Source organism: Mya arenaria, chromosome 4 (genome assembly GCF_026914265.1).
Source record: "Mya arenaria isolate MELC-2E11 chromosome 4, ASM2691426v1".
Taxonomy (NCBI): domain Eukaryota; kingdom Metazoa; phylum Mollusca; class Bivalvia; order Myida; family Myidae; genus Mya; species Mya arenaria.
The window spans coordinates 63593782-63649864 of record NC_069125.1 but is presented as its reverse complement, the minus strand read 5'-3'; the positions used below and the strand labels follow the sequence as shown (position 1 = coordinate 63649864).

At 35.9% G+C, this 56083-nt stretch overlaps 6 protein-coding genes across 9 annotated transcripts; all 6 read right to left on the bottom strand.

Moving 5' to 3' along the window:
- Window positions 1-6204: 6204 nt before the first annotated feature.
- Window positions 6205-16854, bottom strand: LOC128232070 (myosin-9-like). Of its 3 annotated transcripts, none has more exons than XM_052945410.1 (7): window positions 16744-16854; window positions 10270-10497; window positions 8360-9186; window positions 7980-8178; window positions 7742-7822; window positions 7558-7644; window positions 6205-7280 (listed from the first exon to the last, which is right to left on the bottom strand). In XM_052945410.1, the coding sequence occupies exons 2-7, from the start codon at window positions 10462-10464 to the stop codon at window positions 7023-7025; spliced, it is 1647 nt and encodes a 548-aa protein (XP_052801370.1). In that variant the 5' UTR covers window positions 10465-10497; window positions 16744-16854; the 3' UTR covers window positions 6205-7022. The 3 variants fall into 3 exon arrangements, with proteins under 3 accessions (XP_052801370.1, XP_052801372.1, XP_052801371.1); XM_052945412.1 differs by having other exon boundaries at window positions 16748-16795; XM_052945411.1 differs by lacking the exon at window positions 16744-16854 and adding an exon at window positions 16524-16614.
- On the bottom strand, window positions 13983-14219 carry LOC128230981 (putative uncharacterized protein DDB_G0287183). The gene has a single exon (XM_052943406.1). The coding sequence runs from the start codon at window positions 14217-14219 to the stop codon at window positions 13983-13985; it is 237 nt and encodes a 78-aa protein (XP_052799366.1).
- On the bottom strand, window positions 14266-15922 carry LOC128230980 (loricrin-like). Its single transcript, XM_052943405.1, has 2 exons — window positions 15776-15922; window positions 14266-14487 (listed from the first exon to the last, which is right to left on the bottom strand). Exons 1-2 carry the CDS (start codon window positions 15920-15922, stop codon window positions 14266-14268), a joined length of 369 nt encoding a protein of 122 aa, XP_052799365.1.
- A 4136-nt stretch (window positions 16855-20990) lies between the features above and the next one.
- Window positions 20991-26284, bottom strand: LOC128230134 (uncharacterized). 2 transcript variants are annotated; one of them, XM_052942169.1, is made up of 7 exons: window positions 26092-26284; window positions 24759-24985; window positions 23327-23819; window positions 22942-23128; window positions 22704-22784; window positions 22534-22620; window positions 20991-22271 (listed from the first exon to the last, which is right to left on the bottom strand). In XM_052942169.1, the coding sequence occupies exons 3-7, from the start codon at window positions 23764-23766 to the stop codon at window positions 21840-21842; spliced, it is 1227 nt and encodes a 408-aa protein (XP_052798129.1). In that variant the 5' UTR covers window positions 23767-23819; window positions 24759-24985; window positions 26092-26284; the 3' UTR covers window positions 20991-21839. The 2 variants fall into 2 exon arrangements, with proteins under 2 accessions (XP_052798129.1, XP_052798130.1); XM_052942170.1 differs by lacking the exon at window positions 26092-26284 and having other exon boundaries at window positions 23327-24425; window positions 24759-25806.
- A 4741-nt stretch (window positions 26285-31025) lies between these two features.
- Window positions 31026-34821, bottom strand: LOC128230391 (uncharacterized). Its single transcript, XM_052942611.1, has 7 exons — window positions 34727-34821; window positions 34084-34379; window positions 33280-33839; window positions 32835-33033; window positions 32590-32670; window positions 32399-32485; window positions 31026-32223 (listed from the first exon to the last, which is right to left on the bottom strand). The coding sequence occupies exons 2-7, from the start codon at window positions 34357-34359 to the stop codon at window positions 31462-31464; spliced, it is 1965 nt and encodes a 654-aa protein (XP_052798571.1). The 5' UTR covers window positions 34360-34379; window positions 34727-34821; the 3' UTR covers window positions 31026-31461.
- A 5911-nt stretch (window positions 34822-40732) lies between these two features.
- LOC128230338 (myosin-9-like) lies at window positions 40733-48511 on the bottom strand. The gene is made up of 8 exons (XM_052942529.1): window positions 48382-48511; window positions 44445-44559; window positions 43868-44289; window positions 43435-43551; window positions 43067-43265; window positions 42858-42938; window positions 42480-42569; window positions 40733-42329 (listed from the first exon to the last, which is right to left on the bottom strand). Coding segments are annotated over exons 1-8 (1617 nt in total). The 5' UTR covers window positions 48384-48511; the 3' UTR covers window positions 40733-41738.
- Window positions 48512-56083: the final 7572 nt, after the last annotated feature.

Here is a 56083-nt window from a genome sequence, read left to right as displayed (position 1 = left end):
TTGTAGTTTCTAGTGACAGTGTGTGTAGTCACCGTGATAGAGTTGGGGTTGGCTGGAATGGTGATCATAAACAAGACCAGCCCCACGGCCATGCCAGTCCTCTCTGCCTTCATTGAACAAGTAAGAGGTGTTATGTATTGCCGAAAAGCAGTTCATTTAAGGAATGGAAGTTGAGGTGTAAAAAAAACACTGTAAAACGTGATTAAGTTATTTAAAAAAGAGATGATTGCTAGTTTTTCATAAATGACAAAATTCTGTCCGGTTTCAACCTCGCTGTAAACTCTAGCATTGGTAGAGGATTTCACAGCAAAGCCATCAATGGCATTATCATAAGGTTTAATAGTACTGGTAAAAATATTTTAATTGAGAGTGTATACGTTCATGTACCACTTTGTATAAATTGTACGCGTACCACATTTAAACATTTTGTTTGCTTTGATACAGGTGGGTGAAAATCTTCAGAATACTCTTCGCCGTTCATTGGTGCAGGGATATCTACCGGAAACCATGATTGGCAGGACCTGGGACCTCGTGCAGATTGAGGTTTTGAACTTTTCTCTTTCCAATAACATGGTTATCATGTTCAAATACATGTTCGCGCCACGGGCATATCTTATTCAGTAAACGGTTGTGGCCGGTAAATTTCTTACCTTGTTTTATTTTAATACAATACTTTAAAACACAGAACAAACGGCACGGGCTTGTTTTTAAACACTGTTAGGTGACGAAGATGGACGGTGTCTTGAGAAAGGATTGAAGCACCACTCAAGACAAAGACTCCAGTGTCAAGAAACCGGCCATTCGAATTTACTCTTATTTTCTATGTTGTATTGGGAGTGTACTGCGGTCTCAAATGTGGTTACCGGTTTCAGTTAGAGTGTTGTGGCGCCACAGGTCCCGCCGACTACACTTACAGCAAGTGGACGAATGAGACCCGACCGGAAGTACGTTATCCCTGTGTTCTAGCTGTTGTTGAGAAATCAAGATACACGCTTACATGATTTCTGCATCCTTTGACGGCAACGTACTTGATTAGTAAACAATAACACCTCCAGCTTTTATGTAAATGTGTAGTACACATTGATAAAACATAAAGGAAATTACGACTTATAATCCCATGAATGTTTAACACAGGAGCATCTGTGACAAATGCTGATTATACCTGCATCTATCAACCACTAAACTGTACTCTAGTATGGTTTGCTTTACCTTACAGACCGACTTCCCCGACACGTGCTGCAAGCTGACTGACAAAAATGTCGTGGCTCCGGAGCCGACCAACAAACTCCTGTGCCACTTCGGGACATCTGGCTTTTTCTACGATATTGTGAGTGGTCTTTTCATCTACATGACTAAAGGAGATATATTGAAAAAGGTGTTTATAAATTTTAAGGTATCACCTCTTAGTAGAACTAAATGAAATCACGAGATTTATTCTTTCCAAGACTTTAGTGTAATATTCTTCATACATTATATGATTTTGTTTTTGTTTTGAGTGCAGATATAAGGGATTTATAGTGTTACAATGTCAATTGTTTTCTGCATTTTGATAACAACAATTTCATCCAACTCAAGAATGCTGTCAGAGTAAAGTAGGATACACTACATTTACAAATATGCTTGAACAGACTTAAATATACATGTATATACAAAATGTGTTTTCTCCTTTTAAAATGTTTTAACTAAACTCAGGGCTGCTTCGATAAGATGGTGGGTTGGTTTAACAGCAACAGTACGTACATTGCGGCAGCGGGGGTGTCTATACTGGTCATTGAGGTGAGACATCACAATTGTGTGGCGTATTGCTTGCTTTGTTTGGGTACAACAATAAAGTGTTTTTGTTGATATTGTTTGAGGTCTGTTAAAATTATTCTTTGTCATTTACGAACCGAAGCATGAACAAATACGGTTTACCTTATGTTTCATCTTATATAACATCTGAATTATTGAAAACATCAATATATCATTATTTAGAAGCCAATGTTTTTGTATTGCAGATTGCAGCCTTCATTTCAGCGTGTATGATATGCCGAGCCAGCGAGAAAAAGGTGAAAGAGATGACCGCGCGCATTAAAAATAATTCGACAGTAAATGATGGAACAGAACTCAAAACTTGAGACAACAGATTTATATACAATAAACAAAAGTGAATTAAAACACCGTCTGTATTTATGAATCAGTTTTACAGTTGGGAGACTTTGCGTGTCAAGAGTCAACGTTTTCATTTTGGCGAGAAATAGAAAAGTTTCGTTCATGCTTTTCGATGAAATATGGAGTTTAATCAGTGAAGGAGTGAAAATATCAACTTCCATAACTACTTTTAAAATTCATTGTAGTCACTTCCCCTTGATCAGAACAGAACACTTCACTTTGAACTAGATAACGTTGGCAACAAAAGTATTTAAAATCTTGAGAAATGTTTCATAACTTTAAGATAAGATTTATTTTGAAATTAACAACTTACCGTTTATAAGAAAAATGATTATCCCGTTTTTCAAACGTTTTCTCGATCTCGAAGCTGAATGTTCGAACGTTTGCTTTCATACGAAACAAATTACAGACGAAAACGACTGTTCGAACATAAATAGAATGATTATGTTATACCATTGTTCAAATGTATTTTGAACTGTTTGTCATTGTAAAACGAAATACGAACTTCCCGAAAAATTCACACAACAATTTACAGATTAACTGATTTTTTTTATCCCTCCCACGCCTCAAAATGTGTCAACAAACTAGCGTGGTCCTCATCATTACCTGGTAAACGATCTGTCTTTAAGTGAAATAGACAGTAAGATGACTGAATATCCATGTATCATGAAACACACCAATATCCAATGATTATCTGCAGATGTTTTGTTAACACTTTCGACCTTTCAAATTTTTATTCAGAGACCGTGTCGATTTAATAGTGGGTTCATTTTCCGCTTACGATGACATGCTGGCAGAGTTTGTACGCGCTGCCGCTGTGGATGGAAAGTGATGAGAAGATGGCTTCTCAGTCGTTCTCCATGATAATTCAGGTTTAGGGTCATGAGTTGGTTGTATTTTCACCCGAGCCTGAGCGACGCCTTTACATAGCACAGGGCCACCTTTATGAAGGAACATGGCAGGCCATACAAGAAAGTCGTTTGTGGGACCACTCTTTGAGTAGGCCTTGTATACTTCTGAATCAAACCTGCCTCCAGACTGAAACTCCTCATCGAGAACTACCAGTGGGTCGTGTATGCTTATTAACTAGCAAATGTTAAAACATTCGTGTCCATGGACGGCATCTCTTATTGTTCCGGATGTTCACTGACATAATAGACATATGTATTTCTGAAAAATAAACGGTCATCTACATAGCCAGTACGTATGTAAAAAATCTTTTTAAGACCTTCATCATGTTCTTAGCGAAATAATATTAGAATGTTTAACCTCAAATTTAAACGAGTATTAACCCGTTAACGAAACTTGGAAGATGATTTTAGCCTCTTTGCAGCATAAAATTTCGCGACTATACAGAACTGCAGAGCGAAATCGGCAAAATAATTTTAAACATTCTCGTTGTAGCTCTCGGTTGATATAAACAGACGCAAAAGTACCGAGTACTATTACGATAAGTATCGTCCAAATTGCGTTATAATTTGAAAGTACTGAGGGTGAAGATGTGAAATGAAGTTTTCGCGTTTTTGGAAGATATTCTGAAGACACGCAGTGATGGAAAATCTCCGAAAATTAGGGTCGACTTCGAAGACAATCTTGCATCGTCGCGCATCATACAAGAGCGTAAAATCATATTAGTAATATAGCCAGTATAATGAGTGAATTGGGTATAAAACAATAAAACTATGGGCTATTCCGAAATCAATGAATATGCATACAAATAAACTTTGGTAAATACATGAAAACGGCTTATCATTTCTAGTAACCTGTACCTTCAGTCTGGGTGTATAATGGAACGTCACAACTATCTTATGTTATTACATCTTATGCTTTTATGTCTAGCGGACATGTTATTTTGTCTAACTAGCAGGTTATCATGTCTAACTAGCATGTTATTATGACTAACTAGCTTGTTACTATGTCTAACTATCATGCTACTATGTCTAACTAACATGTTATCATGTCTAACTAGCATGTTACTATGTCTAACTACCATGTTATTATGTCTTACTAGCATGTTATAATGTCTAACTAGCATGTTATACTGTCTAACTAGCATGTCATTATGTCTGACTAGCATGTTACTATGTCTAACTAGCACGTTATCATGTCTAACTAACATGATATTATGTCTAACTAGCAAGTCATCATGTCTAACTATCATGTTATTATGTCTAACTAGCATGTCATCATGTCTAACTAGCATGTCATTATGTATAACTAGCATGTTATCATGTCTAACTAGCATGTTACTATGTCTAACTAGCATGTTATCATGTCTAACTAGCATGTCATCATGTCTAACTACCATGTTAATATGTCTAACTAGCATGTCATCATGTCTAACTAGCATGTTATCATGTCTAACTAGCGTGTCATTATGTCAAACTAGCATGTTATTATGTCTAACTAGCATGCTACTATGTCTAACTAACATGATATTATGTCTAACTAGCATGTCATCATGTCTAACTAGCATGTCATCATGTCTAACTAGCATGTCATCATGTCTAACTACCATGTTATTATGTCTAACTAGCATGTTATTATGTCAGCATGTTATTATGTCTAACTAGCATGTTATCATGTGTAACCGACATGTTTTTATGTCTAAATGGCAGAACAGTAACAGACAGTTTTTCTTCTTAAATTTGATATTATAAGCGCCTGCCACAAAATAGATTTCGAAACATCGGAAACACCGTCGGTAAAGCGATGATGAGATGGCTAAAAGTCATGTGCATGATTGTACCAACCGGTGTGCCGTTAAACAATCAACGTAGACTAGTGTCCGCAGTTTTAAATGGCATGACTCCGAAACTACCCTAGCATAAATCTTGATTACTGTTTAACCAATGTAGATATTTACTAGTCACGTGATAACCATTGACCATCGTATGCACGGGGATTAAACAGAGGTGTGTAAGTTTATTTATACTCGCACTCGGGCCTTTCAAATTAATATAGAGGCTGCGGAACGCTAGTTATACGTGTACGTGTGATCTACTTTTGAGTGCCTCGTCATCAAGGTTTGTCTACTTTGCATAAGCATAAAACATATATTTTCAAATATTTTGCAAAGTACATTACCAACCACGCATTTTTTTTTGTATATTTCGCACATCGCCGCGATTTTTTCTTACCGCGGACATTATCTTTTTATCCTAATTTTCTCTACACGCCGCGATTGAAGCATAATGCCCACCGTGTTCATACCTATAATTTCTCCCGCGTTCCACCGTGCCGAGTCACCGTGATAAGCGCCGTTGCGACGTTTTAATTAACGGTAATTAAGGTAGCTGTCATTTCTCTGAAGGCTTTTTCTTTGTTCCCGTCCTATACATACAATTCAAGTCAGTTTTATTAGACTTGTACAAACTCGACCCGTAATCTACAAATCTTGGTTTGTACTCAAAACGTAGTTGGATCCCTGAACATTATGCTTTGCTACTGTGAAAGTATTCAGATGCTATTGTCACCTTGTTCCAAAAAATCTTAATTTCGAATGCCCTCGTTAAACTCGTGTGATTGAGAATAAATACACTATTGAGTCAATTTACTTGTACAGAATACATTTACAAACACTAAATAAACCAGCGAAATAATTATCAAGTTTGGGGGATGAGAATGTTTACCCTAGCGATCAAGTGAAATCAATTCTGCGAGCACGGCTCAATTTACATGTTGTTGTTTTTTCTATTTGTACCACCTATTTAAGAGATGGTGGACTTCTTTAGCAGCAAAAGTACGTCAATTTTGCTGCAGGGGTCACCATACTGATCATTTGAAGTATAATATTGCATGTATTATTTTAGAAGAACACTGTCTCGGGAGAGTACTTTGTTACACTTATCAATATGATACTGTAGCGTTCACCAAAAAGGCATTATCATTTATATATCTTTGATGTCATATTGGTGTTAACACATCGAACCGTAATTTGTCATGCAAACGTATATATCCACCAACGCAGGTGAACATTAATGACATGCAACGGATATTATTGTTTTCTTGTTTCGACAATAAAACAAAAAAACAAATAACAAAACATACTCATAAAGATATACCTTTATTAATATTTTTTGAGTTAATATCTGCATCATGTCTAAGTCTTTGTTTAATAAGTAAAATGGCACAATACAAGCACTATAAAAGCAAGACCAAGATGACATGTAGTGATAGTGGCACTTTTCAATAAATTCTACTCTTTTTTTAAATGTAAGTGCCTTATTTTTGGAAACTGGTCCAGTTGGTACAGACTTGGTACGGTAGGTACTATCCGAAGATTTACACACAGTTTCTGATATACGAACACCGACATATACTTCCATCAATGAAATATACTAAAGGACTACTTAAACAAAGGTAAAACAACATGTGCAATATAATAATGCCATCCATGCGGGCTACGCATGTACATGTTACCCATACAGTTGTGTGACATATTCTAGACATCTTTTGAATTTCTCTTAACCCATGATTTTCTCAACTTTTCAATAACTATAGTAACATTTTTGTCCAAAAGCGAAAATAATTGATAAACGTCGACCGTGCCTATTTCATCTCCTTACGCAACTAGTAAGTCTCTGGCTGATGAATGTCCGGTTCGTTTTCATACTGAAATCATTTTTCGAATAGTTTACATTCGATATATTTCGCCCTGTCGGGTTATTCTCCAACGAATATTTCGGTTCAGGAAGGAATCGCTTCTACTCAGCATCAGGACGCTTCGATAACGACCAGGCAGAGCTAGGACGCGCCGCGGCTGAGATTGGAAGGTGCTGAGTAGATGGCTTCTCAGTCGTTCTCCATGATAATTCAGGTTTAGGGTCATGAGTTGGTTGTATTTTCACCCGAACCTGAGCGACGCCTTTTCACAGCACAGGGCCGCCTTTATAAAGGAACATGGCGGGCCACACAAGAAAGTCGTTTGTGGGACCACTCTTTGAGTAGGCCTTGTATATTTCTGAATCAAACCTGCCTCCAGACTGAAACTCCTCATCGAGAACTACCGGTGGGTCGTGTATGCTTATTAACCAGCAAATGTTAAAACATTCTTCAACAAATTCTTCAACACGTACGGCATCTCTTGCTGTTCTGGATGTTGACTGACGTAATTGACATATGTATTCCTGCAACGAATACGGTGCACCATCTAAATAATTGTATTTTATTATTTCATAAATCACGAAGTACATATAATTTTACTGTCTGCTATTTTTTTAACAATGATAAGTCAAGAGAACAGGATTGTTCAAAACCGAAAACAATGTAAAAGGTAAGTATATGAGCAAATACGTTTGTTTTGTTTTAAATTTACACACAAAACAACACTTAATCATTTGAACTATTTTAAATAGCCAACCAAGTTGACAACATAAATATATTATTATCTATAGAATCTCAGACCTGTAGTATGTTCTTGCCAGCAGTCTCAGCGACAGCTTTACGGCATTCTTTGAGTTGTTTGCTTACAATGACGGGTAGTGACGAATCCTGAAAAAGTAAACAGTTTCAAAAGAGAGGTATATTACGATATACAAATAAGGATAACATAATTCATATTTCTTTACATATTTGTTAGATGCTTTACCCTGTCAGCAGATGCAATAACAGCCGACTTGATCATTGCCAACTGTATCTGAGATTGCTTCATACAGAATGTGCTCGTTTCCTGAATTCGAAAAACAAAACAAAATCATCATGATCTTGTTTTTAAAGGTGTTCATGTCTCGAATTTTTAAATTCATTTTAGATATATATAGATAATAAAGTTAAGAAAGGATTAATGCACCAAACAAAATGATTGATACAGAATGTAATCGATTTACCAAAAGGATACTTATCAGTCTGTCAGTAGTTTCCTTCTCGTCTAAATATACTTTATCAAGCGTCTCGAAGGCGTCCGTCCATTGATTGTCGTACAGTACTTTGTAGCGCTCCGCCATCTTCGTGGGTCTGTTCCAGTCGCTCAATCGCGGAATGTCAGGTTTAATGTCCGTATGTGATTGCCAATGGTTGTTGTGACATCTGAAATGTTCCTGAGTTTATGAAAAGCATAGCATGCGTGTATAACAAGCTCGAAGTATTTTGCAAATGTTAAAACACTTTTCGAACAATATTTATCCGTTATACGCTGAACACTGTTAAAATTTATTCTTAAAGCATACAAAACACAGACATAAAACGTTAAATACATACAATCACAAACCTTTCTTTTGTATCATTCAATTCTTCTTGGACATTTCTCAGACGTGCTTGGAGACATTCAAGTTGTTTTAAGAGTGTATTTTCTCTTGCACTAGACTCAGATATATTTCCTTTTATTGAATGAGTACTTGAATCTTCGATTCTTCGCATTCTTCTGACTTGATTATGATAGTTCATGCATTCTCTCTTTTCCTCAGTTAATATAAACAATTTCTCTTGAAGACGCTCTACCTCATGGCGAAATTTATGTTCCGATGTTTTCAATGTTTTTTGCAGTAATTCATTGTCCTTTTTCGTGTTATCCAACTCATGTTTAACGTCCCTCAATTCGGTTCTGACGCGTTCAAGTTGTTGTTTGCATGATCTTTCTCTTTCATTGGATTTTGAAACTTCCCTTTGAATATCCTTTTCACTTTCATTTAGCGTTTCCCTCGATGAGTGCAATGCCTTCTGCAGAATTTCTTTGTCCTGTAGTACTTTATCAAGTTCTGATTCTGTTTCTTTTAATTTTGAATTCAGATTCTTCCACAACGATTTGGCCTGCTCCAGCTCCTTTCGTACAACGCAAATCTCATTTTCCTTATCAGAAATTATGTCCTGAGACATCTTAGCTTCATTCTTGTATTTCAATTTGGCTCCTTCAAGTATAATTATCTCAGACTTAGCCCTTTTAGCCAGATCTCTATATTTGGCCTCAAATTCTTGCGCTCTTCTTTTTTCATCTTCGACATCACTTGGAGATCCATTCATTCTTAAAGGTTTGATTTCCTTTTCGAGATTTTCATTTCCACCTTTAAGAGTTCGAATAAGACTTCTGTATTCACTTTCCTGTTTAGAATGAAAGTATATATTCTTGAACATTTTACTGTTTAATTACTAAATATTGCTAGTGCACCAGCTATGCATGTTGGTGAAGAAATTTTGACCGAACGCGAATCCAGCTTTTTATAAAAAAAACTCTATACATTATTGGTATTTAGATATTTAGCTAATTGTATAGCGTGTTAAATTAGGGTACTGATTTAAATGTATTTTACCTTGTTTTTACTTTCACACTTTTTATAACAACATTTTATAGCATTTAAGACAAGGTGCAGCTCATAGCTTAATTATCTTTGAAATGTATAGATATTCGGAATTGGTATATTATAGTAGTAGTAAATAATGTCTTAGACTATGACATTTGTTAGTTAAAAGGGGTTATCGCTATTTGTTCAGATTGTCATGAAAACACACACATTCAAAACAATACATATCGCCATACGTTTTCCTTCAATGCCTGTATCTAAAATATGAATCCCCAAAATAATGACACGTAAAGTAGCCCTGAAGGGACGCTTCTCTTCAAATAATTCCAACTTGCTTACTTCTGCCTTCTCAAGTGTTTACTTCTGACTATAAACAGCCTTACTTTTGAGAACTTGGCCTTTTTATATCCTTACTTAATTTGACTTCTCTTTTCGCTTGAGGCTGTTATACCCCATTTGGGTTCGCTGTCTTCAATGTTGTTTGAAGGAGTCCACTGGACTCAAGAGGGTGGAATGCGGTACGAAAAAACCTAAACATTGGCATTACTCGCGAATCATATGCTCAAAATTCCTTGAAAGTATTTGTTTCGCAGAATTTGAGTAGAAAAATGAAGAAGTATTTAGAACGCAGGGGGCTGACGCCCTTTTGATTTTGATTGTGAAAGAAAGGCGTAAGCATCCTAAAAAAAGCAAAACGCGTTTAAAAAATATTTACAGAGCGCATGTTATGCCTTTCGATCTATTCAGTATCAATATGTGAACTTCATTGAATGAGAAATTGCAAATAAGATTAAATCATTTATCACATATGCATGCTTTACTACCTGAATTAAATATGCAATTTTGTATAGTCATACTTCAATCCAGCCATATTGATACTTACTGTTTTGCCCAGGGTTCTTAGAGTAGGCCCTAACTTCTGTATTGCGTCCACATGTTGCATCAACTCTTCAATTGCATCACTTTGCTTTTCAGGAACGACGCACCTCCTAGTTGATTCATATGAACATTGGCCATGGGAGGAAATGTTTCTAGCAGTCTTCGGACGCAAGCTTTCAAATTCTTCAGATTCCATCATTAATGAGCGTCAAAAGTTTACAGTGGCCCCATGCTAAAGCGTGCAATGGTGGAAAATATTACATGGTCTTATTATGCATCCAGTATCTATGTTTGATCCGGATCAGTAAAATCTTAAATTGCCTGCTTGATCAACGACAAACCTCCTTTAGAAGAACAAAGTTAGAAATATCGCACACTACAAGATTACCGTCACTTTTTTATCATTTCAATTTCACACATTTCTATTGATATAAAAGTATAACTATTGCCATAAATGTGTTTGTTTTTTCTTCTACGTTACAGATCAAATTCCTGTTTCAAGACGCCTTATTATCATATTATCAAATAAACTGGCAAAATAGCGAAACTTAGTTATAGCCGGGACCAAGAAATACTCCAAGGTCATAGTTATCAATAGTGAATAAATGTAGATCTTCGTACTTGAACATATAAGGTCATATTATTTATAGTAACATGTACAGTAGTACATGATTAGAATGCCATATCAAACGTTGCAATATTTCATGTGTATGTGGTATAAAGTATTAATACTCTACTATTGAGGTAAATAGAAAAGGATGGGGTTTTGTTTCAAATCAATTACGCAATTATCTACAACTAAAAAACAGCAACATCTATCTCGAGCTCGAGCTCGAACATAATTTTCTATTTAAAACAGGTAGTTAATTTATCTCTTATTCCAGTTCGGCTTTTTGGTGTTATTAATATAATTTTTATTTAATAACAATGCATCACAGTTAAGCGAAAGACATTAAAGTATTTATCCCATTTCAAAAATCTATACTTCAAGTACTTTTTATAGCTAAGATTTCTGTTTCAGACAACTACATATACTTGATTTTTATAAAAATAAAGACTACTACTACTACTACTACTACTACTACTACTACTACTACTACTACTACTACTACTACTACTACTACTACTACTACTACTACTACTACTACTACTACTACTACTACTACTACTACTACTACTACTACTACTACTACTACTACTACTACTACTACTACTACTACTACTACTACTACTACTACTACTACTACTACTACTACTACTACTACTACTACTACTACTACTACTACTACTACTACTACTACTACTACTACTACTACTACTACTACTACTACTACTACTACTACTACTACTACTACTACTACTACTACTACTACTACTACTACTACTACTACTACTACTACTACTACTACTACTACTACTACTACTACTACTACTACTACTACTACTACTACTACTACTACTACTACTACTACTACTACTACTACTACTACTACTACTACTACTACTACTACTACTACTACTACTACTACTACTACTACTACTACTACTACTACTACTACTACTACTACTACTACTACTACTACTACTACTACTACTACTACTACTACTACTACTACTACTACTACTACTACTACTACTACTACTACTACTACTACTACTACTACTACTACTACTACTACTACTACTACTACTACTACTACTACTACTACTACTACTACTACTACTACTACTACTACTACTACTACTACTACTACTACTACTACTACTACTACTACTACTACTACTACTACTACTACTACTACTACTACTACTACTACTACTACTACTACTACTACTACTACTACTACTACTACTACTACTACTACTACTACTACTACTACTACTACTACTACTACTACTACTACTACTACTACTACTACTACTACTACTACTACTACTACTACTACTACTACTACTACTACTACTACTACTACTACTACTACTACTACTACTACTACTACTACTACTACTACTACTACTACTACTACTACTACTACTACTACTACTACTACTACTACTACTACTACTACTACTACTACTACTACTACTACTACTACTACTACTACTACTACTACTACTACTACTACTACTACTACTACTACTACTACTACTACTACTACTACTACTACTACTACTACTACTACTACTACTACTACTACTACTACTACTACTACTACTACTACTACTACTACTACTACTACTACTACTACTACTACTACTACTACTACTACTACTACTACTACTACTACTACTACTACTACTACTACTACTACTACTACTACTACTACTACTACTACTACTACTACTACTACTACCACCACTACTACTACTACTACTACTACCTCCACCACCACCACCACCACCACCACCACCACCACCACTACCACTACCACTACTACCACTACTACCACTACTACTCCTACTACTACTCCTACTACTACTCCTATCTATCTCTTATCTCTACCACCACCACCACCACCACCACCACCACCACCACCACAATCTCTACCACTGCCACTACCGCAACCACTACAAACACCACCACCAGCGCCATCATCTCTACCACTACCACGACCACTAACACCACCACCACCATATCTCTACAACTACCTCTACCGCTAACACTAACACTAACAACAACACCACCATCTCTACCACTACCACTACCACTAACACGACCAAAACCATCTCTCTACCACCGCCATCTCTACCACTAGCACTACCACCACCACCACCACCACCATCTCTTCTACTACCACTAACACCACCTTCAACCTATGCCGCTTCCACTACCATCACCACCACCATCACCACCATCTCAACTACTTCAATCTCTACCACTACCATTACCCCCATCATCTCTACCACTACCACTAAAACAACCACCACCATCTCTACCACTACCACTACCGCAACCACTACATACACCACCACCAGCGCCATCATCTCGACCACTACCACGACCACTAACACCACCACCACCATATCTCTACAACTACCTCTACCGCTAACACTAACACTAACAACAACACCACCATCTCTACCACTACCACTACCACTACCACTAACACGACCAAAACCATCTCTCTACCACCGCCATCTCTACCACTAGCACTACCACCACCACCACCACCACCACCACCATCTCTACTACTACCACTAACACCACCATCTCAACCTATGCCGCTTCCACTACCATCACCACCACCATCACCACCATCTCAACTACTTCAATCTCTACCACTACCATTACCCCCATCATCTCTACCACTACCACTAAAACAATCACCACCATCTCTACCACTACCACTACCCCCACCATCTCTTCCACTACCAATAAAAACACCACCGCCATCTCTACCACTACCATCTCTACTTCTACCGCTTCCACTACCACCTCCACTCCCATCATCATCTCTACCACTACCACTACCACCACAATCTCTACCACTACCATTAAAACCACCACCACCACCACCACCACCATTTCTACCACTACCACTACCAGTACCACTACCACCACCATCTCTACCAATCCGCTACCACCACCACTACCTATACCGCTACCACTACTACTACTACTACTACCACCACCACCATCTCTACCACTACCTATACCGCTACCATTACTATTACCATCACCACCACCACCACCACCACCATCAGCTATACCACTATCTATACCGCTACCACTACCACTACCACCTCCACCACCACCACCTCCACCACTACCACTAACACAACCACAACCATCTCTACCACAAACACCACCATCTCTCTACCACTACCAATACCAATACCACCACCACTACCACCACCACCACCACCACCACCACCATCTAAACCACAACAACCACCACGACCATCTCTACCACTATCACTAACGCTACCTCCACCATCTCTCTTCCACTCCATCTACCGCTACCACTGCCACCACCAACCACCACCACCGCAATCATCTCTACCACTTCCACTTCCACACCTTCTCTCTTCCACTATATCTACCGCTACCACTACAATCACCACCACCCCCACCCCCACCGCCATTATCTCTACCACTACCACTTCCACCACCATATCTACCACTAGCACTACCACCACCACCACCACCATCTCTACCACTAACACTAACACCACAACCACCACCATCTCTACCACTACCACCACCACTAACACCATCTCTCTAAAATTACCTCTACCGCTATCACTACAACCATCACCATCTCTACCACTACCACCACCATCTCTACCACTACCCCTACCACCACCACTATCTCTAGCACTACCACTCCTACAACCACCACCACCATCTCTACCACTATCCCTACCGCTACCACTACTACTACCATCACCACCACCATCTCTACCACTACCTATACCGCTACCACTACTACTACCATCACCATCTCTACCACTTCCTCAACCGCTACCACTACCACCACCACCTCCACCACCATCACCACCACCATCATCTCTACCACTACCACTACCACAACTACCACCATCTCTTCCACTAACACTAACATCACCATCTCTATACCACTACCACAACCAATACCACCACCACTACCACCACCAACAACAACATCTAAACTACACCAACCACCAAGACCATCTCTACCAATACCACTAACACCACCACCACCATCTCTCTTCCACTACATCTACCGGTACCACTACCACCACCACCACCACCGCCATCATCTCTACCACTACCACTACCACCACTATCTCTACCACTTACACTACCAACACCACCACCACCACAATCTCTACCACTAACACCACCACTAACACCATCTCTCTACAATTACCGCTACCACTACAACCACCTCTACCACTACCACCACCACTACCATCTCTACCATTACTACCACCAACACCATCTCTCTACCACTACCACTACCACCACCAACACCATCTCTACCACTAACAACACCATCACCATCTCTACCACTACCTCTACCGCTTCCACTACAACCTCAACCACCACCGCCATATCTATCACTACCACTACCACCATCTCTACCACAACCACTACTACTACCAACACCTCTACCACTTGTAGCCAGGGTACGACGTGTTTCAGTCCGTTTATATGCTTTTTTTCGAATCACAAAGAGAAAAAGGCGTTGTTATAAAAAGTATTGTTTTGCAACAATGCAAAATAGTAGATATTAAAAAGCTTCCAAGTTGCGACTCTAACGACTGTCAGGACAGCAATGCCCCAGCGATAGAATGGCGGGAACGTTACGGGTGATTAAGTGCATAAATGAATTCTAATATTAACCAACGGAAAGTTGTTTAACCACTTAAAAGCGTACACACTGACCACTCTCAAACATACTCTATATAAGATTACGCACAATCTAAACGCAAGCAGGCAATGATAAATGAACATGAACGGATGAATATAATACCCTGTTAAACACTACCACTACCACTACCACCACCACCACCACCACCACCACCATCTCTATCACAATCTCTTCCACTACCTTCAACGCTACCACTACCACTAACACCACCACCACCACCACCACCATCTCTATCACAATCTCTTCCACTACCTTTAACGCTACCTCTACCACTACCACCACCACCAGCACCACCACCATCTCTATCACAATCTCTTCCACTACCTTTAACGCTACTACTACTACTACCACCACCACCACCACCACCACCATCGCTATCAGAATCTCTTCCACTACCTTTAACGCTACCACTACCACCACCACCACCACCACCACCACCACCACCACCATCTCTATCACAATCTCTTCCACTACCTTTAACGCTACCACTACCGCTACCACCACCACCACCACCATCTCTATCACAATCTCTTCCACTACCTTTAACGCTACCACTACCACTACCACCATCATCTTTACCACTACCACTACCACTACCACTAACACCACCAACACCATCGTCTCTCTACCACTACAACTACCACTACTACTACCACCACCATCTCTACCACCACTGCTTCCACTACCACCACCACCACCACCACCAACACCATCGTCTCTCTACCACTACTACTACCACCACCATTTCTACCACCACTGCTTCCACTACCACCACCACCACCACCACCATCGTCTCTCTACCACTACTACTACCACCACCATCTCTACCACCACTGCTTCCACTACCACCACCACCACCACCAGCACCATCACCACCACAATATCATACAATAACACATACTTTCGAATATTGCAACACGACGTCGCCATACTTATTTAAACGTTTGATAGTACTGGAAACGAAAGTCAATAAACGATTGCATGGAATGCCCAATCCGGAAGTAAAACCAAAATTTGATTTTACCAAACAGTTTATTTATAGAAAAATATATTTTAAATCTAGAACATATCAATATATAGTATAAACCCGTAAATACATAAAAATAATATTATTTTTTTACCTACGAGGAAGTCATATAATTGCGTTCCAACTCCGTGTTTCTTAATGTTGCGGCCTGTCACTACTTCACGAAGATGAAAACGGGAACCAGAACAAGGCCATTACACTTCCAAATACATCCGCTAGTGCGTACGATTGTTTGCGTACATATTAACTATTTAAGCTATATTAGCTAGTGTATGTATTTTAACATGGTGCACGAAAAAAACGGGAAATTGTATGCGTACGTATACGGAGTTGTTTGCAGCTATTGTACATATTAGCTATTGTGTGCGTACGTATTAGCTATTGCATGTGTACATTTAAGCTAGTGTGTGCGTACGTATTAGATATTGGGTGCGTACGAATTAGCTATTGTGTGCGTACGTATTAGCTATTGTGTGCGTACGTATTAGCTATTTTGTGCGTACGTATTAGCTATTGTGTGCGTACGTATTAGCTATTGCATGTGTACATTTAAGCTAGTGTGTGCGTACGTATTAGATATTGGGTGCGTACGAATTAGCTATTGTGTGCGTACGTATTAGCTAGTGTGTGCGTACGTATTAGCTAGTGTGTGCGTACGTATTAGCTAGTGTGTGCGTACGTATTAGCTATTGTGTGCGTACGTATTAGCTAGTGTGTGCGTACGTATTAGCTATTGTGCGCGCACGTACGGATTAGATATTGTATGCACACGTTTAAGCTTTTGTGTGCGTACAAATAAGCTATTGTGTGCGTACGTATAAACCATTGTGCGCGTACGAATTAGCTATAGTGTGCTTACGTATAAACTAGTGTGTACGTACGAATAAGCTATTGTGTGCGTACGAATTAGCTATTGTGTGCGTACGAATAAGCTATTGTGTGTGTAAGAATTAGCTATTGTGGGCGTACGTATAAACTATTGTGTGCGTACGAATTAGCTATTGTGTGCGTACGTATGAACTAGTGAGTTTGTACGAATAAGCTAGTGTGTGCGTACGAATTAGCTATTGTGTGCGTACGAATTAGCTATTGTGTGCGTAGAAATTAGCTATTGTGTGCGTACGTATAAACTAGTGTATGCGTACGAATAAGCTATTGTGTGCGTACGAATGAGCTATTTTGTGCGTACGTATTAGCTATTGTATGCGTACATTTAAGCTAGTGTGTGAGTACGTATTAGTTATTGTGTGTGTGTGTGTGTGTGTGCGTGCGTGCGTGCGTGCGTGCGTGCGTGTGTGTGCAGTGAAATATCTTAACTTCAAAGAATTCATTACTGAATATAAAGTCATTTTTATTATTTACATTTCCTTATTCCATTTAATAAATAATTGAGTTAGTGAAATTTGTTACATTGTGCTTTTTCTGTATAGAAGTAGTGCCCAGCAATAAGGAGACACATGCATATTCGTTGTAAGGTTGATATGTGGAAATAGTGTTGCAAATAGGAAAACTCTGGCAGTAAGGATGTGCTTCAAAAAACATCAACAAAAAGTGACAGTAAAACTGAAACTTTGTAATAATATTGACTTAAAATGTGGCATTATTTTAAGGTGGAAGTGTATAAAATGCATATATAATAATTACATTAATTTGAATTTGAAATTGGTAGGAGAGAAAATTGGACTATAAAGCCAAACATATGTGTATGACAAAGTGAGAACATATCAATATTCATTATAATATTGAGGCATTGAAAACAATGTGTTGCATATAAATCAAAACGTACTTAAGCTTTTCAAATGTCATTCATATGTATCTATGAACTTGTCTTTCCTGTCTGTTGTTATTTTGATCTTTTGGTTTTGGGTTTCGCCACAAACGCTATGAAAAATACAAATAATAGTATGAGTATGAAATCCTTTTGTTTTCACACCACTCGTCAAACATTATTTAAAAAAAAAAATCCGTTAGGCCACACCAAATTAATGTTTAGTTCCTCGGATTTTTGCCAAAAAAAATTGGAGCGAGCGAGCGAAAAAAAAATAAAATAAAAGTTTGTCAGTTTTCATAAAAACCGAAGCGAGCGAAGAGCGAAAAATACATTTTTCCTTATTATTCAATATAAATAAGAAAGATTGTTCAAAATAATTGCCCTAAAACCCATTTTAATGCCATCTTGAACTGAACCTCTAATGGACATTGGGAAAATGTCAGAAAACATACTATTTATTCGTCCGTGTTTAGTACAAACATTATATGGATAAATCTAATTTCTTATATAATTAAAATGTACTTTAATATGACGATCATTCATAATAGTAAATAACCCTGCTTTTAGTAAAAAGTTTGAAACGACTTATATAAATCTACCTGAATCAGTTTAACATCATAATTATGCAACTGTATTTAGACATAACTTAGGATTGATTTTGGATTTGTAAAAAATGATCACTTACACAGGCATCATCAAACATCAGACTCCATATAACATAGACTAAATTTTGTTTTTATTGTCACAGGAAATGCAATGGCATGTGCTTATTAAAACAAAAAGAACAAGGGTATTTTTCAGAGTACTTTTTTATTATTTAGATGTTTTTATGCACCAGCCAATTGTATATGCCCCCCCCCCCCCTAAGTCCGGAATAGCGGGGACTTTGACTTCCGGTCTCTCAAAACCCGGGTAAAATACCCGACCTGCAGGGACACACTGCTGGTAAAATCCCTGCCAAATGGCCCCGCAACCCCGAATACCTATGTGAGGCCCATTCCCGACTATTTTCAATATGAAGACAAAACCACATTCACTAGGCACTGCAGGGCCACCTGAAAGGTCAAAACACAGCCCATTGCCTCTGTTGTCCCCGGTATACTCCTGGAACAAGGGCGAGGGGTGGGCGGGGCAGTGGTTACAATTGACAAGTGCATTACAATCCCGGATTATGCTGCAAATAAAAACAAAATATAAGGTGATAAACTTAGGCTTACTTATGTTGAGGTATATCCAGACCAGTGTTTATATCGCTATTTGTGAAAAGATATTTGTTCAAAACTGTTGTTTTGTCAGAATTTGATCAAAAATGAGCTTGATACATCAATTTGGACCAAACATTGACTCATGTTACAGTTAAGTTGACCTGTCCGATTTCCAGTCAAAACGAGTCACTAATTACGCAATAAAATCGCTACCTGTCTCAGATACACATGCTTTATTGCATAATGACTGCTTTAAATAATGATCCTTTAGTGCATGAGACGATCAACAATGACTTCAAGCATACTCAAAACATATTGATTGTCAAAAATTAGATTTAATTTCTAAAATTCGAGCCACATTGATTATACCGGAAGCCGCCATTTTGATTGAATTTATTGAAACCCATGCTAAACCGATCGATATACAGTATAAAAACACTACGCATCGGTAACTTCCCTTTACAAAAACACGAAAACTAGCGTAGAAAAATTATACTTGATTATTTTTAGCCTTTTAATAAATTATTACCTGAAAAAAATCTGCTTGGCGATCAAAATGAAGGTGCCGGCGCACAAAAAAAATAAAAATATTTTTTTTACATTTTCAAAAAAATAGGAGCGGTAAATCCGCGGAACGAAATATCAATTTGGTGTGGCCTTAACCAATTAATAAAAAATGGCCTAAATAAAGGAAAAAGCACTGATATATAAAGTTTTAGGGTAGTTTTCGTTAAAAATCAGTAAATCTTTTTGGTAATACAATATAAATAATTGGATTAACATATTAACCTCGGTATCCTTGCAAAGTACGGGATGACGTCGTTAATTTTGCCATTCATAATGATAGTATATAAAAGCTCTTTCTATTACGCTATTCTCATCTATTTTCGCATTAAAAAAGAAATCAACAAACAACACACATTTTGATACTGAAGCGTGCTTGCTTGTTCTTATATTAGAAAAAGAGATAACTGAAGTAAAATATTTAATGTAAATGCTTAATCTTTATTTCAATGTTGTCGCATAAATATTTTAAGTGTGTATTTAATAGTTGTTTGTCAATGAGATTCGATAGCTGATTACACATCCATTTTAAACCCGGGTTCATGACGTAGGCTTCAACTGCCTCTAGATTACGGTACCCTTAGCTGTAAATCATAGTTATTTTGCGCATCTGCAGAGGAAACAGCGGAAAAGTATGGAAAAATACGACTCTTACAGATCATGTAAACAGACCGACAAAATACTCTAATATACGCAAATAAATGTTTGTATTTACTGTAAATGGGGTAAGTCCTCGAGTGGTCTTTATTAACAATTGCATCTCTGTATGTATGAATCAGTTTTATGCTAGTAAGTGCTAAAATTTGGTACGATCGATGATTCAATAAAACGAAATATGTCATGAATTTCAATTATTTAAAAAAAATGGGTTCATCCACATTGAAACTTCACGAAAAGTACAGGTTGGTTGTATTTTCACCCGAGCCTGAGCTACGCCTTTGCACAGCACAGGGCCACCTTTATGAAGGAACATGGCGGGCCACACAAGAAAGTCGTTTGTGGGACCACTCTTTGTGTAGGCCTTGTATATTTCTGAATCAAACCTGCCAAACAAATACAAATACAATGCATAATTAAATATTAATTAATACAATAAAACATCAAACGCAAATACTATTGAACCAAGAACAAAAGGTCCAGTACCAAAACTGACAAGTTACATTAAAAGCTACTCTCTAAAAGATAATTGTACTTAGTTTTGAAAAGGGGTACAGTTAGAACAGTCTTGGTACGATTAATAGTGAAATCCCAGAACACTTGAGCAGTTTCTGATATCTTAGCACAGACATACATCAACATTAACAAAATATATTAAAGTACTACTTAAACACAGGTGAATTATACAATTGTCATTCATTCCGGACCCAGAATGTTCACGTTAGCCATACGTTTTTTTAATATACTCTAGACATTTTTTGAACTTGTCTTTACCCATGATTTTTTCAACTATGTAGTAACTATTGTTATTTTTGGCCAAAAGTGTAAGCAATCTGTTAACATCTTCTGCTGTTGTTATTTTATCTTGTGGTATGTCCATATAATGCTGATGTTCATCGCGATCAAATGTTTGCGCAACTGGTAGCTTTCTGGATGATGAATGTTGCACTGTCGGTTTCGTATTCATACCGGAGTCATTTTCCGATCCATTCCTCACTCTAGATTGCCAGAATAAGGACGCTTCAATGACGACCTGGCAGAGCTTGGACGCGCCGTCGCTGGGGTTGGAAGGTGGTGGGAAGATGGCTTCTTAGTCTTGCTCCGTGATAATTCAGGTTTAGGGTCATGAATTGGTTGTATTTTCCCCCGAGCCTGAGCGACGCCTTTACACAGCACAGGGCCACCTTTATGAAGGAACATGGCGGGCCACACAAGAAAGTCGTTTGTGGGACCACTCTTTGTGTAGGCCTTGTATATTTCTGAATCAAACCTGCCTCCAGACTGAAAATCCTCATCGAGGACTACTGGTGGATCGTGTATGCTCATCAACCAGCAAATGTTGAAACATTCTTCTACAAAATCTTTAACACATACGGCATCTTTTGCAGTTCTGGATGTTGACTGACGTAATTGACATATGTATTCCTGCAACAAATACGGTGCACTATCTTAATAATTGCATTTTATATTTCATAAATTACTAAGTCCATATAATTTTACTGTCTGCTTTTTATCTTTTTAACAGTGTGAATTGTATAAAACAGGTTTGTTCAATGCCGAAAACGATGTAACAAAAGTAAGTATTTGAGCAAACTATTTTTTAAGAGTCACAAACAAAACCATTCTTATTTATGTAACCATTTCAAATGGCAATCAAAGTTGAAGATCCAAATATTGTGTTATCTACCTGTATCATGTTTTTGCCAGAAGTCTCAGCGACGGCTTTACGGCAATCTCCGAGTTGTTTGCTGACGAGGACAGGAAGTGACGAATCCTGAAAAAGAAGACCGTTTCAAAAGAGAAGTATATTATGATAATTATATTTCTATTACTTAAAACGTTTGTTAGATGCTTTACCTTATCATCAGATGCAATAACAGCCGACTTGATCCTTGCTAGCTGTCTCTGAGATTGCTTCATACAGAATGCGCTCGTTTCCTGAATTGGAAAAACATAACACAGTAATCATGATCTCGTTTCTAAAGGTGTCCATGCCTCGATTTTTTAAATGCAATTTAGATATGTATAGATAATAACATTATTGAAGGATTAATGCACCAAACCAAATTGTGAACATAAAATGTATTTTATTTACCAAGAGGATACTGATCAGTCTGCAAATAGATTCCTTCTCGTCTGCATATACTTTATCGAGCGTCTCAAAGGCGTCCGTCCATTGGTTGTCGTACAGCTCCGAGTAGCGCTCCGACAGCTTTGTGGGTCTGTTCCGGTCGCTCAATTCCGGAATGTCATGTTTACTGTCCGTATGTAACTGCTGATGGCTGTTGTGATAAGTGAAATGTTCCTGGGTTTATGAAACGCATAATGTGCGTGCATAACAAGCCGGAAGTATTTTGCAAATGTAAAATCACTTTTCGAACAATAGTTAGAATTTCGGTAATAAGTGTACATCGTTCAAAGGTATTCTAAAAACATAGATAAACACAGACATAAAATGTCAAATACATACTATCACAAACCTTTGTTTTGTATCATTTAATTCTTCTTGGACATTTTTCAAACGTGCTTGGACACATTCAAGTTGTTTTTGAAGATGATTTACTTCTTCTGGTGATCCTCCACTTCCATTAAGCGTTTCCCTCGATGAGCACAATGCCTTCTGCAGAATTTCTTTGTCTTGCAGTGCTTTTTCAAATGCTGATTTTGTTTCTTTTAATTTTGAATTCAGATTCTTTGACAACGATTCGGCCTGCTCTAGCTCCTTTCGTACAACGCAAATCTCATTTTCCTTGTCAGAAATTATGTCCTGAGACACCTTAGCATCATTCTTGTATTTCAAATTGGCTTGTTCAAGTTTATAGAACTCAGATTTAGCTTTTTTAACCAGCTCTCTATATTTGGCCTCAAATTCTTGCGCCCTTCTTTTCTCATGTTGGACATCACCTTGGGATGCATTCATTAATGATTTGCCTTCTTCGTGAAGATTTACATTTCCACTTTTGTCTGGACGTTCTTGTTTTGAATGAAAGGAAATGCTTAAACATCTTACTGTTAAATTACTAAATATTACTAAATATTACTTGGGCGTCAGATATGCAAGTTGGTAAAGAAATTTTGACCAAATGCAGTCCAGCTTTTTTTTATATATTTATAAAAAAACATCATTACTGATAAAAAAAAATGATCGTGTATTTAATAGCAGAAAACGCACAAATATTAAGTGACTAGTGAGTCCTAAAAGGTTTACACTGATGAACTGTCTCATAAGGCAGAAATACCGTGCGTTCTGCACCTTTCTTTCGATTTAAACACGTTGTCCGTCATAAAAACATATATTTATATATCCTTTTTTCGTAAATTAAAACAATTGCTTTAATTGTGATACTGCTCATTGGGGAGTAGGAGTGCATCTTGGCTTTTAAATTAAAAAAAAACTTATAAAAGTTCGGAATCGGTACAGTATAATACTGTAAATCGTAAATAATGTCTTAGACTATGCCATTTGTTTGTTAAAGAGGGTTACGGCTACTTGCCATGAAAACACATACATTAAGAACAATATATATTGGCATATGTTTTCCTTCACTGCCTGTAGCTAAGATATGAATCTCCCAAATACTGAAATGTATAGAAGAAGCCCTGAAGGGGCTTTTACTTTGGCCTTATCGCGAAGCATATGCTCAAAATCGCTTGTTGTTTTTTCCGCATGATTTGAGTAGAAAATTTTGATTGTGAAAGAAAGATGAAAACATGCTCAAAATAAGCAAAACGAGTTTACAAATTATCAACAAAGTGCATGTAATGCATTTTGTTTTAATCAGCATCTGTATGTGAACTTAAAGAGGAATTGCAAAAAAGGCTGAATCATTATCACATACGCATGTTTTACACATGAACAAAATTATGCAATTATGTATAGTTATACTTCAATCCAGCCATATTGATACTCACTGTTTTGCCCTCAGTTCTAAGAGTAAGCCCTAGCTTCTGTATTGCGTCCACATGTTGCATCGACTCTTCAATTGCATCACTTTGCTTTTCAGGAACGACGCGCCTCCTAGTTGATTCATATGTACATGGGGCGTGGGAAGAAATGTTCCTAGCAGTCTTCGGACGCAAGCTTTCAAATTCTTCAGATTCCATCATAAATGAGTGTCAAAAGTTTACAGTGTCCCATGCTAAAGTGTGCAATGGTGGAAAATATTACATGGTCTTATTATGCATCCGGTATCTATGTTTTATCCGGAACAGTAAAATCTTAAATTGCCTGCTTGATCAACGACAAACCTCCTCTTGGAGAACAAAGTTAGAAATATCGTACACTGCAATATAACCATCACTATTTTTTATCATTTCAATTTCACAAATTTCTATCGATATAAAAGTATTACTGTAGCCATAAAGATTTTTTCGTCTATTTTAAATATCAAATTCCTGTTTCAAGAAGCCTTATTTTTGAAAGATATCAAATAAACTGGCCAAATAGCGATACTAAGTAATAGCCGGGACCAAGAAATACTCCCAGGTTATAGTTATCATTAGTTAATAAATGTAGCCCTTCGAACTTGAACATATCCGGTCATACTATTTTTATTAACATGACAACATAATACATAATTAGAATGCCGTATCAAACGTTGCAATATTTAATATGTTTTTGGTTTAAAGTATGAATACTCTACTACTGAGGTAAATAGAAAAAAAGTTTTTTTTTTTTTTTGTCATCCTCACTTCTTCTTCGTCGTCGTAGTAATACTAATAGCAGACTGTCAGTATTAAAAGTTGTAGTAGTAGTACTAGTACAAAGTCATACTAAAGTGTCAAAGCTGTTTAACACATGTCCTCAAATACTGCTGGTATAATTCAATGTGTAGGTAGGGCCGACGATGGGGCCTCTGGATTGACAAAATAATGTATTTCCGCAAGACCACTAGACTACAGCTCTAACACATTAATAATACTTTACACTACCACTACCTTTACTACTTACTGCCACCACTTCCGCCGCCGCCACCACCACCACCGCCACCACCACCACACCACCACACCACCACCACTACTATTACTACTACTACTTCTAATAATAATAATAATACTAATAATACTAATAATAATAATTATTATTATTATTATTATTATTATTATTATTATTATTATACATCATAGTACATGTTTGAAGACATACAATATAGACATTTACACGCCATAAGTTTTATAAGATCGCCATACATTTTTAAACGTTTGCTAGTACTGAAAACGAAAACGAAAGTCATTAAACAATTACCTGGAAATCCCAATCCGGAAGTAAAACCAAAATTTGATTTTACCAAATAGTTTATTGATAGAAAGAATGTATTTTAAATCTAGAACATGTCAATACATAGTGTAAACCCATAAACAAAAATAATATTATGGTTTTACACCTACGAGTGAATAATCCAATTGCGTTCCAATTCCGTGTTTCTCTATGTAGCAGACTGTCAGTAGGTCACGGAATTTATCAAAGCACTGATAGTGCTGAACGGCTTGAGCGATGATTCCTTCTATGTGATATTCAGAAAAGATCATATGAACGATATCATGGCACTCGCTACCTCGCTCTCACGCCTGCCCGTCCATATACCCAACCTGCCGAAATACTCGCCCGTCGTTTCACTCACTCACCACTCAAGACCCTTTCACGACCGAACCCACCCACCATATTGATTCGGTGTATTCCATGAGCATCCGACTTAAACCTTTATCATAACAAAAGGTGCTATTCAGATTCAACTAAACTTGTATACTACTATGTAATTCTATTATAACTTCAATTTTAAGAGAATGTGTTACAATTGTTATTTATTTTACGATATTTCGTAAAAACACTTTTTGGCATTAATAAATGCCCTATTTTCATTCAAAGCTTGTGTTACGTTTTCCCTTCATCCATACGAGTTCGACACGACCTGTCACTTAGTACCTTGACGTTGAATAATTCATAAAATACGCCCTCAATTCCCATCGTAGCTTAAACAAAGATAGTATAACAAACTATTTACAAATGTACATATTTAGACCAACTATCCGTAACAGTACTTCATCGAGAGTTGGACCGATCCTGAGATCCAGGCATTGCTTGAATACATTTGGTGGAGGAATTCTACTATTGTCGCTCACAAAACATTTAACGCCTTTGCAATTAATATTTTTTGAAATGCATACATGCCTCTGTATTTTTAATAATGAGCGCTAAGGTGGGGCTAACACTAACCTTATAACTAAGGTTATTCATGGGACAAAACGGAATGCTGTATAAAATATACTAACGTTACTATTTTCTTGGCTAGCCCATGCTTACTTCTAAACCACCCAAATATAAATATTGACAAGTGTTAAGATAACGAGAGATATACTAGTCACACACAAAAAACGACCAACCAATCTATGTAGACTCATACGGGAGGTTATAAAACGCTATGTGAACTTGCAAGTACATGTGTGATCCACGTCTGAGTGCTACGTCATTCAGGTACGTGTACACGTGGGACTACTCCACAGTGTATGACCCGATCTACGCCATACAGATACTCGTAGGATCGTGCAAGGTGAACAACAATGATATATACAGAATCACGACTTAAGTGTTTTGTGATGGTAGGTTAGCTTACTAGGTTCAGTGTAAAGATCACCTGCAACTTCCTTTTCGGATAGATACACTTACAAGTAGACTCGCAACCGCTCTTTACATATTGTTATTTTGTTCCTCAACAAAGGTATAAACGAGAGCGGTCGTAATCCGATTAAAGCGTCATGTAATTGTCATTATCGGTAGACGATCTCTTTTTGGCCTTTCGTGACTGGCAAAGAGCTACACTTTCTGGTTTCATAAGATTTTTTTCCATTGCGTGACCAACCCTGACCACAGATTATTATAAGAACATATTTGGCGAATTATATTTCCTACAAATACATGCATTCCGAAAGAGGTGCCCCTCTGATGCACACATCGGCAAAGTATGACAAAAATAGCCTCAGTTTCATTGGAAACTCGTGCATTGATACGGCCATGGTAATTGCATAGCCGGGTTACGTACATGTCGTGCGTTGTATAAGTCATACTGATTACTGTTCAATGTAATGAATTGTCATAGAAATCTCAATTTTACCCATTTATCAAACATCAGATTATTTTCAATTAGCAAAACATCCTCCAAAACGTTTTTCTCTGAGCTTTGATGAATCGAGTCCTATGGTTCATAAGAAAAACCCACAGCGTGTCACACGAGTTTAGGGACAAGTTATTTTATACCCATTATATGTGGCCAGCGGTTTGTTATCACGGTATAAGGCATACGTTTTTTTATATACAGATGTTTCTTTTTACTTTAAACAGTTTATAAAATTGTTTTTCATAAAGGCGGTATTGTTTTCATTTCAAACATGTTCTTTAGTTTTATTTTACAATAGTAATGGTCTCACGTTTTTACACTACAAAACATAACAAGATTTTAATTATATTTTAAGCACAACTTAAATGATTTAATGTTTTACATTAAATATGAAAGCCATGCGTTTCATAGTATATAGTATATACTGTATTTGCTACGAATACATGCATTTGGGAAGAGTTGTTTTACTGATTCACACATCGCCAAAGTGTGGCAAGAATAGCCTCACTGTCATTGGTAGCTAGTGCAATACCGCCAAAACGCGTATATTAAATAAAAAATAAGCCACAAGCTAAAGTAGGGATAACCCTGACCTAAATCATGATTTGAACAAACTTAGTGTTTTAAGAGCTGGAGTTTTGGTGTTAAGTTCATTTGCTTTCTAAATCTTGAACGATCTGTGGAAATAAATGAGCGGTCACATAGCTCTGTACTCCACTCATCTTAATACAACGCAAAATCATCCCATACAACATTTCTAATTATCAACAGCTTTATACGATTGATTTTTGTTGCGTGCAGACAATATGCATATGAAAAACTCAAAGTCTTGTATCTTTATAATTAATCATAACCCAAAAGTATCGAGCCGTTCAAGCTAGATTAAGGTATCCTGCAGAATGTACAAATAAACGTGTAATTATGGCTTTGTGGCATCAACACACATTTTGCTGTTTGTATCATTTTTAGGCGACCTTTAGGCGACCTTTTTGATTTCTAAACAAAAACGTTAGTTGTTACGGGAATACCACAGTGCTACTGCTGATTGCAACAAAGATAAAACTATATTACGACTATCCCTTGCATATGAAACATACAAAAGCAATTGTCACATGATAAAAATTATGTTCATTAAAATTATTGCTAGGATCAAAATTGTACCGTTTGCCTTTTCGGACAGACCGTCAACTCATACATATGTTGCAAATTAGCCGACAAATATCGAGGCCCCAGAGGCGACCAACAAACACCGTTGCCATTCAGGAATCTCTGGCTTCTTCAACAAATTTCGAGTGCATATTAACAAACGGCAATTCATAATATCTTTCATAAACTTTAAGGCATCACTTTATCACTTAAAGAGACTTAAATCAAATGTGCAATGCTTCCTTTTTATGTCAATTTGTTGAGTACACAAACCTTCACATATCCTCATACATGAGTCACAGTGTTCATATAAAGTCAGAATTTTGATAAAAAGTGCATAGTGTTGTATGAATAAATGTTACACGCAACAAAAAGCCTGTTAACAAGAAAAGAAATGTCGAACTCATTTTGTCCATTCTAATGAAATACATTGTATGTTTTCTAAAAGTTGTTGGTATATGTAAGGGTTCATATTGGCATTCTTCTGAAAATGGAGCAGACGCAACGATTCCAGGCCAGGAAAGCTCGAACCTTTTTTCGAACACCAAAATGAATTTATATTTGATATTCGCACTTATTTGACTCAAAAGCTCTGTCCTCTATGTAGTCAAGTGGCATTTTGGCGCGAAATTAAATTGCTTAGGCGTTATTGCTTAAACAAATTAGTCAATGATTGTCGTGCAGTGGTTAATTATAGCGGCTTTGTGAATATTAATAGTAAATCAAACCAATTGTTGGTTGTAAATAAAGGAAAAAGCACTGATGTTTGAATTTCAGGGTTTTGTTTTGTTAAAAATCAGTAAATTGTTTATAGCTGGATTACTCAGTTATATCAGTATCTTACAAAGTACAACCAGCGGGATGACGTAGTTTAATTTTGCCATTCATAATGGTGTTATGTAAATCCTCTTTCCAATCACGCTATTCTCATCTATTTTCGCGTGATGTAAAGGAATCAACAAATAACATTCATGTTGATACTGAAGTGTGCTTGCTTGTTCGTATATTAGAATGAAAATAATAAAATAAGTAGATAATCTAACGTTAATGCTTAATCTGTATTTCAAAATTGTAACATATACGGTACCCTTAGCTGTAAATCATAGTTATTTTTCGTAAGTGCAGTTGGAACAGCGACTTAGGGAAAACGGACAACTCCACCAGATCATGTATACAGACCGACAAAATACTCCTCGCAAATAAATGGTTTTTTACTGCTAAACACTGCTGTACATATTATGGAGCTAAGAAAATGGGATTAATTCTCGATTGTCATTGGCCCACTAATATTTGCGATACATACAAGCATACAAGCATACATATATATAAACCTTTAATGACACCTGGATCATTTAAACTATCCGTTATCCTAAAATATTAAGAAGCTAATACTTTTTATTGCAGACATCAGCATTCATTTTTAAGTGTCTGATATGCTTAGACAGCGTAAGAAGGGCGCAAAAACGAGATGACTGCATGCATCAACAATAAAACACACACACACATGAAATAACGGAAACAACGCCTAATACGGTAGCCATCAACTAATGATACAATAATAAACTCAATTGATTAACACTTACATCACTGATTGTATGAACCAGATTTATGCTAGTTATTGTTCATATTTGGTATTAGCTTTCAGTTGAACCAAATATATCATGAATTTAAAAAAAAAATGGGTTTCTTCGCATTGCAACTTCAATAAAAAAACACAGGGACAAGGTTAGTCAAACATTTAACAAACCCATATATAAAGGCACGAACTGTAGCATTATCATTTAATCATATCAGTAATCACATGGACACGTTACTCATCATGTGAACATAAATATCCACGAACGTAGGCAAACATGCCACGGCTCTGGATATTCATGCTCTCTCGTTTCAACAATAACATTAAACAAACAAAAACATACTCTAAATATTAACCTTTATTTATATATTCTGGTTATAAAGTCGTATAATGCACAAGTGTTAGTAAAATAATTCTAGTTTATTAAAAAGAAAAAGACAAATACAAATAGAATGTACAATAACACAGTAATAAGTAAATTAAACACAAATACTAATAAAGCAAGAACGAACAAGATGCCCAGCCCAGTAACACTACTGGCAAGTTACATAAATGCTCCTCTCTATAAACTAATTGTACGTTCCTTAATTTTGGAAACGGGTACGGTGGCTACAGCCTTGGTACGATCAGCAATGAACTGCCCGAATGTTTACGTAACGTTTCTGATCTGAACACAGACATACATCAACATTTACAAAATATAATCAAGTACTACTTAAACACTGGTAAGACATAATGAGCAATCTATAAATGCCATTCATCCGCACCCCGCATGTACATGTTAGCCATACTTATTTCTTATATATTCGTGACATCTTATGAACTTTTCTTTACCCATGATTTTCTCAACTGTTTTGTAACTATTATTATGTAGGGCCAAAAGTGAACAGTATTGGTCAACGTCAACCGTTGTTATCTCACCTTCTTGGCTGTTTAAATAATGCTGATGTCCATTGCGATCAAGTCTCTGCGCAACTTGTATTTTTCTGGCTGATGAATGTCGCACTGTCAGTTTCGTATTTATACCGGAATCATCTTCCGAATGTATATCATTCGGTCCATTCCTCACTATCGGGTTATACACCGACGCATTTTCCGATTTAGGAAGGAATCGCTTCAACTTGTCAGACTCAGGACGCTTCAATGAAGATCTGACAGAGCTTGGACGCACCGCCGCTGAAGGTGGAAGATGGTGAGAGGATGGCTTCTCTGTCTTTCTTCGCGATAATTCAAGTTTATGTTCACGAGATGGTTGTATTTTTTCCTGAGCCTGAGCAACGCCTTTGCACAGCACAGGGCCACCTTTATGAAGGAACATAGCGGGCCACACAAGAAAGTCGTTTGTGGGACCACTCTTTGTGTAGGCCTTGTATACCTCTGAATCAAACCTGCCTCCAGACTGAAAATCCTCATCAAGAACCACCGGTGGGTCTTGTATGCTCATCAACCAGCAAACGTAAAAACATTCTTCAAGAAATTCTTTTACACGGACAGCATCTCTTGCTGTTTTGGATGTTGACTGACGTAATTGACGATTGTATTTCTGCCAAACAAACCGTATTTTATTAATTCATAAAAAAACAAGGTGCATATGAGTTTACAGTATGAAGTTAATCATGAATGCTAATTGTTGAAAAAGCTCGACGTTTTCTATGATACAGAGAATGTTATTATTTGGAATGAAAATGAAATAAATTGTTCTATATAGACTCTCAGACCTGTATCATGTTCTGGGCAGAAGTTTCAGCGGCAGCTTTACGGCAATCTTTGAGTTGTTTGCTTACAGGGATTGGTAATGCTAAATCCTAAAAAAGTAAACAGTTAATAAAGAAAAGATAAAGACATATTGCGAAACACAAATAAGGACCATTATATTTCTACTGCTTGAAACAATTACTAGATTCTTTACTTTGTCGTCAGATGCAATGACAGCCGACTTGATCCTTGCCATCTGTCTCTGCGATTGTTTCATACAGAATGCCGACGTTTCCTGAAATCGATAGAAAGACATCAGCATAATTCATTTGTAAAGGTGTTCAATGCTTTGAATATTTAAATATATAAAGTTTTTATATAAACTACATGCATTTAAAGCATGAAGAGTGATTCAACTGAATCCGACACTAAGTTATGAACACTTAATAATTGATTTACCAAGAGGATACTGATCAGTCTGCCAATAGTTTCCTTCTCGTCTGCATATACTTTATCGAGCGTTTCGAAGGCGTCCGTCCATTGGTTGTCGTACAGCTCCGAGTAGCGCTCCGACAGCTTGGTGGGCCTGTTTCTGTCGCTCAGGTCCGCGATGTTCGGGTTGGCGTCCGTCAACTTCTGACCCATTAACTTGCTTAGTCTAGAAAAATAGTTCACGGTTGCAGTCGTATTTAAATGCAAATAATGTATTAAGTAGCTCTCAACTATTAGAACACAGGTGCCTTTTAAATGAAAAGATTTGCACCATTTTATTTGCACAGTAAATATGGTGTTTACCTTATGAATATTTCGATTTCAAGTATTGTTGTTGTTTTTTTGTTGTTGTTTTTTTTTTTTTGGGGGGGGGGGGGGTACAACTTCCAATTAGTAACCATCATTTACTCACCTAGTTTTCGTATCATCCAACTCATGTTTAACGTCTCTCAATTCGGTTCTTACGCGTTCAAGTTGTTTTATGCATTCTCTTTCTCTTTCATTTGCTTTTGAAACTTCCCTCTGAAGACGATCTACTTCTCTAGGTGATCCTCCACTTCCATTTAGCGTTACCCTCGATGAGCGCAAAGCCTTCTGTAGGATTTCTTTGTCCTGAAGTGCACTTTCAAGTGCTGATTCTGTTTCTTTTAATTTTAAATTCAAATGTTTTGTCAACGATTCGGCATGCTCCAGCTCCTTTCGTACAACGCAAATCTCATTTTCCCTATCAGAAATTATGTCCTGAGACATCTTAACATCATTCTCGTATTTCAATTTTACTTGTTCAAGTTTATATATCTCAGATTTAGCCCTTTTAGCCAGCTCTCTATATTTGGCCTCAAATGCTTGCGCTCTTCCTTTCTCATGGTCGACATCACTTGGCGATCCATTCACTTTTAATGCTTCGACTTCTTTGTGAAGATTTAAATTTCCACTTTTTAGAGTTTTAATAAGACTTCTGTATGCACGTTCCTGTTTTAAAATTAAAGAGTAAATTACCACACATTGTTATGGCAACAGCAATGCATGTTGATGAAGAAATTTTGACCAAATGCGATTCCATTTAAATTTTGTTAATATTAATGCATGTTAAATTTTGTACTGAATAAAAGCTTATTATTTCTTGTTTGTAATTATGATAATCTTATCGTCCTTTGAAATGTTCTGGACTCGTTAGACTGATGAGAAATGGCAAAATGAATATCAGTGTATATACCGTTTCCTTCACCGCTTGAAGCTCGTCTCTGGGGGCATCTCCAAGCCTCTGTATCGCGGCCACGTGGTGCATCAGCTCATCCGTGGCCGATAACGTTAGCCGGGCAAAGGAGCGACCTGCTGACCCACCTTTAACGTTGCCAGGGCTACCGGAAGAGGAGTTTGACCTTTCACCAGCACCCAGAGCTTCGCAACTCCCTTCCCCATCGTCTGTGCCCCATGCTGTCTTTGGGCATCTGCCGTTCGAAACACATGGGACTTTCTCTGGCGTCGGCATGTTTTACACTTGAATATTTTCTTTAATAATAGAAAGGTAGCCAGTTGTTTATTTTATAAAACATACACACATAATTAACAGAACCACTATTGCTTATTTAGCTGACAAACTGTTACTGGCAATACATGTTTAAGCCATAAGATAAGTAAATCAGGTCGAAATATCGTTATTTTACTTATTACTATCACATTTAGTGCTCTTATTTCGTTACTGATATGAACAAAGACGGCCATGTGAAACTATAATACATGTTCATAATATGATTTTATAAATCAGTACAAAGTGACAACGACAATACTGAATATCTTTAAATGTATCCATGATCATCTTTAATAATCAATTTCACAGTATCAATAAATGCACTTACTTGAAGACCGTTACAGCGTTAATTTACTTCCGTGATTTGAAATCTATGGGAGACAACTAAACATAACAAACATTTCTTTCTCGATAGCGTCTCGCTTTATCAATGAATCAACACGGCTGGTTAAACAGTCGTTTGAATACAGGTAAGTTAGGTGTACGGTTAAGAGGGGCGATTGTTTAATAGACATACAATCAATAACATTGGCAGTTTACAAGTGGTAAACTTGCTTTATATCAAATCAAATTGATATGTTTCCAAATCACGAGTCCTGGCAGCTGCATGACATGATTGTTCTTTAAATCAGTGTTTTATCAAAAATACTTAAAAAGTAATCTGTGAATACTATTACTGTACTTTTTGCAGAATATTTTCAGGTCGATAATTCAGATACAGTGCTAAAACCCAGTGTGCAAATATTCAACTGTATATATTGAGTCAATTAAATAAAATTGATTAACTTTATTAATAATCATTAATTGTTAATTTCTTTTAAATTAAAATTAAAATTTAAGACATTTATAACCTGATGAGTTTGTGGTTGGTATCAATATGCCACAACGACATCGGCGCCCTGACAGAGTATGTCCTCCTCCTTATTCTATATGTTTGGAAGAAAACATTCCTAAGTAATACGCCCAGTGGATCTTGAGCCCTCATGATTCTTCTAAGTCTTGCTTCAGTAATTCTGATCCCATCAGCTCTCAAATGGCCCTGCATTGACTTGTACCCAACAGATGGGAATTCGGAAATTTTGTTACCAACAATTGTCTCGAGTTCTTCATCAGACAACGAGGAGTATGAACCTCTTATTGACAGATTGTAGTCTGCCATTCGGTTTACCACTGTTTTGTCACTGATTCCTATCATCTCTGACATTTGTCTAACAGTAAACCCCTTTTCGATAAAATAGACAAGTGTTTCCTCTGGGATGTTAAAGGAGGGTCTACCTTTATTAAACGTATACACCAAATCAGGTGTACCATAAGTAACAGCACTGTCTTCACTGCCATTAGTACTCGTTATTATAGCGTCAAAGGCATCTTTTACTTTGTCCAAAACAGATGAAACATCAATATGATATGACAGCTGGGTTAAAACAGACATTATAGACTCAAATTCATATTCAACATTTTCCATGCGGTGGTTCGAAATATTATTGGCCAACTGCAAGATCCTGTCCCTTGTAGCATCTGTAATCGGTAGAATTTCTGGTAATAACTGTTGATCCATTTTATGACCTTGTTATGGGTGTAGCTGAGAATGCCATGCTATAAGTAGATGCAGAAAATGAGACTCTTAAGTATTGAATATTTTCAGCCGAAATATAGATATACAGCATACTAATTGCTATGACAAATTTAGAACAAAGGGAAATAACTGCAATGTATATAACACGTTAAACTCCGAACATGTTCGGACAAAACGAACGATCACTCCGAATATGTACGGAAACAAATGAATATGCATACAGCGCCCCCTGCTGTCATAATTCGTTATGCCTGTTTCTTGGCAACCGCATTATGGTTAGTTCATTTGGCTTGCATCATTCGGCTTGTCTTATTTGGACTGTTTCATTCGGATAGTTCTATAATGCTTGGTGATTGATGCATTGTGCGTACTTGTATTTCTATTCGGATTCGTCAAATTTCGAACTTTATGATAAAAATAAGGAAGTTATGTAGATTGTAATTAAAGATGCATTCATTAAATGATATTCACAGACATTTAAACAAAGTGAAGTTAGTACATAATGGTGTAATTGAAATTGCTCTAAACAGGATTGGAATGTCAACATGCAGAATGCTAATGCCATCATGCAATACGACATGTCATAATGCATATTGTAAGTTTCATTACTTGAACGTGAATGTCATCAAGCATAATACAAATGTCATCAAGCATAATACAAATGTCATCAATCATAATGCAATTTTTTCCTAAATACCATTCCATAGTCAGGGGGGAGAATCGAGCTTAACCTTAGCATTCAAACAAGATGGCGGCGCCCATGTAAAAGGTGAGTTTTTCAGCGATTTAAAATTATGGAAGCCAGTTTAGACACTGGCATATTGTGAAAAACCTGCTAGAGAAAATTCCACACCCATTGGTACTTGGATCTCCATGAAACATTTTTTAAACTAGGGTTTAGTGACACAACAAACATAACAGTTCTAGACCGGCCCTATTTAACAACCTGTAAAGTATTCGTCCTATGCCTGTAACCGTTTAAACTATGTTTGATCGAGCCAGACATTATTTTCAAATACGAGTATACAGGAAACATCATTCATCTACTTTAAACCTTTATCATCATTACAATCTTTTGTCAACATTTTTGACAAGACCGATCTACCGTTGGCAATTTAAGTACTAATTAAGTGCGATCAGTTTCGCTTCTGGTAACGATTGATTAAATATGAATGTGAATATTTCTTTATTACTTGTTTTAATGCATCCTCAAATTTAAACAGGAACACCAAAAACTACAAAATAGACGATTTTCATCCACAACATCGCGTCACTGTAGTTTTTTCTCAACTGTATCTAGATGAAAACACAGCGAAATCAGATTTGGCAGTTTCAAAATACCTCATCCGGATAATGATGATGTCGCACAGTGTTACGGAAATCTTTAATCTCTCAGAAAGAACAGATACAAACAGGAAACAAAATTACCGTAGGTAATGAACGCCTCTCTCAATAAATGGCACCTAACCTTAGCCACTTATTTGCGTGCACTGCTCCTTAGCATTGTGCATAAATACTAATTTTAAGGCAAATACGTCATAACGGGTTTCTAGACGGATAACTTTTGATCAATACACATTTATATTGCACCAACTTGACACAACAATCATGAATAGTGTTGCTAATCGTCAAAACAGGCCAATATTATCGAGGGATCCTAACCTTAGCCGTGCCTTTTAGTTCGTTTTCCTCTCGAGTCGATGCCGATGTCCGAATGTTTGACAAAACTACAGCATGTTTCATGGAGATCCAAGTACCAATGGGTGTGGAATTTTCTCTAGCAGGTTTTTCACAATATGCCAGTGTCTAAACTGGCTTCCAAAATTTTAAATCGCCGAAAAACTCACCTTTTACATGGGCGCCGCCATCTTGTTTGAATGCTAAGGTTAAGCTCGATTCTCCCCCCTGATAGTGATCCCTGAGATGTTTTGGAGCAAACTGGTTAACGTAGATGTATTGTATGTTAAATGTATCGGTAGTCGTCTGCATTCGCCATTGGGTTTATAATGGTATAATACGTTAACTAATGTAAAAGAGTAGTAAAGAATGTATTGAAGTGTCCCATCTCTTCCATACTGAACATGCATGTTATCTTATCCAAACCTCGTTAACACCATGATACTTGATCCTTTAAATTATTGCATATCTGTCTATCATGGTTGGATTTATTCATTTAATAAATGTGTTTTAAACATAAGTATCTCCAATATTTTGTATGGTTATGTAAAATCCAGGAATTTGATACGACTGACGAAAAAAGTTCCTAAATTTGATAAAATGAAGATTTTTTTTCTTTCTTTACTATGTTCTTGCCGTGTTTTACTAAGTTCATTATTTAACCTTAATTTTACAAAATCCCGGCACGATAAAATAAGCATTTTTAAAAAAAAAATTATTATCCGGCCTCTCCCAAAAACCCGTTTCATAAAGAAAACGTTTTTTTTTATAGAAGTAAGCCGTCTCCAACTGAATGCCGTAATATAATATAAACATATCAATTTAATGACTAAAAAATTATCTGATTCAGCCATGTATTTTCTCCCCAAATTTTGCGACTTTATGTAGAAATTCTACTTTATTCATATCTTACCTGGGATAAGGACGTTGTCCTAGTTCGTACACACTTCATTCCTTACATTGTCATTATGAAAGTAATATTCGACAATATATTTTGATCCAAAACAAAAGCATGCATCTATAGAAGTACCGAACTGGGAATATGATTTTTATTTTTAGCCCCGGTACTTTATAAAACTTAAAATACATCATACAAATCATTTCAATATTTCATATTAACAATAAGCATCACCTTCTTTCTAAATATGGTCAACAGTTTTCGAACCGCTTCTTACTAACGACCTATATCGTCACCACTTTCCCTCAAGTTTTATATTGTCAGCTTACTAGTCAGCAGTGCAGCACGAGCCCACGAATTACCTTACGGAAACTCCGAATGAACGTTAAATCCCGAGGGAACAGATTTTTTGGATTCTCAGGCTCGAGTATAAAAGAAGATCGACGACTCGGGCACGAGATTTTCTGGCGTTTAGCCTCGCTTATTTTTTGTAACAGTAGCTTTAAATATATATTTGATAAATGAAGTACAATGATGGTAAATTAACATATATATTTCAATGCAGATGTTTTACACTATTTGAGCTTTGAAAACACTTCAGAATAGTTTATATAAATATGTTAATATATTATTTTTCGTCATTCTAAGTATTTCGACGGACGACCGTAGGTTTTCAGACATTTTGTATAATGCAATATTCTTCCAGAGTCCATTTCATTTCTGTTTTTAGCCATGGGCCTACGCTGCTTACATGTATGTATTAAGTAAGCATGATGTCTCTTGACGATTTTTGAGGTAATGTTCATGTCAACTACCCATCACGAGAGACGTTGACGCTTTACTAATATCTGAGAAACACCAACGGTATAACCTCGGCACATTATAGTGTAATTCAGTTATCTTAATTGTTTTTGCAGCTTTCATAATATAACAACATCACATTGTCCTTCATCGATGATCACAGTAATTTATAATAAAAAACAACAGTCGTGGATGCAATAGTGTGTGAAGAATACATTGCATGCTTGCTTTTGGACGCACACGAATTTATACCTAAGACAATTATTGATATTATAAGAAATAAATCTACAAAAAGAAGTCCCATTTAACAAACACAAAATATATGTCAAATGAATTATATAATTTCAATCACATTCATATCCTCAAATGGTGTATGTGCATATTTCACGAAGTATTTATGCCCTCGTAGGGAAAAATATATAAATCAGACCGTCCGCCCTTCCGTCTGTCTGTTCCAAGGGTTTCCGCTCAATATCCGAAGAACGCTTAGGCCTAAGACCTCAAACTTGGTAGGCATGTTGGTGACCAGCACATAAGCCCTATTGAATTTAAGGTCAGCAGGCTAAAGGTAAAGGTAAGGTGACCTTAAGCTGAAAATTTGTATCCAATCAATAACAAAAGAACGCTTAGGACCTCAAACATAGCCAGTTTAATCATGACCAGCAGATGAACCCTTTTGATTTAAGGTCAGTGGGTCAAAGGTCAAGATCAAAGTGACCTTAAGCTAAAATCCATATCCGATCAATAACTGAAGAACGCATAGACCAATGGAGGACCTAAAACTTAACAGGCAGATTGGTCATGACCAGCAGATGAACCCTTTTGAATTTGAGGTCAGTGGGTCAAAGGGTAAGGTCATGGTGACCTTAAATTGACAATCTGCGGTTTAAGATTATTTTCATATGAGTATTTGGTTGTGTTATTTGTACTGAGTAATTCACAATGTTTTAAACATTTCAAAGGCGTCTTCAGCAACATATGGTATGGTAAATTCATCTTTAACTTTTAATGTTGGTGTGATGGCTAAAGAACCCATGTGATCAAGAGTTTTTAGCATGGTGTCGTTCAAGAATTTACAGCATGTTCCCAAATTCAGTTTTGACATGTCCACTGTTCGTTGTGTTAAGTATTGTAGTTAAAAAGCAATCATAAGTTGTATCCATTTCCCCTGAATTATGGAGTTCTTAATATCACCACACTGCATGTTGGTACTCAGTTAATTGATAAAAACATGTTAACACATACTGATAAATAATAGTTTTGGAAATATAACTGTTAAGTTGAAACTTGACTTTCCAATATTGATGATTTAATCGTATTATTCAATCTGTATTCTTATTTAAATATAGATCCAAGTTTGCTGGATTTTTATACGACACAAAAAGAACAAAAATGGCACACGCTTGTTGGCTTTCGTTTAAAGTTTAAGTTCAAGTTGACATTTTACACATACTTTTTATAAGTACAAAAATGACCCGCTCTCGACTTCTAAATATTAACAAACTACATGGGAAGGTAGGATATGTCACCATGGAAATATGGTAGATGCTGAAGGCTATCTGTACATGCAGGCCTAAATACCAATGGCTATCTATCGAACGCGGTCACCCGGGGGCATTTGTCTCGTTTCTGTGACATATCTTGTTTATTTATATTTGTACAGTTAATTCCACTATTATGAAACAAATGCGTCCCTGCTTACAAATACAGTAAAATACTTTCCAAATTGTTTTCACAATGTCAACAGTTCATAATGTCCATGGGTAATACTTCGATCTGTTAGTATGCAGTCATATGCAAATGTCAGTCAGCTTCTCTTTCTGATCCTTTCTGTCATATGGCGATCGCGTTACATGTTACAAATGTAAGGCGTGTTGACTTAAAAAAAGATCAGTACGCTGGTATCTTGTTGTAACACCCATGATGCACTGTCTAATATAGACATATGGAACACTGAAGTTTGGTGTCTCCTTTATAAATCATAAAGAAAAGGGTAAAATAATGGCGCTAAAGTAAATACGACTTGTTTTGTCTAACAACACCATTACTAGTTAGTAGTTAAGCCTTTTTGATGTTCTTTGAAGAGTTATACAACGACATGCACTTTAACAATTTAAATAACAATTTCATCGAAATGTTTTATTTACACACGACTTTTAATGCACTTAACTGATGCCACCTTAAGTATTTGATTCACCTTTATTACGTGATGTTCCTTCCACTTATTGATAAGTTGGTGTAATTTTCCAAACGTTCAATCACCGTATACTGTTGCTTTGTCGAATAATCATCTTTAACCAAACCTCTTTCAAGGGTGTACATATATTTTTGTTGTATTAATATGAATTCATCACAGGTCTAGATCTATTCTATTGGAAATGTAATTCCTCATATAGGAGGCAAACCGGTTGTACCGAAATTTGATGTAATGTGATCATAACACGCCCGGTATTTGTTCTCCCCGAGTTCACTTATTATTTTCGATTTATCGTTATTGTATCGCCCCATAAGCTGAAAGAATCGCTGTACATCAGCCGCTGTTACTGCTGTACTTTGGTCGTTGGCCTTTGTAGATGCATTTCCGCCTACAACTTTAAATTCTCCTACTTCAACCTCTGGAAGCATGTTTTGTTCGCTTACTTGCTCTGAGGTGTGGACTTCGTTATCTTGTGTCCTTCGACCATCAAATCCATTACGTTTTAAGCCTTGAGCGATCCCTTTGCACAAAACTGGACCATCTTCATGCAAATACAGGGCAGGCCAAACAACAAAGTCCACAAAAGGACCGCTGCTTGTGTATGCCTTGTATGCATCGGTCTCAAATCGATCTCCCCGTCTGGGGAACGGACCAAACACAACAGGAGGATCCTGTACACACATCAGCCAGCATAAAGTGAAACACTCTTTCAGGAAACTATCCACAGCTAAAGCATTCTGTTCGACTGTTGAGTTCGATTGATGAAGTTTCATTTTGAATTTCTTAATTATAAAAAGAAAATAGAAAAAACATTTGTACATGTTATATTTATTTTTTAGTGAAGAACAGTTCGATCGTTCGATAATTTAAAATACTAAATAATGTAGTTTATTCAACCGGTTATATATGTTAACGCAAAAAAAGTTATTTACCGTAAACAAAGAAGTTCCGGATTCCTTGGCAAAAGTCTTTCTGCAATCCTTTAGTTGCTTCTGGACCAGTGACAAAGCTCTGTCTGCCTTCTTAAATGGGTGTTTAACTTACACATAATAACATTTACATTCCTTTATCATTGTTGTCAGAACTCAAAATGTTAAAAAATTATCGTTTTTTTTTTTTTTCTTATGTATATATATATATATATATATATATATATATATATATATATATATATATATATACAATATAACATTAGCAAAACAGTGATTGTCTTAATTGAATACATGCAAGTTAAATATTCAAGTTTTGAATAGATGTCTTAAATGTAAAAGTAGGTGAACAGTTAGTTCTTAATTCGTCATGAAACGTACTCTGTCGTCATCTAAAACAAGCGCCCTCTTCAGTAAACCCATCTGGGACTTTGCTTCATGTTGGCAAAACTCCAAAGTAATCTGAAAGTTTAGTCAGTGCATGACAGTAACACGTTGTGAAACAATCTAAATCTAGAAAAAATAATACATATGTCAGGAACATGTATGGACCATGCCATCATGACTTTTAAGTGTGTTCAACGAAATACCTTCAGTATATTAAACAGGTGTGATATGGACTGTTGTTCATCACAGTACATCCTATCTAACGTCTCGAAGGCCTCTGTCCACTGGTTATCATATAGCTCTGAGTAACGCTCCGCCAACTTCGTAGGCCGGTTCTGGTCACTCAGGTCCGCGATGTTTGGGTTGGCGTCCGTCAGCCTCTGACCCAGCAACTTGCTTAACCTTTGGTGAAGATACCAGGCGTTGACAAGAGGTCACGAGTATTGCTTTTGAAACCAGTATAATCCCTACCGAACAATTAACTTAAATTCTAAAAGCTTTTACTGATAATTACAACGCGTTTAAAACAAAACGGCCGTGGAATGCTAGACAAGAACTTTGTTTTACTGACCTTGTTTTCGTGTCCTCCAGTTCCTGGCGATTACACGCCAGCTCTGTTCGCGTCTTTTGTTGCTCCTCTTCACACTCTTCTGCTCGCTGTAATTTAGTCGTCTCCAGTTCTCGTACTCTAAAAAGGAAGGCATTCTCCCAGTAATTCAGGATAAAGCATACACCAACAAAATACTGATAATACCATGCTTTATGATTAAATAAGATAAAGGCGTCATCCTACCAACACATATTATACGATAGAATTTTCGGTTTTACTCTATTAGAGTATATATTTTGTAACAAAGAGCGTTATTAGTCAGATTATGGATTTTTTCCAAGGAAACCTTTCAATTTAATTTTCCACAATCGATTGCCATTTAACAGAAACTCTTGAGCTTACGATTTACTGCCGTACGCGCGTTGATAATATGGCCCCATAGTGTGCAACAAACCTTTCTTTCAGGCGTGTGATTTCCTTGTCTGCAGTAATTTTTAAATTGGTGAGTTCCCGTAATCGCTTCAAATGATCATTATTCTCGTTATTCATGGTATGCAAACGTTCATCTTTTTCAGAGTTCAGTACCATAAACTCATTGTGTTTCTTCTCCAGATTAGTTTCTAACTCTTTAACTCTTTCTTGAAGCTCCTTTTCTTTCAACTGTAGTTGTTGAATTTGTCTTGTGCCATTTTGTAAGTGAAACTTACACACCTCTAATTCTTCTTCAAGTTCAGCTGTACGAAGGCATTTCCTTTCTTGGTCAGTTTCAGATGTACTGCACTTTTGTTCATTTTTTTCAGTCAGACGCTCCACTGTTATTGTGAGAACACGTTTCTCTTCTTGTAAGGCTGCTATGGTTCGCTTGTACTCGTCTTCCTTTGAACAGCAAATATGGAGTTTTATGTACATGTTAAAACAATAGTGCGATAAGTTTCTTTTTCATAATAAAAATGTATTTGAAAATTATGATTGGCACCCTTTTGATAACATTCATCAACACCCAATGAAATATCTCGACACAATGGCCCTACCTTTGCTAATAGATTGCGATGTTCTTGAGTGATTCCCTGGGAAAGTTCGACTAAACATTTTGCAAAATCTTCAAGGTTCTGGTGTTGGCCGTTAACGGTCCCTTTAGATCCCTCCCTGAAATACGATTGCATGGTAAATGTTTGTTTAAAACAAAGAAGGCCGCAAAGCGATCGGAATCAAATGGAACCAAGTGGCTACCCGAGTCACCGTTGAGGCACAGGCGTAAACATAAACATCGGCGGATTTTCATGAAACTCGGTACAAGCAATCGTCAACAACTGTGGCTGAACTTGATGTTAAAATTTTCCTAGTTATCCTGTTTTATTTGTTAGTTAACAGCGCCCCCTGTGACACGTGTACATGTTCGTTTTGGCGCCAACTTTGATAAAATCATATAACAGATTAATGTAAAGTTTCTTTTTAAAATTTTCTCTTTTTTTCTTGCATACTTAATAATTAATTTGAGATGTATGTGAATAAGTTTTTTTTTAAGTTTCAAGACGAAGTACTTTTAGTTAAAACGCACCAGAAAAAGACACCTATCGGTATAAGTGTCGAATTATCCCGAAATTTTCGGCGCAAGCCGAGTGAAATCAAAATCTGCAAACATTTTACGACGTCATTTTAGCATCGCGCAACGATACTTGTTATGACGTGACGTCACAAGAGTGGAATACGGCCGTATTGCACTGGAGTGGAATACGGACTAACGTATTTTGCGATATATATTGCGTGTGGATTTATGATGGGTATATAATAAAATTATATAGATGTATATGGAGATCTGTTCATGGATGAATTTAGCGGTAAAGAGTTATTGTTCTTGTGCCAAATGATAGTAATTTCCCGTTTTGCTAACAATTTGTGTTAATTTAAGTGTTGTCAGTATCAAAACTGATGATATTAGTACAGAGTCAGAAAAATAGGAAAATATAAGACTAAGTTCACTCTATGTATATTTAACATATGTAATAAGTTAACATGTATATAGCAACCACTGTCTCCTCACTGTGATAATATTATAGTAAATACATATTAAAGTGTGTATTATATAAAAAATATAGAGTTATTTCTTGTATTTTTGTTGTAATTATGAAATCGTATTTGACAACTGACCTATGAATTTTCATAATATGTGTATATGTGCATAAATCTTGCATGCTCATGTGCCTTTGGCCTTTATGCATTTGAAATAAACTATGAAAACTATGTTCATTTATGAGAAGCTTCATTTTTTTTCATTACAGTCGCAAAGTACTTCATAAGTCTCAAATGTCTTGAAAAGGAGAAAATAAAACAATTTGAATCAAAACAAAAATAGTGGGCTGAGCTCGGTCTTACTAAGGTAATTCAGAACATAGTGAGAATACAGACTCTTCGTTCATCTTGTAGCTGTCTTTACAACCAGTTAAAATTATAGAAGTATAAACTAAACATCAGTCGAAAACCCATCGAAAACAAACAATATCCAGTGAGGACAGCCCAATATGTAAGTTATACGTTATGGTAAACTTAATAGGTAAGAATAATGTAATAGACAACTAGAATGAACTAGGTAAGAATTGTGTAATAGACAACTAGATTGGAATACAATACGATACAAGTGGATAGACAACCAGAATGTTATAAACAAATAGAATGTAATAGTCAACTAGAATGTGATAGATCACAATGATGACTGATATACAATTAGAATGGATTAGACCACGATAGTGTGATAAACATCTAGAATATAATAGTGAACTTTAATAATGAAATAGACAAGTAGGAATACATATACATTTATAATATAATATTAAACTAGAATGTTATAGATAATTTTAATGTAATGCCAACTATTACAAAACTGACAACTAGAAAGTTAAATGAAAGAATGATGCTAAGGACAACAAGAATGTAATAGACAGTTAGACTGTAGCAGACGACAAGAATATAATAGACAGTTAGACTGTAACAGACAACAAGACTGTAATAGACAGTTAGACTGTAACAGACAACAAGAATGTAATAGACAGTTAGACTGTAACAGACAACAAGAATATAATAGACAGTTATACTGTAACAGACAACAAGACTGTAATAGACAGTTAGACTGTAACAGACAACAAGAATGTAATAGACAGTTAGACTGTAACAGACAACAAGACTGTAATAGACAGTTAGACTGTAACAGACAACAAGAATGTAATAGACAGTTAGACTGTAACAGACAACAAGAATGTAATAGACAGTTAGACTGTAACAGACAACAAGAATGTAATAGACAACAAGAATCGAAGAGACAACAATGGTGAAATAAACAACTATAACGTCATAGTAAACAGGAATGTACAATAGTAGACAACTATAACGATATAAGCAACTACAATATAATAGAAAACTATAATAAACAAGTCAACTAAAACAAAAGAGACAACTATGATATAACACTAGAACATGACAGACACTAAATTAAATAGAATGTTATAGACATCTATAATGTGATAAAAAAAACTAGAATTTAATGGACAACTAGGATGTAACAGTCAACCATTTGTAATAGACAACTATAATGAAACAGACAATTATAATCTTAAATATAACTATAATGAAAAAGACATCCATAAGGAAATACACAACAAGACTGTATAAGACAATTATAAGTTAATATATAGAGGATATTTGTTAATTTCAGTGTACGATCGCATTTTATTTTTTATGAGCGTCATAGAAAAATACTTAAAGATTTTCGAATAATCATTTGATAAAACCATGTTTCTTAGTTTTATAGTTCGTTTCATGATACATATGGATATTCAGTCATCCGTCACAGTCAGAGATCAGTATGGTTTGCTGGAGGACGTGTCGTTTTCCAGGTAAAATGTAAAGAACACCATAGGTTGTTGACACATTTTGATGCGTGAGTGGGGTAAAACAATCATCAGTTAATCTGTTAATGGGTGTTTTAATTTTTATGTATAACAACGATAAACAGTTCAAAAAGATGTAAACGCTGATATTACATCGCATTTATGTTCGACCAGTCGTTTTCGTCTGTAATTTATTTTGTTTGAAAGCAAATGTTCAAGCATTCATCTTCAAAGTTCAAGAAAACAGTTGAAAAACTGGACAACCATTTTTTCTATTTAACAGTAAGTTGTTTATTTCCAAATATATCTTTAATTAAACTTACGCAACTTTTTTTAGATTTTAGATTTCAATTTAATTGTTGGCATCATTTTCTGGTTCTAAGGTTTAGTGTTGATCGAGGGGAAGTAACTACAATGCATTTCAAGTAGTTCTTAAAGAGGATATTTTCACAAATTATGTTCACTCCTTAGCCGTGTTAATATCAAATGGATATTTTCGCTGTTGTTATTTCACTGATAAAACTCCATATTTTATCGAAAAGCATGAACGAAAATGGAATAAATAACTAGAATGCAAGAGAAAATTTAAATGAGATAGTCTTGGAGAATTATATAAAACAAGAATGTATTATATCATAATGATAATAGACAACTAGAATGTAGATGATCACGATAATGCGATAGACATTTTGAATGAAAAATGCAATTGGTCTGTGAAAGATAACTAGAACATAATAGACATTTTCAGTGAATTAGACAACTACAATTAAGTAGACAAATTAAAAGGCAACTTGAATGTAATATTAAAGCAACTTGAATAAAATAGTTAACTTAAATGAAATAGACTATAGAATGTTATAGGCAGACAAAACGAAAGGGATAACTACAATGAAATGGAACAACGACTGAACTAAGATTGATATTAAATGTAGTTAAGAAACTATAGGAATATAAGTTCATTTGTTACGCATTAAACATCATTCGAGTAAAAACTATGAATAAAATTGATTAGCTTCCTTGATTTTCCTATGACTAATGTACTTTATTAAGAATAAATGAATAAGTCATTAAAACGAAAACAACGTACATCTTAATGTAACAGCTCTAAAACATCAATGAAACCATTCCAACACTACTTTCAAACGAAACAAGTTAAGTTTCACAGCTTTCGTCTTCGTAAACATCGATTTACTTCCGCATACGTCATGATCAGAGATAGCAGTGTGGACAGGGGTATTCATATAATGCAGTTCGGTAAATCTGATCTAGTTTTGATTAGAAGTCATATTAAAAAGTTGTCGGAATTCTGTTTTAAGGTTGGTATTTTGTTCGAGCTGGACGTTTTCGCTGCGGCATGGGAAATCCTTCATCGATCAACGGATTTTTGGACTAGGGCACTTGTGGCCTAGTTCATAGCCATAAACGCGATACCTGCATTCTCAAGCCGTATCTGGGGGTTTACTGACGTAATGTATTCATACGCTGTATTTTGATTGGATTGCGGTAAGCGAATTTAAATAATCAAAGTAGTACCAGAACTGATTACAATGAAAACATCCAATAAAAATAGTTCTCCTAACAATTCAAGCTAACTGTATGTTTAATGAAGCACAAGAAATTTATACGTAGGGAGTGAGTTAATCGGGTTAACTACATGAATGTTTTGCATACGGTCAGATTATATGCATGCGAATATGAACATATTGGAAAAGTACGCATCAAAATGTTTCCGTTCAATGCTCTGTATTGATAGACTGGTGCCCTCTTTCTCTTTTATCCAAAATGAAACCAGTATCAGCTAACCGCGGTGCCCGTCGCGCATTCGAAATGTCTTGTGAATTCATACGTAAAGCGAATAAAGCGTGCGGTCTAAGTAGAAAACAACCAGGAAAGTTGGTTAAAAAAAGTATTGTTATCCTTTGTATAGAATGTTGGTATTCCGAAGTCGTCCCTGTTCTTTTTTTCGACATAATTTGCATGTTTCCGTGATATTTTCTTTTCGATACAAAGTTTTTTTTTAACTAATCATCGCATGGCACTTAGCACTTCTTTAAATACAACATGATCTTTGGTACTTATTGTTCAAATACTATTAATGTTAACTAAAAACCATATGCCGCGTACCTGTATAACTTTATATTTTTTTAGGAAAAGTAAATCAGGGTACCAGTCTACTTATTGACCTCAAAATGTACTCTGATCAGAGCATCCGAATGATTCAGACATGTATGTTATCACTATTTCCGGATGCTGATGATGTGAATTTCATAGTGTTTTATTGATGAAATAAAGCCGACATTGAATGATTACACCATCAAACGGATTTATTTTCATCTTACCGTGGGTAGCATTTTTAATTTGACACGTAAATTTTCAAGCAATACAAGTTCGTTTGAAAGAAATCATGTAATTTCAATTTCGCAAAATGGAGATAAAAAATATCAAATATGCGCATACTTATTTATGAAGTTTCATTCTAAATGAGACCAAATGTATTAATATGTGCACAGCATCTGTGAATAAGATGATTGTTTACCTATGTGCATAGAAAAGTCTTGGAGCCACTCTCAGTGTAAGTACATAATTACTTTATACATTAATGATATGGTGATAAGCCATCGCCATTGATAAAACAATCTTGCATGCTCAATTTTGATTTCCTCTCTTATAATGCACCAGTCACTTGTTACCACGGCTCCCTCGAGGATATACCGGGAGGAAAAGTGCTGTGTTTTTACCTTTCAGGTGTACTCGTAGCTAGTATATAAAAGAACTTCAGCGAACACATTATATATTACCTTCTTGGACGTGTTGTAAACATCTAAAAAAATAAAAATAAAAATATCAACATTAAAGTTATGGAAGCCAGAACTAGTGTCCTCGCAATGCCGGGTGATTGCGGTGGTTTTGTCTTCCCTCAAAATATATCAGGGAATTGCTCTTACCTTAGATCCCGTGGGTGCGGGGACGTTATTCACGGGATTTTACCACCAGTTCGTTCTCACAGGGCAGGGATTTTACCGGGGATTGGCTGGACCGAAAGTCAAAGTACCTGCTTTTCCCTTGGGGGGGGGGGGCGTGGTTACAATTGACTGGTGCATACTTTACAAGTTCTTTTTCTGAAGACGCTTTGTGCTCACTTTTTGTTTTCTAGCCAAGAATGAAAATCAAAAATCAGTCAGAGATACAGTATGGTGATGCATTGTGGTTGATAGATCAATATAAATTTGTGAAATATTTGAGGGAAAGGTATTTAGTTAAATAATTTACAAGTGTAACTTTTGAGTTTTATTTTACAATGCAGTGCCGAATATTGTGGAGATAGAATTGAATTTGTATTAATTAATCAGTTGACTTGTGGCGTTTAGGGAACAAAATTATAATAAAAATATTCAATAAAGTTCCCTTATCACCCAATGTTGTGGGATAGTGAAGTAATGAAGATTTAACCTCACAACAGTCTTTCTCAAATGCTGTCCAGGCTTTTGTACGCTTAAGAATAACTAACCTCGCGATGTCAGACCAGAAATTATCTTGGCATGAGATTGGATCACTATGGATCATTATGCAGTCAATTGTAAATACGGCTCTTACATCCGGGGGTATACCGGGGATAGCCGGCGAAATGGGCCATTTTTTACCTTTCAGGTGGCCCCGCATTGCCGGATCTTCCCGGAAAATACATTACAGTGTGGATGGGGCTTAACCTAATGTCCCTTGGGTGCGGGGGCATTTGGTGGGGACTTTACCATCAGATTATCACAATAGGGCGGGGATTTTAGCTGGGGTTGGCTGGACCGAAAGTAAAAGTCCCCGCTATTCAGGGACCGGAGGGGGGGGGGGCATGGTTACAAATGACTGATGCATTAGCTTGTGTATTCAGATAAAGTTAAGAATATATAATTATTTATATATTTATATAAGTTATACTTTGCAATCTAAATCAAAGATTTGAAAAAGGTATTCTGTATCAATAAATGCAAGTATACATAAATGACTGTGCAAATCTTTATGTATCATCCAATTATGAGTACCTTGCAGGGTGAATGTTATTTGTTAAAATTATACTAAGTGAGCTTTCAAGATTACCTTTCCAATCGCATACACAATGCAGTTTGAAACCTGGATAATTAAAACAAATCTTGGTTGTAGACCATAACTATTAAATATTTGATAAGTCACAGGCATTATAAGGTACAGTTTAAATGGGCTGTACTCAGTTAATGATGAAAAAGCAAAAATTTAAAGAAAATTGTAGAAAATTGACATAAACTTGGTATCAATATGTACAATTAATGCATTGAAACTTACTAACTGATGATCCCCATAGTTTACAAATGATTTATTAATAGCAGTTATTTCGTGTTTTTCCATTAAAAAAGATTACTAGGTATGTCTACCGAGTACAATTCATTCCTTATGCGTGATCTGCCGTTGATGTTATTACAGGATATAAGCGTGTTAGATATACATCTGGAAAATTCCACCCAGTAAAAGTAAATCTTCATAGCATAGTAGATACGACACTTCACTGCATTTTTTTTCATTTTGGTATTTTATTTACAATAACGATATCAAAGAGTAAAATATTTTATTAAAAAAGTGTCCTTAGATTCGTTACAGGAAAAAAAACTTTTTTGGCGCCAATCTGGTGTACAGTCCCTTTCAGAAACAACAAGTGAAGCCAATGCTGTATTAATTTGAGACAAACAAAAAGAAGACAGCACAATTAAAGTTCAAAAAGTGTGACTAATGTGAGAATACCTTACATAATTTATAAATTTGCATGCGATTCAGACAATTTTAATGCTAGAAATCACAAAAAATCATTCCCTTGAATTATTCCTGTCATAGTTTAAAGCTGCACTCTCACAGATTTACCGTTTTAACAACTTTTTTTTTGTCTTGGAAAGAGCAAATGTTTGCGTTAACATCTTCAAACAATGATATCAGATTGCTGATAAACAATCAGCTCGTAGTTGTCATATTTCCTTTCGAAAATTAATGTTTTATGGCTTAAACTGTTACTAACAGTTTATGAATAATGCTTAAAACATCATTTTTTTAACTTTGATATAAAAATCTGCCATCTAAATTTTGGTCAGCAGTCTTATATAACTGGTTTCCATGGATTTTCTCAAAAATTGGCTCGTTCCAAGACAAAAAAACAAAAAAGTTGTCAAAACGTTCAATGTGTGAGAGTGCAGCTTTAAACTCATAATAAAATTTCAATGCACTGCATTTGACATAATTTTAAACAGATGAAAAAATGCTATTTTTAAAAAGCACAATATATCCTTTATGTGACCTTACAATATAATGAATTTATTCAGATAATAATTAAGTGACTTTTCTTGCACTTGAATGTGAAGAAGTCAAAGCTTGGAATTGAACACTAAATGAAACAAGAATGAAATTAAATGAATCACAAAATATCATCAAAATTATACACAAAATGTTCTTTGATATACAAAAAACTATACTAAATGTAACTCGGCTTCGTTCATTTTTCTAAACTTTCTCTCAGTGATAAGGAATAAATTTTATTCACTACAGTTGTTTTCTAACTTTATGAAAATAAGAACAATGGAAACAATGCGTTTACTACTGTATATCAGTGCAGATTGTTGGAGGTCATGGTTGTTTTCACTAAACCACCAATAAGCCCTGCCGAAATTGGATACTCATTTGGTCAGTCAGGTGTTTTTGGTAGGCATGATTAGCATGAACCTTAATTTTAACCATCATTGATGAATGTTTACAAAATCATTGAATTTTGAAATAACAAGCGAATATATGAACTTCCTTTGCGAAATGAAAGCTATTTTAGGCCTTTCTTTTTTTATTCTTTGTTTTACGAACCGCCAGGATGCCACATGGTCGTAGGAGGAGGAAAAAAAAAAAATTAAAAAAACAAATTCCATTTTTTTTTTCCTGTCGGAAAACATAAATGTTCTTAATAATGTATGAACTTATGAAGTTTTGTATGCATTAGTTAATTCTTTAGCAACTTAAGTCAATCAAACACATTTGTATTGTTTCATGCTTCTTAGAATAAACATGGTTTATACATAAATAACAGCTTTTTTCTTGTGTGGTAGAGAGTTGAAGTAGTATGTGCCTTTAACCCATTAACTACCTATGTACGTGATATGGTGCTTGTAATACAGTACTAAGGTAGGCGGTTAATCATGTAACACAGTATCCGCATTGGGTTGGGGAAATCTTAGTTTTACTTAAAGGTCAAATCTTACATTCTATTTATTGATAATTCTATTCTATCTATTGATTATACATGCAATAATACAAGTTTCTTTCATGTGTTTCTGGTACAGATGAGAAAATTCTACCTGTTCTACCTGAGGTACCTGCGTTGCCCGGTAATGATACTCCAATCTTTACCAGAAACACATTCATGATTTATACTTTTCTTGTGCACATTTAACTGCTAAAATTACCAAAAAAATGATGTTTAACGTTGATATTTTCATTATTTAAATAATTTACCAAAATGCATGTGCATTAAAATGTGACATGTCCGGTGTGCAGAAATTGATTGTGAAACCTGGCTGCACATACTAAAATTGATATTTTGATAGTTGCACATGTGAGATCAACAACGATCAGAAAAAACATCATTTTTTTAACTTTGATATAAAAATCTGCCATCTAAATTTTGGTCAGCAGTCTTATATAACTGGTTTCCATGGATTTTCTCAAAAATTGGCTCGTTCCAAGACAAAAAAACAAAAAAGTTGTCAAAACGTTCAATGTGTGAGAGTGCAGCTTTAAACTCATAATAAAATTTCAATGCACTGCATTTGACATAATTTTAAACAGATGAAAAAATGCTATTTTTAAAAAGCACAATATATCCTTTATGTGACCTTACAATATAATGAATTTATTCAGATAATAATTAAGTGACTTTTCTTGCACTTGAATGTGAAGAAGTCAAAGCTTGGAATTGAACACTAAATGAAACAAGAATGAAATTAAATGAATCACAAAATATCATCAAAATTATACACAAAATGTTCTTTGATATACAAAAAACTATACTAAATGTAACTCGGCTTCGTTCATTTTTCTAAACTTTCTCTCAGTGATAAGGAATAAATTTTATTCACTACAGTTGTTTTCTAACTTTATGAAAATAAGAACAATGGAAACAATGCGTTTACTACTGTTTATCAGTGCAGATTGTTGGAGGTCATGGTTGATTTCACTGAACCACCAATAAGCCCTGCCGAAATTGGATACTCATTTGGTCAGTCAGGTGTTTTTGGTAGGCATGATTAGCATGAACCTTAATTTTAACCATCATTGATGAATGTTTACAAAATCATTGAATTTTGAAATAACAAGCGAATATATGAACTTCCTTTGCGAAATGAAAGCTATTTTAGGCCTTTCTTTTTTTATTCTTTGTTTTACGAACCGCCAGGATGCCACATGGTCGTAGGAGGAGGAAAAAAAAATAAAATTAAAAAAACAAATTCCATTTTTTTTTTCCTGTCGGAAAACATAAATGTTCTTAATAATGTATGAACTTATGAAGTTTTGTATGCATTAGTTAATTCTTTAGCAACTTAAGTCAATCAAACACATTTGTATTGTTTCATGCTTCTTAGAATAAACATGGTTTATACATAAATAACAGCTTTTTCTTGTGTGGTAGAGAGTTGAAGTAGTATGTGCCTTTAACCCATTAACTACCTATGTACGTGATATGGTGCTTGTAATACAGTACTAAGGTATGCGGTTAATCATGTAACACAGTATCCGCATTGGGTTGGGGAAATCTTAGTTTTACTTAAAGGTCAAATCTTACATTCTATTTATTGATAATTCTATTCTATCTATTGATTATACATGCAATAATACAAGTTTCTTTCATGTGTTTCTGGTACAGATGAGAAAATTCTACCTGTTCTACCTGAGGTACCTGCGTTGCCCGGTAATGATACTCCAATCTTTACCAGAAACACATTCATGATTTATACTTTTCTTGTGCACATTTAACTGCTAAAATTACCAAAAAAATGATGTTTAACGTTGATATTTTCATTATTTAAATAATTTACCAAAATGCATGTGCATTAAAATGTGACATGTCCGGTGTGCAGAAATTGATTGTGAAACCTGACTGCACATACTAAAATTGATATTTTGATAGTTGCACATGTGAGATCAACAACGATCAGATATATCCAGAAATTACGCAATTTTAAAACAGTTTTAGTTTTGAAGTCTGCAATATTAGCAGTTGTCCGGTACAACCATTTTTGCTTTTGTACAACCATACATTTTGTTTGGCAATCAAAATTTCATATGGAAATACTAAGAAGCAATTGTGTTTCTGAATTCAGCAATTTTTTTAAAATCGATCTCAGACAACTACTATTGGCAGTTTCATTGCTCATATTCACATCTTTCTAAATTTCTTTGGTTTGCCGCCGACTAATACCACTTGGGGGTCGAGTCATTGAAATTTTTCACTATAAACTAGGCCATGCGACGAAGTAATATAAACTTACATTTTTGGAGGCGTCCAGACGTAATGCCTTTTCACTGACATAAGTATGTCGAAGGCATTTGGGTCTCCATGTTGTTTTTCATTTTCACATTCATCCTCTTTCACCGCAATGATCTTAATCGTTTTAATTTGAAATTGGTGAACAACATCAGGGGTCAGATGGGCGATGTTTTCTTTTAAGTCTATGAGGGTATCGTTCTTATTATTTGTGTAGCCGAATATACTTTGTATTTTCATTAGGGGGGGGTAA

Bases quoted from the DNA above. Each gene is read 5' to 3' on its own strand.
- LOC128232070 (XM_052945410.1), bottom strand. From the start codon at position 10,464: ATGATGGAATCTGAAGAATTTGAAAGCTTGCGTCCGAAGACTGCTAGA. The intron at 9,187-10,269 runs GTAAGTATCAAT...CATTCTAAACAG, and splicing joins TAAGAACCCTGGGCAAAACA to GAAAGTGAATACAGAAGTCT. The intron at 7,823-7,979 runs GTAAATCGATTA...TTTCGAATTCAG, and splicing joins GACTGATAAGTATCCTTTTG to GAAACGAGCACATTCTGTAT.
- LOC128230981 (XM_052943406.1), bottom strand. From the start codon at position 14,219: ATGGAGTGGAAGAGAGATGGTGGAGGTAGCGTTAGTGATAGTGGTAGA.
- LOC128230980 (XM_052943405.1), bottom strand. From the start codon at position 15,922: ATGGTGGTGGTGCTGGTGGTGGTGGTAGTGGTAGAGGTAGCGTTAAAG. The intron at 14,488-15,775 runs GTGGTGGTGGTG...AGGTAATTTTAG, and splicing joins AAGAGATTGTGATAGAGATG to AGAGATGGTGTTAGTGGTGG.
- LOC128230134 (XM_052942169.1), bottom strand. From the start codon at position 23,766: ATGAATGCATCCCAAGGTGATGTCCAACATGAGAAAAGAAGGGCGCAA. The intron at 22,785-22,941 runs GTAAATAAAATA...TTTCCAATTCAG, and splicing joins GACTGATCAGTATCCTCTTG to GAAACGAGCGCATTCTGTAT. The intron at 22,272-22,533 runs GTAGATAACACA...TATTTGTTGCAG, and splicing joins CTGGCAAAAACATGATACAG to GAATACATATGTCAATTACG.
- LOC128230391 (XM_052942611.1), bottom strand. From the start codon at position 34,359: ATGCCGACGCCAGAGAAAGTCCCATGTGTTTCGAACGGCAGATGCCCA. The intron at 33,840-34,083 runs GTATATACACTG...ATTTTAAAACAG, and splicing joins TTCAAGCGGTGAAGGAAACG to GAACGTGCATACAGAAGTCT. The intron at 33,034-33,279 runs GTGAGTAAATGA...CTATTTTTCTAG, and splicing joins TTGGATGATACGAAAACTAG to ACTAAGCAAGTTAATGGGTC.
- LOC128230338 (XM_052942529.1), bottom strand. The intron at 44,290-44,444 runs GTAGGGCCATTG...TGCTGTTCAAAG, and splicing joins ATCGCAATCTATTAGCAAAG to GAAGACGAGTACAAGCGAAC. The intron at 43,552-43,867 runs GTTTGTTGCACA...CTTCCTTTTTAG, and splicing joins ATCACACGCCTGAAAGAAAG to AGTACGAGAACTGGAGACGA.